Source organism: Macaca fascicularis, chromosome 1 (assembly GCF_037993035.2).
Source record: "Macaca fascicularis isolate 582-1 chromosome 1, T2T-MFA8v1.1".
NCBI classification, from domain to species: Eukaryota; Metazoa; Chordata; class Mammalia; order Primates; family Cercopithecidae; genus Macaca; species Macaca fascicularis.
Genome location: NC_088375.1, coordinates 99,418,689 through 99,482,516, shown reverse-complemented (window position 1 = coordinate 99,482,516; position 63,828 = coordinate 99,418,689). Strand labels below are relative to the sequence as shown.

Below are 63,828 nucleotides of genomic sequence, written 5' to 3'. Positions count from 1 at the left end.
CTTGATTCTATTCAGGAATCATCCTCATATGCAGAGGTGGATCTTGACTGATCTAAGCAACACAGGGCATAGCGTTTCCTTGGCTTTTATTGGTTAATGGGGGAAGAGTGAACTTTGTCCTAAATAGGGCCAATCTGGTAGAGGGGAGTGCCATGTTTGGGAGAGATGATCTCTCTCTCCCAACGGACATGAACAAGAGCTCATTTTGTCCTAGGTTCTGCTGGCAAAACCTAAGATTTTGAAGGCAGCCAGTCTGAGGTCAATGCCAAAAAGCTAAGAAGGGCAGAGTGGAGGGATAGAACATGGTCTTGGTGACATCACTGAGCTTCTAATGCAGCCAACCCAAATTTCTTACAATTTCAAGTAAATTTCCTTGCTATTTAAGCCAATTTAAGTCATGGCTTGTTACCTTCATCCAAAGGCATCCTAATGAATACCTTGGTATTTACTGAGTACCTACTAAAAGGATAAGAAACTCTCTTTCTGGAAGAAGCTAATAATGAAACTGACATTTAATGAAGAAGAAAGAAATGCTGGCCTGGAGGCCAGGAGCTCTAGACCTAGCTATCTCACCCAGGGTGACCACCAATTAAATTATCTAGATCTCAGTCTCTACAATCATGAAATGAGAAAGTGGACTGTAGACTGTATGTTTGCTAAGATCTCCTCTGGCTAAACTATTGTATGTCCTAATGTCAACTAGAGGAAATATGATTCCCCCACTTTTTTTTTTTGGTAAGCATCAGTGGTCCACAAAGAAACTAACAATTGATACCAACAGAGAGGCAAAAAATAACTATAACTTTGTTTTTTTTTCAGACAAAGCCTCACTCTGTTGCCAAGGCTGGAGTGCAGTGGCACAATCTTGGCTCACTGCAATCTCTGCCTCCCAGGTACAAGTGATTCTCATGCCTTAGCCTCCCAGGTAGCTGGGATTACAGGCATATGCCCCCATGCCCAGCTAATTTTTGTATTTTTAGTAGAGACGGGTTTTCGCCATGTTGACTAGACTGGTCTCGAACTCCTGACCTCAGGTGATCCACCCATCTGGCCTCCCAAAGTGCTGGGATTACAGGTGTGAGCCACTGTGCCTGGCCAAAAAGGAATATATTTGCCTTTTAAGAAAATATTCTACTTGCTTTCTTTTTTAGAGATGAGGTCTCACTGTGTCGGCCAGGCAGGATTAAAAAACTCCTGGGCTCAAGCAGTCCTTCTGCCTCCGCCTCCTGAGTAGCCAGTACTACTGCCTGGCTTCTACTTGCTTATTTTAATATTAATAACAAAATATAGTAAGCTCTGAGCTTTAAATACAATAGATATCAAAATTATTTAATAAAAAATATTCATGGTCCCTGCATTGTGGCTCATACCTATAATCCCAGTACTTTGGGAGGCTGAGGCAGGAGCATTGCTTGAAGCCAGGAGTTCAACACCAGTCTGGGCAACATGACAAAACCCCACCTCTTAAAAAAATTCAAAATAAGCCAGGCCTGGTGCTACATACCTGTGGTTCCAGCTACTTGGGAGGCTGAGGCGGGAGGATCACTTGAGCCTGGGAAGCAGAGGTTGCAGTGAGCTGTGATCGTGCTACTGCACTCGAGCCTAGGCAACAGAGTGAGACTCTGTCTCAAAACAAAACAAAACAAAATATTCACCATTATGTGTCTAGTGAAATGAAGAAAAGAAATAGGAAAGGAAACTGTCAATATAAAAGAAAAGGGAGGAGAACAGGCAGAGTTAGAGACATAAAGACACAAAATGGGATGGAAGGTAGAGGAAAACCAGTGAGGGAAAACTCAGAAAGACACAGTTACCGGGACAGTAAAAAACAAAACAAAAAACCCACAAAAAACTGAGAGAGACACCCAAGTTTACAAATATGGTGTCTTAAAAACAGATGGAAAATGCATGCAGAGCAAGGCATCTACTGAGAGGTCTGGAAACAGACACACCTTGAGATACATAATACAAAGGCAGTCATGGGACAAGGAGAGAACACTTTCACAAAACCTGGAAGAGATAGACAACAAGGGAAAAACTACATGGGATTGAAATCGATTTTGTGGGATAACCTTAAGCTGCACCTGTTTACTTTGGCTGTGGTTATTAAAATAATATGACCTGTTGACATACAAGAACTTTCCAAAATTTTATGCTATAGCCAAGGGTGAGTTTTAAATGCCCTGCCCTATGTTATCTCACATTAGAACATGCTGAGACATCCCTCAGACTTGCACATTTTTAAAGTTTCAAAAAGAGAGTGATGGCGATGTGTTATGGGAATGATACTGGTCAAGGAGGAAGGAAATCTCAGTTTTGGTTTCAGTCTGACAGGGGTCAGTCATCAAGCCACTTCTCTTCCCTAAACTTGTTTCCTCATTGCAAAGTGAGGCAATTGTCCATCTTAAATATTCTCTAATTCTGAATGTTGCCTTCCAGAGGTGATTTCTAGATATTGCAGAATGTAGTAGCCTTTGCCTTCTAAAAATCCTAATGAAGGCAGCTCTTGGGAGCCAAAAGGATTTTCTAGCAGAACTAGCAAATTATACTTCTAAGAGTTAAAAGTTAGTTATAAAAACTAAACTCATGCTTCTGCTCATGTGCAAAATCTTCAGAATCTACCAGAACAACAAAAGGTAACACCAAAAAGTTTTGGAGAAAGAAGTGGAAATACTGTTTTGTTTTGTTCTGTTTTCATCCGTGCCATCCCATTGAAGAAGAGAGAAAGGTTGGCAACATCACTGGGAGTATGAGCCGAACTCAGAACCATCCCTAGAAACTCAGTCTTTGTCGCTTTCGCCAATATTTTGTTATTGTGATTTTAAGCACTTTTTTGTTGGAAAACACACACATGATCTATATATGTTCTTGTTGCAAATGAGTGAAACAATTCAGAAGTAAATAAAATAAAAGTGAGATTTAATGACACTCTCCCCCAATTTCACTCCCTTCCTCAGAGGTAACCCCTTAGAAGCTTGTAGTACATCTTTCCAGAACTTTCCCCATATACTCATATTCATATAAGCACATATCCACCTATACATATTATATTTTGTTCATTTTTGTTGTTATTGTTAGCATATTACATAATGCATCTTATTCTGCAACTTGCTTTTTTATAATAATTCCACATACACATAAACACACAACTGCAAACTCCACTCAATATTTTTCACATTTCACATTAAATGGGAGGAGAAATGCTTAAAAAAAAAGTATTTGAGGGTGTGTGGAAAGGAAAAAATGGTATTACTTTGACTTTCTTTTATTCCTAAAAGATTCGGGTCATTTTGGCCACCAAAACAGGAACTTTCTCCTGTATGGGCAGTTGCCTACTACACGGCCATTTCTTCCTTTCTTCTTTGCTAACAGAACTTGATTTTGTTTAGCAATATTGTGATCATGAGCTGTAGAGAAGGCTAGACCTTTTCCAGCATCAGTGTGTGCACTTTCAATTAGTCTAAACCAGTGGTTCTCAGATTTGAGCTACATCAGAGCCATTTGGAGGGCTTGTTAAAAATACAACTTGGTGGGTTCTACTCTACCCTCAGAGTTTCTGATTCCTGTGGAGCTTGAGAATGTGCATTTCTAACAAGTTTTCAGGTAATGCTGATCTTGGTACAAGGACCACACTTTGAGAACTGCTGTTCTACGCCAGTTATGGTGTTCTATTGCCTTGCCATGCTTAGGACTAAGCACATGATACAGTTCTGGACAATTAATCCTCAGGAATGATCTGCTAGAGGGATTCTGGGACACAGGAAGTAACGAGCCCTTTCTCAGTCTTTGGACATGGTGATGCTTAAAGATGTGATGCTTAAAGATGTGATGCTGGGAGCTACTATTGCAGCCTTCTTGCTTCCAGAGAAGAGTGGCTGACATGCTGAGGGTAGCAAAGCAAAGAGAGGGAAGAATCTGGGTTACTGATGACATTATTGTAGATTAAACAGCTCTGGAGCTGCCCTAACTTCAAGAAACTTAATATGTGAGACAGTAAAACACTTATTGTCATTTAAGCCATTTGAGCAGAATTTTCTGTACTTGCTGCAGAAAACCACCTGATTCATTCATATACCTCTCTCTCAGTGCTCAGGGAGACTCCAGCTGATGTAGTAGCAGAGCAATTTACTTGAAGCAAGATTTTGGATATTTTAGGTTGTTTCTAATTTTCATTATCATTCAGTAGCTCTGCAAAGACTAGCAGTGCTTTTGTGTATTTTGGCATATTTCCAAAGGTCATTTTCCCAGAAGCAAAATTACAATGTCATGGCTATATAAATGTCTAAGGTTTTGATAGTTTTTCCAAATCTCTTTCCAAAACAATTGTTTTAATTTCTACCCTATTCAGGAATATATCCAAGTTCATTTAATTATGTTCTTTTTTCTTAATTGTAGACAATTTCATAGATGAGAAATGGGGTCTCATCATTTTTATTTGCATTTATTTGATTACTAGCATGGAATCAACTTTTACCATGTGTCTGTCAACCAGTTGCATTTCCTCTTTCATATTGCTGTTAGATGGAAAGCACTTAGTACCATGTCTAGCCTACTTGGATATTTATATTTTGTTTAAATGTTTTGGGGTTTCTCTATTGATATCCCTGCCTTTGCCTATTTATCAAAACTCTATGTTCTTCTCACTAATTTCTTATATAATAAAAATACCCCTTTGCAGGGAGATATGAATTTTTACACATTTTTTTTTTCCAGTTTGCAGTTAGTAGTTTGTTTTTGGTTGGTTTTAGTTTTGTATCATTCCGAAATTTATAAGTTTTGTGAAGGTCTTTTCTTTTCTCACTTTTTTTTTTTTTTTTTTTTTTTGAGACAGAGTCTTACTCTGTTGCCCAGGCTGGAGTGCCGTGGCATGATCTCCACTCACTGCAACCTTTGCCTCACCTCCTGGGTTCAAGTGAGCACGTTTGGCTAATTTTTGTATTTTCAGTAGGGACAGGGTTTCACCATGTTGGCCAGCTGGTATCGAACTTCTGACCTCATATGATCCACCTGCCTCAGCCTCCCAAAGTGCTAGGATTACAGGCATGAGCCACCATGCCTGGTCTCTTTTCTTTCCTTCTTTTTTTTTTTTTTCTTTCAATTTTTTCCTAAGCTTAGAAATCTTTCTTCCTTCAGAGAATTTACTCAAGATTCAATTCTGTTATCCTCTGGTGTGTTCATAGCTTGATTCTTGTGGTTCACTCTATGATCCTTATGAAACAGATTTGCTTGCATTCTGAGAGGAGCTGTCTGCTTAACAACTTGCCTGGCTTGAGGGACATACTAATGCCTTTTAGCTCCCTGCTTTTTGACTCTCTTTACAACTCTTCTTAGAACGCAACAAAAAGAGATATAAAATAAGTGACATAAAGATGTGAAGTGCTTAAACTATTTATTTTATATTGCTGACTTTTTTCCACGTATCTTTCCTTTCTGATTAGTACTTAAAATCAATGCAGAAGCACCTTAAAGATAGAAATGGCTAAACATTCTTAAACCTTTCAATCATAGGATGCCAGAACAGGCTCTAGAGTAGATAATGTCTATACTGAGATCAAAGAGTCTCCCCTAGAGCAGAGTTTGTTGTATTCTGAGTATGAGGAGAGTAGGATAGTGCGATGAAGCTGCAGTGGAGTAAATGGGTCTTGGTACTACAGTGCTTTACAGGACACATCTAGGAGTTTGGGCTTTGTCCTGAGGGTGTGGATGTGGGGAAAAGAAAGAGAGATCAGCCTATTATTGTGTCTATATAGAAAGAAGTAGACATAAGAGACTCCATTTGGTTCTGTATTTGAGATGCTGTTAATCTGTGACCCTACCCCCAACTTTGTCCTTGCAAGAGACATGTGCTGTGGTGACTCAAGGTTTAATGGACTTTGGGCTGTGCAGGATGTGTCTTTGTTAAACAAGTGCCTGAAGGCAGCTTGCTGGTTAAAAATCCTGCCCATCCCTGGGCAATGGAACATCTCGGTGTGAGACCCGATTGTATGCTCTGTTTACTGAGATAGGAGAAAACCACCTTATGGCATAAGGTGGGACGTGCTGGTGGGACTTGCTGGAGCAATGCTGCTAAGAGGTTTATGGAGATGTTTGCATATGCGTATCAAGGCACAGCATTTTCCTTTGAACTTACTCATGTCACAGAGATCTTTGTCCATGTCTTACTGCTAATTTTCTCCCTTCGATGATCCTATTGTCCTGCCACTCTCTTATCTTTAAGATGGTAAAGATAATTATCAAAAAATACTAAGGGAACTCAGAGACCGGTGCCAGCGTGGGTCCTCTGTAAGCTGAGCGCCGGTCCCTTGGGCCCACTTTTTCTTTCTCTATACTTTGTCTCTGTGTCTCATTTCTTTTCTCAAGTCTCTCGTTCCACCTAAGGAGAAACGCCCACAGGTGTGGAGGGGCAGGCCACCCCTTCATCTGGTGCCCAACGTGAGAGCTTTTCTCTAAGGTGAAGGCACGCCGGAGCGTGGTCATTGAGGACAAGTCGAGGAGAGACTCCCGAGTACGTCTGCAGTCAGCCTTGTGGTAAGCTTGTGCGCTCGGAAGAACCTAGGGTAACAATGGGACAAACTAAAAGTAAACATGCCTCTTATCGCAGCTTTACTAAAATTCTTTTAAAAAGAGGGGGAGTTAAAGTCTCTACAAAAAATCTAATTACGCTATTTCAAACAATAGAACAGTTTTGTCCGTGGTTTCAGGAACAGGGAACTTTAGATCTAAAAGACTGGGAAAAAATTGGCAAAGAATTAAAACAAGCAAGTAGGGAAGGTAAAATCATCCCACTTACAGTATGGAATGATTGGGTCATTATTAAAGTAGTTTTAGAACCATTTCAAACAGAAGAAGATAGCGTTCCAGTTTCTGATGTCCCTAAAAGCTGTGCAGTAGATTGTGAAAAAGAGGCAGGGATAGAATCCCGAAAAGGAAAAGAAAGTTCACACTGTAAATGTGTAGCAAAGCCGGTAATGGCTCAGTCAACGCAAAATGTTGACAATAATCAATTACAGGAGGTGATATATCCTGAAACGTTAAAATTAGAGGGAAAAGGTCCAGAATTAGCAGAGCCATCAGAGTCTAAACCACGATGGCCAACTCCTCTTACAGCAGCTCAAATGCCTGTAACTTTACAACCTCAAATGCAGGTTAAAGGAGTGCAAACTCCAAAAGAAGATCAAATAGAAAAAGATAGAGTCTCTGTCATGGCAATGCCAATCCAAATACAGTGTCCACAATATCAGCTGGTAGAAAATAAGACCCAGCCGCCAGTAGCCTATCAATACTGGCCGCCTGGCCGGGCGCGGTGGCTCAAGCCTGTAATCCCAGCACTTTGGGAGGCCGAGACGGGCGGATCACGAGGTCAGGAGATCGAGACCATCCTGGCTGACACGGTGAAACCCCGTCTCTACTTTAAAAAATACAAAAAACTAGCCGGGCGAGGTGGCGGCGCCTGTAGTCCCAGCTACTCGGGAGGCTGAGGCAGGAGAATGGCGTGAACCCAGGAGGCGGAGCTTGCAGTGAGCTGAGATCCGGCCACTGCACTCCAGCCTGGGCGGCAGAGCAAGACTCCGTCTCAAAAAAAAAAAAAAAAAAAATCCTGGCCGCCAGCCGAACTGCAGTATCGGCAGCCCCCAGAAAATCTGTCTGGACAGCCAGGAACATTTCCAGCACCACAGGGCAGGTCGCCATATCCTCAGCCGCCCACCATGAGACTTAATCCTACAGCACTGCCTAATACACAGGGTAGTGCATTACATAAAATTATTGATGAGGCAAGAAAACAAGGAGACATTGAGGCGTGGCAATTCCCAGTAATATTAGAAGCAAGACCACCTGGAGAAGGGGCCCAAGAGGGAGAGCCTCCCATAGCTGAAGCCAGATATAAGTCCTTTTCTATAAAAATGCTAAAAGAAATGAAAGAGGGAGTAAAACAATATGGACCCAACTCTCCTTACATGAGAACATTATTAGATTCCATTGCTCATGGACATAGGCTCATTCCTTATAATTGGGAGATTCTGGCAAAATCCTCACTCTCACCCTCTCAATTTTTACAATTTAAGACTTGGTGGATTGATGGGGCACAAGTACAGGTCCTAAGAAATAGGACTGCCAATCCTCCAATTAACATAGATGCAGATCAACTATTAGGAATAGGTCAAAATTGGAGCACTGTTGACCAACAAGTAATAATGCCAAATGAGGCCATTGAGCAAATCAGGGCTATCTGCCTTAGGGCCTGGGAGAAAATCCAAGACCCAGGAACTGCCTGCCCCTCCTTTAATACAATAAGACAAGGCTCTAAAGAGCCCTACCCTGATTTTGTAGCAAGGCTTCAAGATGCTGCTCAAAAGTCAATTACCGATGAGAATGCCTGAGAATGCCCGTAAGGTCATAGTGGAGTTGATGGCATATGAAAACTCCAATCCTGATTGTCAATCAGCCATTAAACCATTAAAAGGAAGGGTTCCCACAGGATCAGATGTAATCTCAGAGTACGTTAAAGCCTGTGATGGAGGAGCTATGCATAAAGCTATGCTTATGGCTCAAGCAATCACAGGAGTTGCTTTAGGACGACAAATTAGAACATTTGGGGGAAGATGTTATAATTGTGGTCAAATCGGTCATCTAAAAAAGAATTGCCTAGTCTCAAATAAACAAAATGTAACTACTCAAACTACTACAACAACAGATAAAGAGCCACCTGGCGTATGTCCAAGATGTAAAAAGGGAAAACATGGGGCAATCAATGTCGTTCTAAATTAGATAAAAATGGGCAACCACTGTTGGGAAACAAGAGGAGGGGCCAGCCTCAGGCCCCGCAACAAACTGGGGCATTCCAAATTCAGTCCTTTGTTCCTCAGGGTTTTCAGGAAGGACAACCCCCACTGTCACAAGTGTCTCAGGGAATAAGCCAGTTATCACAATACAGCAATTATCCCCCCTGTCCCCTGCCACAAGCGGCAGTGCAGCAGTAGATTTATGCACCATACAAGCAGTCTCTCTGCTTCCAGGGGAGCCTCCACGAAAAATCCCCACAGGGGTATACGGCCCATTGCCTGAGGAGACTGTAGGACTAATCTTAGGAAGATCAGGTTTAAATCTAAAAGGAGTTCAAATTCATACTGGTGTGGTTGATTCAGACTATAAAGGTGAAATTCAATTGGTTATTAGTTCCTCAATTCCTTGGAGTGCCAGTCCAGGAGACAGGATTGCTCAATTATTACTCTTACCTTATATTAAAGTTGGAAACAGTGAGATAAAAAGAACAGGAGGGTTTGGAAGCACTGATCCGGCAGGAAAGCCTGCATGTTGGGCAAGTCAGGTCTCTGAGAGCAGACCTGTGTGTAAGGCCATTATTCAAGGAAAACAGTTTGAAGGGTTGGTAGACACTGGAGCAGATATCTCTGTCATTGCTTTAAATCAGTGGCCAAAAAATTGGCCTAAACAAAAGGCTGTTACAAGACTTGTCGGCGTAGGCACGGCTTCGGAAGTGTATGAAAGTACAATGATTTTACATTGTTTAGGACCAGATAATCAAGAAAGTACTGTTCAGTCAATGATTACTTCAATTCCTGTTAATCTATGGGGTCAAGATTTATTACAACAATGGGGTGTGGAAATCATTATGCCCGCTCCATTACACAGCCCCACGAGTCAAAAAATCATGACTAAGATGGGATATATACCAGGAAAGCGGTTAGGAAAAAATGAAAATGGCATTAAAGTCCCAATTGAGACTGAGAAAAATCAAGAAAGAAAAGGAATAGGGTATCTTTTTTAGGGGCGGCCACTGTAGAGCCTCCTAAACCCATTCCATTAACTTGGAAAACAGAAAAACCGGTATGGGTAAATCAGTGGCCGCTACCGAAACAAAAACTGGAGGCTTTACATTTATTAGCAAAGGAACAATTAGAAAAGGGACACATTGAACCTTCATTCTCGCCCTGGAATTCTCCTGTATTTGTAATTCAGAAAAAATCAGGCAAATGGCGTATGTTAATGGATTTAAGAGCCGTAAATGCTATAATTCAACCCATGGGGCCTCTTCAACCCGGATTGCCCTCTCTGGCCATGATCCCAAAAGACTGGCCTTTAATTATAATTGATCTAAAGGATTGCTTTTTTACCATTCCTCTGGCAGAGCAAGATTGTGAAAAATTTGCCTTTACTATACCAGCCATAAATAATAAAGAACCAGCCACCAGGTTGCAGTGGAAAGTACTACCTCAGGGAATGCTTAATAGTCCAACTATTTGTCAAACTTTCTTAGGTCAAGTCCTTCAACCAGTTAGAGACAAATTTTCAGATTGTTATATCATTCACTATATTGATGATATTTTATGTGCTGCAGAAACAAGTGACAAATTAATTGACTGTTACACATTTCTGCAAGCAGAGGTTGCCAACGCAGGACTAAAAATAGCATCTGATAAGATCCAAACCTCTGCTCCTTTTCATTATTTAGGGATGCAAATAGAAAACAGAAAAATTAAGCCACAAAAAATAAAAATAAGAAAAGACACATTAAAAACATTAAATGACTTTCAAAAATTGTTAGGCGATATTAATTGGATTCGTCCAACTCTAGGCATTCCCACTTATGCCATGTCAAATTTGTTCTCTGTCCTAAGAGGAGATCCAGACTTAAATAGTAAAAGAATATTAACCCCAGAGGCAACAAAAGAAATTAAATTAGTGGAAGAAAAAATTAAGTCTGCGCAAATAAGTAGAATAGATCCCTTAGCCCCACTCCAACTTTTAATTTTTGCTACTGCACATTCTCCAACAGGCATCATTATTCAAAATACTGATCTTGTGGAGTGGTCATTCCTTCCTCACAGTACAATTAAAACTTTTACATTGTACTTGGATCAAATAGCTACATTAATTGGTCAGGCAAGATTACGAAAAATAAAATTGTGTGGTAATGATCCAGACAAAATAGTTGTTCCTTTAACCAAGGAACAAGTTAAACAAGCCTTTATCAATTCTGGTGCATGGCAGATTGGCATTGCTGATTTTGTGGGAATTATTGATAATCATTACCCAAAAACAAAAATCTTCCAGTTTTTAAAATTGACTACTTGGATTTTACCTAAAATTACCAGACATGAACCTTTAGAAAATGCTCTGACAGTATTTACTGATGGTTTCAGCAATGGAAAAGCGGCTCACACAGGGCCAAAAGTGCGAGTAATCAAAACTCAATATCAATCGATATTGGGCAGAGTTGGTTGCAGTCATTACAGTGTTACAAGATTTTAATCAACCTGTTAATAAATAATCAGATAATCAGATTCTGCTTATGTAGTACAGGCTACAAGGGATGTTGAGACAGCTCTAATTAAATATAGCATGGATGATCAGTTAAACCAGCTGTTCAGTTTATTACAACAAACTGTAAGAAAAAGGAATTTTGCATTTTATATCACTCATATTCAAGCACACACTAATTTACCAGGACCTTTAACTAAAGCAAATGAACAAGCTGACTTACTGGTATCCTCTGCATTCATAAAAGCACAAGAACTTCATGCTTTTTTGACTCAAGTAAATGCAGCAGGGTTAAAAAACAAATTTGATGTCACATGGAAACAGGCAAAAGATATTGTACAACACTGCGCCCAGTGTCAAGTACTACACCTGCCCACTCAAGAGGCAGGAGTTAATCCCAGAGGTCTGTGTCCTAATGCATTATGGCAAATGGATGTTACCCATGTACCTTCATTCGGAAAATTATCATATGTTCATGTAACAGTTGATACTTATTCACATTTCATATGGGCAACCTGCCAGACAGGAGAAAGTACTTCCCATGTTAAAAAACATTTATTATCTTGTTTTGCTGTAATGGGAGTTCCAGAAAAAATTAAAACTGACAATGGACCAGGTTATTGTAGTAAAGCTTTCCAAAAATTCTTAAATCAGTGGAATATTACACATACAACAGGAATTCCTTATAATTCCCAAGGACAGGCCATAGTTGAAAGAACTAATAGAACACTCAAAACTCAGTTAGTTAAACAAAAGAAGGGGGAGACAGTAAGGAGTGTACCACTCCTCAGATGCAGCTTAATCTAGCATTCTATACTTTAAATTTTTTAAACATTTATAGAAATCAGACTACTACTTCTGCAGAACAACATCTTACCGGTAAAAAGAACAGTCCACATGAAGGAAAACTGATTTGGTGGAAAGAAAACAAAAATAAGACATGGGAAATAGGGAAGGTGATAACCTGTGGAAGAGGTTTTGCTTGTGTTTCACCAGGAGAAAATCAGCTTCCTGTTTGGATACCCACTAAACATTTAAAGTTCTACAATGAACCCATCGGAGATGCAAAGAAAAGCGCCTCCATGGAGACGGAAACACCACAATCGAGCACCATTGACTCACATGATGAACCGAGTGGTGATATCAGAAGAACAGATGAAGTCACCATGCACCAAGAAGGCAGAGCTGCCAACCTGGACACAGTTAAAGAAGCTGACACCGTTAGCTGGAAAAAGCCTAGCTAGCACAAAGGTGACACAAACCCCAGAAAAAATGCTACTTGCAGCTTTAATGATTGTATCAAGGTGGTAAGTCTCCCCATGCCTGCAGGAGCAGCTGCAGCTGCAGCTAATTATACCTACTGGGCCTATGTGCCTTTCTCGCCCTTAATTCGGGCAGTCACATGGATGGATAATCCTATTGAAGTATATGTTAATAATAGTGTGTGGGTACCTGGTCCCACAGATGATCGTTGCCCTGCCAAACCGGAGGAAGAAGGATTGATGATAAATATTTCCATTGGGTATCGTTATCCTCCTATTTGCCTAGGGAGAGCACCAGGATGTTTAATGCCTGCTATCCAAAATTGGTTGGTAGAAGTACCTACTGTCAGTCCCACCAGTAGATTTACTATCACATGGTAAGCGGAATGTCACTCAAACCACAGGTAAACTATTTACAAGACTTTTCTTATCAAAGATCATTAAAATTTAGGCCAAAAGGGAAAACTTTCCCCAAAGAGATTTCCAAAGAATCAAAAGATTTAGTTTGGGAAGCATGTGTGGCCGATAGTGCGGTGATATTACAAAACAATACATTCGGAACTGTTATAGATTGGGCACCTCGAGGTCAATTCTACCACAATTGCACAGGACAAACTCAATTCTGTCCCAGTGCACTAGTGAGTCCAACTGTTGATAGTGACTTAACAGAAAATTTAGACAAAGGTAAGCACAAAAAATTACAGTCTTTCTACCCTTGGATATGGGGAGAAAAGGGAATCTCTACTCCAAGACCAAAAATAATAAGTCCTGTTTTTGGTCCTGAACATCCAGAATTATGGAGGCTTACTGTAGCTTCATACCACCTTAGAATTTGGTCTGGAAATCAAACTATAGAAACAAGAGATTATAAGCCATTTTACTCTATCAACCTAAATTCCAGTCTAACAGTTCCTTTACAAGTTGTGTAAAGTCACCTTATATGTTAGTCACAGGAAATATAGTTATTAAACCAGACTCCCAAACCATAACTTGTGAAAATTGCAGATTGTTTACTTGCATTGATTCGACTTTTGATTGGCAGCACCGTATTCTGCTAGTGAGAGCAAGAGAAGGCGTGTGGATCCCTGTGTCCATGGACCGACCATGGGAGGCCTCACCATCCATCCATATTTTGACTGAAGTATTAAAAGGTATTTTAAATAGATCCAAAAGATTCATTTTTACTTTAATTGCAGTGATTATGGGATTAATTGCAGTCACAGCTACAGCCACTGTGGCAGGAGTTGCATTGCACTCTTCTGTTCAGACAGTAAGCTTTGTGGACAATTGGCAAAAGAATTCCACAAGGTTGTGGAATTCACAATCTGGTATCAATCAAAAATTGGCAAATCAAATTAATGATCTTAGACAAACTGTCATTTGGATGGGAGATAGACTCATGAGCTTGGAACATTGTTTCCAGTTACAGTGTGACTGGAATACGTCAGATTTTCGTATTACACCCCAAGTTTATAATGAGTCTAAACATCACTGGGACATGGTTAGACGCCATCTACAGGGAAGAGAAGATAATCTCACTTTAGACATTTCTAAATTAAAAGAACAAATGTTTGAAGCCTCTCAAAGTCACTTAAATATTGTGCCTGGAGCTGAGGTGTTAGATCAAGTGGCAAAACATCTTTATGGATTAAACCCCACGACTTGGATTAAGTCTATTGGGAACTCTACTGCAGTAAATTTTGGAATTATGTGTCTCTGTTTTATCGGCTTGTTTTTAGTGTGCCGGACCAGTCGAAGAATCCTGCGTCAGAATCGAGAGAATGAACAAGCCTTCATCGCCATGGCACATTTATATAGAGAAAAAGGGAGAAAGAATGTTGCAGGAAGTCAGGGACCTTGAATGCAGGGACCAGCTGAAGCCATGGCAGAAAAACATAAAATGTGAAGATTTCATGGATATTTATTAGTTCTCCAAAATTAATACGTTTGTAATTTCCTATGTCTTTAATCTCTTAATTCCATCATCTTCTATGTAAGCTGAGGAGGATATATGTCACCTCAGGACCCTGTGATGATTGCCTTAACTGCACAAATTGTTTGTAGAGCATGTGTGTTTAAACAATATGAAATCTGGGCATCCTGAAAAAAGAACTGGGTAACAGCGATGTTCAGGGAACAAGGGAGGCAACCTTGAACTGGCCGCCGGTGAGCCGGATGGAACAGAGCCATATTTCTTCTCTTTTTAAATGCAAATAGGAGAAATATCGCTGAATTCTTTTACTCAGCAAGGAATATCCCTGAGAAAGAGAATGCGCTCTGAGGGTAGGTCTATAAACGACCCCCTTGGAAGTGTGCCACCTTTTACAGTTGAAGCCAAAGGGATGAAATAAGCCCCGGCCTCCTGTAGCACTCCCAGGCTTATTAGGAAATTCCCACCTAATAAATTTTGGTCAGACGTGTTGTCTGCTCTCAAACCCTGTTTCCTGGTAAGATGTTATCAATGACAATGCATGCCCAAAATTTCATTAGCAATCTTAATTTTAACGCCATCCTGTGATCTCATCCTGCCTCCACTTGCTTTGTGATATTTTATTACTTTGTGAAGTATGTGATCTCTGTGTTGATACCAGAAACTGAGGCAATTGCAGGAGTTGCTAATGGCCTCGCAAATCTTAACCCTGTCACTTTGGTTAAGACCATCTAAAGTACTGCTGTTGTAAATTTCATATTAATCCTTGTGTGCCTGTTCTGTCTGCAGGTATACCCAACAGTTCCAAAGAGACAGCGACCATCGAGAACGAGTCATGATGACAATGGTGGTTTTGTTGAAAAGAAAAGGGGGAAATGTGGGGAAAAGAAAGAGAGATCAGCCTGTTACTGTGTCTATATAGAAAGAAGTAGACATAAGAGACTCCATTTGGTTCTGTATTTGAGATGCTGTTAATCTGTGACCCTACCCCCAACCTTGTCCTTGCAAGAGACATGTGCTGTGGTGACTTAAGGTTTAATGGATTTTGGGCCGATGATCCTATTGTCCTGCCACTCTCTTATCTTTAAGATGGTAAAGATAATTATCAATAAATACTAAGGGAACTCAGAGACCGGTGCCAGCGTGGGTCCTCTGTAAGCTGAGCGCCAGTCCCCTGGGCCCACTTTTTCTTTCTCTATACTTTGTCTCTGTGTCTCATTTCTTTTCTCAAGTCTCTCAAGAAGAAACGCCCACAGGTGTGGAGGGGCAGGCCACCCCTTCATGTGGGGAGCCACTGAATTATTTGAAGCAGGAAAGTGACATAATATAATTTGTACTTTGACAAAATTACTCTGGTTGCTGCTTGTAAATAGGTTGGAGGAGTAAGACTGGGAGCAGAAAGATGAGTTGGTCTCTGCACAGTGGCAGATGAAGACGGCCTCAGACTAAGGTAATGGTGGTAGGGTTGAGATATTTAGCAAGGAGAATCAGCACAATTGGATGTGGGTTATGACAGAGAAGGTGGGAATCACAATGACATCCAGATTCCTGGCTCAGGAGGTGCCATTCCCTGAGGTGGGGAATACGATGGAAAGAAGCTTAGCTGGAAGGGGTTGGGGAGAGATAGTAAGTTCAGGTTTGGATATTCTGAGTTTGAGGTGCCTGTGGACATAGCAGAGGAGTGGTCAATATCAGCTGGGTAACTGGAAGGAGAAATCTGGGCTAGAACTAGAGACACAGACTGGAGTTGAATTGTGCTTTTAGAAAATTCACTGGAAGCCAAAGAGATGACTCCTTATTTGCTGATGCCTTGCAGCAGGTCTATTTCCAGTGACAAGGAGGCAAGTTGGAATTGGTTAGAGCCTCAGTCACAGTTCTTCAAATGTTCTTGTCGAGTATTTACTTGCTACTAAGCAGAACAGCCTCAACCTTCCCCAGGACCATTTTCCAGCATTCTTTAGCGTGTTTGGCTTAGGACCAAGTTCCCACCCACCTGAATCTTTACCCTTGCTGGAGACACATGCACTCGATACAGTTAAAGGGCAAAACAGGCTGACGGGAAGGTTCCAAGCCATTTGAGTTGCAGACCCTATGTGTTAGAATCTAACTCCTAGTTTTCTACTACAACTTCGAATGCCACCCTCTTCACTAAGTGTCTAAAGCCAGAGTGTGGATAAATGAAACAAGCCTTTCTTTCCGAGTACCACTGCCTGAAGTCATGCTGAGGTCAAGAGACATTCAATCAGAAGAGCAGACCAAGTGGCTTAAGTTAAGTGTGCCTGGGTTCTCCTTGCTCTGTACTTTTTTTGTTTTTTTTTTTTTTTTTTTTTTGAGATGGAGTCTCGCTCTTGTCACCCAAGCTGGAGTGCAGTAGTGTGATTTCGGCTCACTGCAACCCCCACCTCCCAGGTTCAAGCAATTCTTCTGCCTCCGCCTCCTGAGTAGCTGGGACTACAGGCACCCACCACCATGCCCGTCTAATTTTTGTACTTTTTTTTTTTTTTTTTTTTTTTTTTGAGACGGAGTCTCGCTGTGTCACCCAGGCTGGAGTGCAGTGGCGCGATCTCGGCTCACTGCAAGCTCCGCCTCCCGGGTTTACGCCATTCTCCTGCCTCAGCCTCCGAGTAGCTGGGACTACAGGCGCCCGCCACCACGCCCGGTTAGTTTTTTGTATTTTTAGTAGAGACGGGGTTTCACCATGTTAGCCAGGATGGTCTCGATCTCCTGACTTCGTGATCCACCCGCCTCGGCCTCCCAAAGTACTGGGATTACAGGCTTGAGCCACCGCGCCCGGCCATTTTTGTACTTTTAGTAGGGATAGGGTTTTGCCATGTTGGCCAGGCTGGTCTCCCACTCCTGACCTCAGGTGATCCCCTCCCCAGCCCCCACCCTGGCCTCGGCCTCCTAAAGTGCTAGCATTACAGGTGTGAGCCACTGTGCCCGGCCTGGGCCTGCTCTGGACTATTACTCTCACTCCCCTAGACCGTTAGCTGGCTGTTTCTTATGTTAAACCATTCAGATCTCTCTTTAATCTCCTTGAAAACTGGGTTCCTTTGTCCTGCAGAAGAGATGCACATTGTCCACGTTCGTTTCAACAGAGGGCAGTAGAGAACAGCAAACAGTTTACATTTCTAAGCCCTGAAGGAACAAAACAAATCCATATCCAACATTCTCTCCAGGTCAAGGTACCCAAAATATGGCACACTGTGCTTCATGTGTTCATAAATGAGGCATGTCTTTGTGAAGGGAGGGCAGATCCCAGAGAGTCAGCGACTCGTAGACGACCCTTCCTCTTGTGAACAACAGTTTAGCTATGTGTAACTCATGGAAGGCTTTATGGAGAAGGAGTTTCATCTTGAAGGATAAGTATGCGTTGGCAAGATAGCTTTGTTCACAGAAAGCAGCATGGGCTCAAACATGGCAACAGCATGGCAAGTTTGGGGAAGTTCGGAATAGGATTGGGCAGAATCTGACAAGACCACGATATACCTCAAGACCCTAGGTGCTGGAATCTTCAGGATGGCACATAGCATCCTGTGCCGTGGGGCAGCTGTGATATTTAGATACACTCTCAGATGCTATGTGCCATCCTGAAGTGTTTGAATGTCACTTTGAAGGGTTTAACATCATCTTGAAAGCAATGGAAAATCATTGAAGAATTTTGAGCAGGATGGTGATCTGACCTGTTAGGCAATTTGAGATTTTCTTGTTTGTTTTTAATTGAGATATATCATGGTCTTGTTAATCTTTTAAACTTTAGCCAACCAGGTGGGTATGTAGTGATACTGCGTTTTTAGTGTGCGTTTCTCTGATACGTAGTGACTTACTATCTTTTTATGTGCTTATTTGTTCATTTGGATATCCTTTTTTGTGATGTTTCTGTTTAAGTCTTTTGCACACTTATGAATTAGCTTATCTTCTTCTCATTGATTTTTAATGTTTTTTTTTTATGTATTTTAGATATGTCTCTTGTCAAATATACCTATTACAAATATTTCTCCTATTCTGTGGCTTGCCTACCAACTCTTTAAATGATGTCTTAGTTGTTTTTTTTGTTTGTTTTTTTTTTGAGGCAAAGTCTTGCTCTGTTGCCCAGGCTGGAGTGCAGTGGCGCAAGCTTGGCTCACTGTAACCTCTACCTCCCAAGCTCAAGTGATTCTCATGCCTCAGCCTCCGGAGTAGATGGGACTACAGGCACGCACCAGCATGCCTGACTAATTTTTTAAATTTTTATTTAGTAGAGATGGAATTTCACCATGTTGCTCAGGCTGGAAAATTTTTAAAAAAATATACTTCAATAATGATTATACCAAAAATATATTTTGTATTATTTGACAAAATCCATAATGTATATTTGGGAGATAAATGAATACAATTATGAAGGTCATTGAAGCATGACTCTTCTAAAACAAGTTAATAACACATTCTACAGAAAACCTTTTAGACATTACAATCTCTAACCTGTAAATAGAACTCTAAATACCTTTTCCCCATCTCAGTGGTAGTTTCTGCCACATCACTTTCAGAAGGCTCATAAGCCAACTCACGTACAACTGTAATATTAATAAGGAAAGCAGTTAGTGTCAAAGGAAGAGGATTGAAAGTAGAAGTGTTGTGAAACTCCTCTTTTACTTTGTTGCATGCTATCAAAATCACTGCCAATAATGTGAAAGTCAGGTCAATTTCCATAGGTAAATCAATTATCTTTTACCTCTTTGAAAGAAAATTTTTGCAGAAGAGGGCTGAAAATTTCTTGAGCCATTTCAGCACAAATAATGGAAGTTCAGTTCTCACCACGGTACAACTCTACTCTGCTGTCATCTTCATTGTGATAGTGGCAGAAGTTTAGCAGGGTGCAAGTGACCACTAAATGACATCTTTTGATGAACAAACAATTGATAAATCTTTTTGAAAACCCTGTGAAAGATGAATTGGAATGGAGCAAGACTGAGGCAGGATGACTAGTTAAGGACTTGTTTCAGCCCTTCTGCCATTTGAGGACACACAGAAGCTACCATCTAAGAAGCAGAGAGCAACCCCTCACCAGAGAGTGTACTGGCGCCTTGATCTTGCACTTCCCAGATTCTAGAGCTATAAGAAATAAACTCCTGGGGCCAGGCGCGGTGGCTCAAGCCTGTAATCCCAGCACTTTGGGAGGCTGAAACGGGTGGATCACGAGGTCAGGAGATCGAGACCATCCTAGCTAACATGGTGAAACCCCGTCTCTACTAAAAAAAAAAAAAAAAAAAAAATACAAAAAACTAGCCGGGCGAGGTGGCGGGCGCCTGTAGTCCCAGCTACTCGGGGGGCTGAGGCAGGAGAAGGGCGTGAACCTGGGAGGCGGAGCTTGCAGTGAGCTGAGATCCGGCCACTGCACTCCAGCCTGGACCACAGAGCAAGACTCCGTCTCAAAAAAAAAAAAAAAAAAAGAAAGAAACTTCTGTTGTTTATAACTAGGAGGCAGTTGTACTATTATTTTTACTATTTTACGGTTGAGAAAACCAAGGCATGGGGAAATTAAATGACCTGCTTAAAGATTTTCTACTGCTAATAATTGGCAAGAGGAAAAGAAATGTGCAAGAACTTTATTGATTGGATGGGAATGGTAAATACATTAATTTGAAAGATTTTGTCTTAGTAGATCTTAGAGAAAGAAGAGTAAATTTTGGAGAAATAAGTGAATTTTGTTTTAGAAAAAAAAATGTGTGTGTGTGTTTTACTTTTCAGACAGAGTCTCTCTCTGTTGCCCAGGCTGGAGTGCAGTGGCATGATCTCGGTTCACTGCACCCTCCGTCTCCCAGGTTGAAGTGATTCTCCTGCCTCAGCCTCCTGAGTTGCTGGGACTACATGCCACCACGCCTGGCTAATTTTTGTGTTTTTAGTAGAGATGGGGTTTTGCCAAGTTGGCCAGGCTGATCTCAAACTCCTGACATCCTTGACCTCCCATAGTTCTGGGATTACAGGCATGAGCCACTGCACCCAGCCAAAAATAAATGTTTTGAAATGGAAATGCCTAATAGGTAGCTATCATCATATTGTATATATTATATATGATAAATATATATAAATATATATAAAATAAATATATTTTTTCTAGAGTTAAGTAGAAAAGTGTTGGCCAGAGATAAAGACTGAGGAGTCATCAGCATATAGGGAGTAAAGCAAGGCTCTCATTCTCAGCACTATTGACACATGGGGCCAGATAATTCTTTGTTGTGGGGTGCTCTCCACTGGAGGACATTTAGTAGCTTTCTTGGCCTCCACTCAATAGATGCCAGGGGCAACCCTCTCCACTTGTAATAGCCAAAAGTGTCTCCAAACATTGGCAAATGTCCCCCGGGAGCGGGGGCCAAAATCATCTCTGTTGAGAACCACTGGTGTAGAAGAAGCCAAGAATGTAGATAAAATCATTTAGAAGTAGTGAGACATATACAGGACCATGTTTCTTTTTTTCTTTTTTTTTTTTTTTTGAGACGGAGTCTTGCTCTGTAGCCCGGGCTGGAGTGCAGTGGCCGGATCGCAGCTCACTGCAAGCTCCGCCTCCCAGGTTTACGCCATTCTCCTGCCTCAGCCTCCCGAGCAGCTGGGACTACAGACGCCCGCCACCTCGCCCGGCTAGTTTTTTGTATTTTTTTAGTAGAGATGGGGTTTCACGGTGTTGCCAGGATGGTCTCGGTCTCCTGACCTCGTGATCCACCCGTCTCGGCCTCCCAAAGTGCTGGGATTACAGGCTTGAGCCACCGCGCCCGGCAGGACCATGTTTCTTAGCCCTTTAAAGTTCATTTTCAACCTTTTTGAACATAAACATACTTTCTTTAGTTTTATCTTAATTTTCATATCTAGTTTGTCAACTTTACAAGTATTAAATTGTATTATAATGCTAACAAAGCTTTTAAAATTGCCAGGCGCGGTGGCTCAAGCCTGTAATCCCAGCACTTTGGGAGGCCGAGACGGGCGGATCACAAGGTCAGGAGATCGAGACCATCCTGGCTAACATGGTGAAACCCCGTCTCTACTAAAAATACAAAAAACTAGCCGGGCGAGGTGGCGGGCGCCTGTAGTCCCAGCTACTCAGGAGGCTGAGGCAGGAGAATGGCGTAAACCCGGGAGGCGGAGCTTGCAGTGAGCTGAGATCCGGCTACTGCACTCCAGCCTGGGCGACAGAGAGAGACTCCGTCTCAAAAAAAAAAAAAGCTTTTAAAATTACACCTCTACCTCTCTCCTTCCCTCTCCAACTCTGAGGCACCCCTTGAGGAAGTCTCTTCTCACTTAGAAAATTATTGATAGAGAATTACGTAGAGGACAGAAAGTTGAACAAACACCAATATTTAATGGGCAGGTGAAGATAGTGTTCAGGGAGAGTAACACGAGTCATCAGAGGGACACCAGGAGGGGAACCCTGGTAAGTCGTGATGAAACAGATGGTGAATGAGTTCAGAGTATTTTGTCCCTGCAAACAGCAAGGGTACATCCTAAAAGACTGCATGCTGCCTGTGGAGTTCATAAATCACTTCTTAGAGAAGTGAGAGAATTCTGACTTCTCCCTGGGCTTAGAGTAAAAAAGGCATTTCCAGTGATAGGGCCCAGTACAACATTTAGGACAACTCAGGGAAGAAAACTTTGAGATTCAGAAAGAAAAATGACTTCTGTCAAGGAAGAGATAAGGAAGACTGCAGATGAGGAGATGGCCTGAAGTTTTGGTCTCAAAGGGAAGATCAGAAAACAAGATCTGGGTTCCCATTTATTTTGGAAGCAAAGTATTATTGTGCATTAGAAACTAGGCTTGGCGGCCGTGCGTGGTGGCTCAAGCCTGTAATCCCAGCACTTTGGGAGGCCGAGACGGGCGGATCATGAGGTCAGGAGATCGAGACCATCCTGGCTAACACGGTGAAACCCCGTCTCTACTAAAAAATACAAAAAAACTAGCCGGGCACAGAGGTGGGTGTCTGTAGTCCCAGCTACTCAGGAGGCTGAGGCAGGAGAATGGCCTAAACCTAGGAGGCAGAGCTTGCAGTGAGTTGAGATCGCGCCACTGTACTCCAGCCTGGGTGGCAGAGCGAGACTCTGTCTCAAAAAAAAAAAAGAAACTAGGCTTGACTACTCTTCTTTTGCTCATCTTTGTATCTTAGAAAACTTTTCTTTTAAAATCTTCCAGCCAGTTGAGTTGGCCAAGAGAAAGATTTAGATATTTTGATATTTCTGCATTTCTTTGTGGCTGGCTAGAGTGGTGGCACTGGCATCCTAGCTTTCCAATTAAAAATTTTAAAATAAAGATCTGGCCGGGCGCGGTGGCTCATGCCTGTAATCCCAGCACTTTGGGAGGCCGAGGGGGGTGGATCACCTGAGGTCGGGAGTTCCAAACCCCATCTCTATTAAAAATACAAAATTAGCCGGGCATGATGGCACATGCCTGTAATCCCAGCTACTTGGCAGGAGAATTGCTTGAACCCAGGAGGCAGAGGTTGTGGTGAGCTGAGACTGCGCCATTGCACTCCAGCCTGGGCAACAAGAACAAAACCCTGTCTCAAAAAATAAAATAAAATAAAATAAAGTAAAATAAAATAAAATAAAATAAAATGAAGATCTATGGGTATTTTAATAATGCTTTATTTATCTTTGGTTTTCAGCAGTTTAAATATGATATATTTAGGAGAGAGAGAGAGAAAGAGAGAGAGAGAGAGTGTGTGTGTGTGTGTGTGTGTGTGTATTTTAGTCTGCCTATGCTTCTCTGTCCTTCTTGGATCTGTGGTTTGATAACTTCCATTATTTTTGAAAAATTGTTGGGCATTTTCTCTTTAAATGTTTCTTCTCTCTCATTCTTTCTCTCTTATTTGGGATTTCAATTACATATATGTTAGGCCAGTTTATATTGTCCCACAGTTCTTGGGTGTTCTGTTCTATTTTCTTTTTTTTTACTCTTTGAATTTCAGTTTGGGTAATTTCTATGAGCCCATTTTCAAAGTACTGATATTTTTCTCAGCTGTATGGCATTTACTGATGACCCTGTGAAATACACTCTTCTCTTTTACTCTGTTTTAAAATTTTCTAACATTTCCGTTTGACTCTTCCTATAGTTTCTATCTTTCTGCTGAAATTCGCCATCTGTTTATGTATATTGTCTACCTTTTCCACTAGAGCCTTTAACATGTTAAATATGGTTATAATTAATGGTTTGATTTTAAAATTTCCCTATTTGATAGTACCAACATCTGAATCATCTTTGAGGCATTTTCTATTGCTTGCATTGTCTGTTGATAGGATTTTTAAACCTTGCTTTTCTGTGTTGGCTCATTGTTTTTATTGAATTCTGGATATTATGTGTAGGACAGTAGGGACTGAGGTAAATTGTATTTATGGTTGGAAATGAGCACCCCTCTTATTCTGGTAAGCTCTTAGTGTGGGCCAATCTAGTCAAGAGTTGAGCTGGGTTCGGGTTTTGTTGTTGCCATAGTTACCTTCAAATTCTTCTAGTGTTGTCTTGTGCTTGGGTGGAGGCAGCATTTCAGTAGACCAAGAGATGCTGGTATTCCTGGAGGGTATTTTCTCAATTTTCCTGCACTACCCCAACTTTAAGCCTTCCTAAAGTATGTGCCTGCACCTCAGAGATTCTCTCTTCAGTGGCAGAGTACTTTTGCTTCTTACTCAGTACTTGCTAGCCTGGGAGGTAGGGCAGAGATTTCTCCGTTGTGAAGCTGCCTTTGCAGAATATATGTATAAATAAGGAAAGAAATCTGGCCGGGCGTGGTGGCTCATATTTGTAATCCTAGCACTTTGGGAAGCTGAGGCCGGTGGATCTACTTGAGGTCAGGAGTTCGAGACTAGCCTGGCCAAGATGGTGAAATCCAGTCTCTACTAAAAATACAAAATTAGCTGGGCATGGTGGCAGGCGCCTGTAATCCCAGTTACTCGGGAGGCTGAGGCAGGCAGAGAATTGCTTGAACCAGGGAGGCAAAGCTTGCAGTGAGCCGAGTTCCCACCACTGCACTCTAGCCTGGATGACAGAGCAAGACTCCATCTCAATAAATAAATAAATAAATAAAAATAAAAAATAAATAAATAGAGAAATCTAACATGACTGACTCCATCCTGCTTCTAACCCATATATATATACATATATATATGTATATATATATGTATGTATTTTGCTTATTCTAGCATGGAGATCAAAATAGCTATGAGAGAAATTTATAGTTAAACTTTGGGGCAAGGGAAACTGAACTCCCTCCTGTTCAAGATTGAAACTGCATTCATAAGGCAAGGTTAAAATATGGTAGGGACTTTAACTCTGCTGAATAATAGACTCAGTTAAACAATGACCTGCCATTGCTTAGTGCGTCTTCCTCACTTCCTTGCTTTCCGTGTGTCCTTATGGTAGCATGTTGCTTACTGCTCCAGAGTCACGTAACCGGGGGTCGCAAAATTTATAACTTCCCCAACTACTCCTATAGATAACATCACTATTGTGAAACCTGAAGAACGAGTCTTCGAGTCTTCGAGATATTTTTCAGATTCAGCATTTCAGTAGACCAAGAGACGCCACTAGGTCCTGAGATCCACCCACTCCTGGGAACTGACTTGGCTGCGCGAAGACAGCTTTAGACGCCTCCTGTAATTTCATCCCCAGCCAATCAATTGTTCCAGTTTCCAAGCCTCCTGCCCACCAAAGTACTCTTGAAAAACCCTAGTCTCTGAATTGTGGGGGAGACGGGTTTGAGAAATTGCTCCCTGCTCTCTTCACATGGCTGGCCCTGTGATGATTAAACTCTTTCTTTGCTGCAATACCCGCTGTTCTCATTGGTTTTTTCAGGGCAGTGGCTAAGAAGAACATGTGGGTCTGTGACAGCTGTTCTAGTCCCACCTCAGTTTTAGTCGGGCCTTCTGTCCCTGGATCTTGAGGATAGGGCTTTTTCAGTGATCCTAGATCTCACTCAATGGTAAAAGACCTGTAATCATCTAGGCTGGGGATGGTTTCCAGCCCCTTCCCCAAAGGTAGAGAGATTTTTTTTTTTTTTTCCTGTTCCTTTCCTCCAGGTATAATGGGCTCTTTTCCTGTGCCCTGGGCCCTTCTTCTAGTGATTTAAGACATTTGTTCCTTAGAAAAAAAGGATTCAGGTGGGCTTCATGCCTTTCCCAGAATGATGGCTGCTCCATTACCTAGGTATGTATTCCCTGGTCACAAGCTTTTCATGAGCTCTGGTGGAGGGCCATGAAGATGCTTCAAATGGGTGGGAATGCCCGTTGTATCGTGAGTTCTGAGTTCTTGGCCACATCTGGCTTTCAGCGATTTATTAAAAATTTTAGCTGAATTCCTCTAACCCATTTGAATAGCAGTCCTATCTTCCTTCCACGCTGTCTTACAGGTGAGCCTGTGCTCATATCCTAGCCCTCTTTAGAAACACCTGTCTTTTCTTAGATTTCAGGGTACTTGGTTGCCTCACTACCTCAGCACTCCAATGGGTTCAAGAAAAGTTACCACTTTGTGTATTATCTGTTTTTTCAGGTGTTTCTAATTAATACAGATTTTTTGGGGGGAGTGTTTCTAATTAAAACATTTTAATGAGGCTGGTTTTCACAGCTGTTTTTATACCATAAATCAAAATAGCCAAGTCCAAAATGAAAAATCATCAGAATGGCAGAGCATAATGAGTTTAAGCACAGAAATTAGATGAAGTTATCTGTTTCTCACATGACTTGATAATCTAAAAAGCAGAAAGTAAAATGGTGTGTTTTAAAAGTTATCAAAAGTGTCCTTGAGGTTGGCCCCAAATGTGTCCTGATGGCCATGCAGGCAGGAGTTGTGCTATGTAGGCAGGCTCTGCTATTTGCTCTTCGCACCTCTGGTTAGTTTACAATCTCTCCTTGTTCTAACTTTTCACCAAAGCCTGATACTGGCGTTTGTTTTCCTTGAGGCCATGTTGTTTCTCATTTAAACATGATTTCCATTTTATGACTGTCCTAACCCTTCATGGTACAAGCCTGTTTCTCTGAGCTACTACATTCTTCATACATTTTTGTTATTACTTCTTCATATTCAGAACTACCCTCCAAAATGGAGGGCTCTTTTCTGACCATGTTCTCAGCTGTTGTACAGGGGACAGGGGCTGATCATGCTGGGTGGTTTGAAAAGCCTAGGGGAGGCCAAGTAGGGGAGACCTACTGCCAGGACTATCTCTCCAAGCTCTATTCCTGGGGCTTCCACCCTCACATTCTAGAGGAAAGCATACTGCCACTCATCCAAATTGTGTGCTGTGACTGCTAGTGAAATCTGATCAGCTCTGGGGCCCTTGGCTCTTGGCTGTCAATGCAGGATGATACTGGGCTACAGGAGGAAGAGGTAAGGAAGAGAGAGTATGCAGATATGTCTGAAATCGCAATCTTTCTGATTAGATATTTTGGCTCTATAATCAATTATTTCTTCTAACACTCACGCTTTTCCTCAATTTTTATTTATTTATTTATTTTGAGACTGAATCACTCACTTTGTTGCCCAGGCGGGAGTGCAGTGGTGTGATCTTGGCTCACTACAACCTCCGCCTCCCGGGTTCAAGCAATTCTCCTGTCTCAGCCTTCTGAGTAGCTGGGATTACAGGCACGTGCCACAACGCCCGGCTAATTTTTTGTATTTTTAGTAGAGATGGGGTTTCATCATGTTGGCCAGGCTTGTCTTGAACTCCTGACCTGAGGTGATCCACCTGCCTCGGCCTCCCAAAGTGCTGGGATTACAGGGGTGAGGCATCGTGCCCAGCCTCAATTTTTAATTCTACTCCTTTCTGCTCTAATTCAGGTAAAGCACAGGATAGGTTAGTATTGTTTTCATATCTGTCTCCTGCATGTATCCCGTCTTTCCCATTGTAATGAGGGTTCCTCAGGACAGAGACCACTGTTCTTCTCATTTCTTCATCTTTTCCTCCCATCCATCCCCACCCCATCTTTCTTACCTAGCAGAGTCAACATTGGGTTAGAGCACTGGATATGGATTGAGTAAATCAGTCACTAGTTGATCCCCATGAGTTATTGCTTTCCTGCTCAGAATTTGTTTCTATTGTCACTCTCGGTATCATTTCCCTCCAGTGATTCCTGAAGACCTCGTTTTACTTCTGTAATTCTTCCAGGGCGCAAGTTAACTGCAGCCTGCCCTTCTGCTCCGGTCAGAGTAAACTCTTCTCCTAGGGCCTCTACTGAGACTGGAGGTCACAGGAAAGAACAGGTGCTGAGCAGGAACTTCCACTGTCCTCTTGTACAAAATACTTTTCCCAGTTTCTAGAACAATAAACTGAGACCCGATTGAAGGCCTTTTCCATAAGACTACTCAACCAGCAGCAATACTTACCTTCGTATTTGCAACGTTACTCAAATACCTTGGTCAGAGGAGATCTCCTTTTAACTTTTATTGTATATTTATTTAGTAGAGGCAGAGATCTCCTTTATTTACATTCCAATCACTTTTAGGATCTGTCCTGCCTTATCAGTCTGCCAATAAATGCACAAGGAGAAATGGATGATGGGAACTTGATGGTGGCAAGATTTGTTTCTTTTTTCTTTTTCTTTTTCTTTTTTTGAGACAAAGTCTTGCTCTGCCACCCAGGCTGGAGTGCAGTGGCATGATCTTGGCTCACAGCAACCTCCACCTCCTCGGTTCAAGCAATTCTCCTGCCTCAGCCTCCCAAGTAGCTGGGATTATGAGTGTGCGACATCACAGCTGGCTAATTTTTATCTTTTTAGTAGAGATGGAGTTTTACCATGCTGGTCAGGCTGGTCTCGAACTCCTGACTTCAAGTGATCTGGCTGCCTCAGCCTCCCAAAGTGTTGGGATAACAGGCATGAGCCACCACGCCTGGCTGACAAGATTTGTTTCAAACTGGCCCTGGACCCAGCACCCTCCCATCTGCTTCTGACTCCTCCTCACACATCAGTCCTTCTGCTTTGGATACATGATTAATGGACATCTCTGGTTCTCAACCCTTCTGCTTTCTCTCCAGGGGATGGCATGATGGCATATGTCTTCCTTCCTGGCTAGCACCTTTTTAGGGTGGCGCTCACAGTAAGCTATCTCTTTGTCCTCTGCTTAGGTTCAATGAGGAATGCCTAGCCCTGTAGAAATGTGATTGGACAAAGGGTATAGTCTGATGCTAACAGACTGATGGGGAAAACTTAGCAAGGCCTGTGTGTTCAGATTCTTCTTGGCCTGTGTACCATTCCTTCCTCCTGGGTGTGGGGAAGTACTCCTCTGAAATGAGGGTCTTTAATGACTTTTCTCTGTTGCTTTGCATTTGCTTCTTTGTCAACGATGAGTTGACTATATTCATGTGAGCCTATCTGGGGGCTCTCTATTCTGTTCCATTAATCTATTTGTCTGTTCTCTCACCAATAATCGGATGCTGTTTACAAGTTCTTCCTGGTTCTAATCACCGTGTTCCTAATGATGATAAGCATTGAGTCATTTCCAATTTTACCCAGTGTCACCAGTTGGGGCACAGAAACAATACCCCAGCGTATGGCACTTTGGCCTGCTGAGTGCTTTGAAGTAAAGGAGATTGGAAGGCCTCCGAAGCAAGGTCTCTCTGACATTCTCTTGCCCTCCTGTCTTTTACCCTTCCTTCTCCCCTGAAGCAAGTCAGAAACCAAAATCCGTCTTCCCCAAAACAAGCCATAAAACTCAGAAAGGTTACTCTCTCCCTCCTCCCTGGCTGAAGTGACCCACCCACCTCGGCCTCGCAAAGTGCTGGGATTACAGGCGTGAGCTAACACCCTCAGCGGGGTATTTGCATTTCTAACGGGTTGTTAGAGATGATGATGCTTTAACACAAAGACCTGAATTCCCCGAGGAGGTGTGGCTGATGCTTAGACCCGGCTGAGGCCTCTCCAACCAGAGCCTCCATCAGTCAATCATTCTTTCTGTTTGTTTTCCTGGTGGTTGCATTCTCTGCCAGGTTTCCCCCTCCTTTGGGGTTGGCAGCTGATTGTAGTGCCTGGCTGTCTCAGCTTATGGGGAAGTGGCTATAAGGAGGAAACTGTAGAGAGGATTGATAAAAACAACCACAGGGATTCACTGAGCCTGTGGTCAGGATATCAAGAGGAAGAGAAACAAAATTCAACCAAGCAAAACAAAAAGAAAGGAGTACATTCTGAATCAAGCGGCTGGAATCTGAGAGTATGTAAAATTGGAACAGTTTGAATTTATAGCATTTATCTGCCTTCCCAAAGTGGGTCTATAAACACTAGTCCCAACTTGAAGCAGAGACTAGACTCTTCCAGACTTTTAATGATAATAATGATAAAGACTAAATTTATATGGCAGGTTCTATGTTTAGCATTATTTATGGATTTTCTCATTTAATCTTCACAACATTATACGGTGAGTACTAATGTAATCTCTATTTCACAGATGAGACGACAGAGTTTAAAAAGGATGAATAGGCCAGGCGCAGTGGCTCACACCTGTAATCCTAGCACTCTGGGAGGCCGAGGTGGGTGGATTACTGAGGTCAGGAGTTCAAGGCCAGCCTGGCCAACATGGTGAAACCCCTTCTCTACTAAAAATACAAAAGTAGCCGGGCGTGGTGGTGCGTGCCTCTAATCCCAGCTACTTGGGAGACAGAGGCTAGAGAATCGCTTGAACCTAGGAAGCAGAGGTTGCAGTGAGCTGAGATCATGCCACTGCACTCCATCCTGGGTGACAGAGCAAGACTCTGAAAAAAAAAAAAAGATAAATAATATATCCAAGATTGCACAGCTGATAAGAGACGCAATGAGGCTCTTGATCTGGGTCTGTCTCCAAGCATCTTTATTATGATTATCATGATTTTTGAGTTATTCATACTTTTCCCATTACCAGAATACACATTTTATATCAAATCATCCCTTTCAAATAATTCTCCTTTCTTTTTTTCCTTAGAGAAAAGTCTTGCTCTGTTGTCCAGGCTGGAGTGCAGTGACATGATCTCAGCTCACTGCGACTTCTGCCTCCCGGGTTCAAGTGATTCTTGTGCCTCAGCCTCCCAATTAGCTGGGACTAAAGGCATGCGCCACCATGCCCAGGTAATTTTTGTTTTTTATAGAGACAGGGTTTCACAATATTGGCCAGGCTACTCTTGAACTCCTGACTTCAAGTGATCTGCCCACCTAGGCCTCCCACAGTCCTGGGATTACAGGTATGAGCCACTGGGCCCCGCCCAAAAATTTTCCTTTCTGACTGGCATATTTCAGTTTTAATAAATAGTGTGCCCCTCTATTCATAACCATTTTGTTTTAGAAATATCTCCTTGTATTTTGTGCTTTCCCTTTCCCAGCTGTGATGAGAAAAAGAAACTCATTTCTGTTTTGATTTAGTGTCCTTGGAAATGCCCTACCTAACTCTGTGTCTATCTCCTTTAATAAGTCATCAAAAAGATATTGTCTGGTTCTTTTGTCTCAGTAAAATGTCTAGTAGTGGTATTTGGATCCCGAGACAATTCAGGGAAGTAGCATGTGCACTGTGTAGGACTTCCTGATCATTTTTAAACTGTGGCACAGAGAAAACCACACAAGTAAAGTTGTAAACAAATGAGGCTTCTTACAGCCAGGGGCAACTGGCCCTACCTGGCTATTGCTAGGCCTGAGAGCCACTCATTAGTTCTGTGTGGTGATAACTCATACAAGGCATGAAGGTGCTGCCTGCACACTGTTTGTGAAGCTCCTTTGGTATTGTAGAAAACCTAAGTCTTTAGTGTCAGGCAGACTTGGTTTCGTATTCTGACTCCACCACTTATTAACCATGTAGCTTTGGACAAATCGTTTTAACTTCTCTGAAGCTAAGTTCTTCATGTGCAAATGAGGATGATAATACTTATCTTCTGGGGTTGTTGAAAATTAGAAATAATGTGAGTCTAGTGCCTCCTCCGTAGTAATAATGTGAAAGGAAAATAAAAACTCAGGACTCCAATTCACTATGCCAAAAGAAAAAAAAATTAAACTGAAAACTGAGTCATACAAGAAACTGACTTTCCTTTCGATCCTAAGCAGATAGCTACAGATAAAAGATTAAAAATCTCCACAGGTGGCCAGGTGTGGTGGCTCATACCCGTAATCCCAGCGCTTTGGGAGGCCAAGGTGAGTGGATCACTTGAGGTCAGGAGTTCAAGACCAGCCTGTCCAACATGGCAAAACCTCAGCTCCACTAAAAATACAAAAGAAAAACAAATTAGCAGGGCGTGGTGGCAGATGCTTGTAATTCCAGCTACTTGGGAGGAGGAGGCAGGAGAATTGCTTGAGGCGGAGGTTGCTGTGAACTGACGTCACACCTCTGCACTCCCTCCTGGGCGACAGAGTAAGACTCTGGCAAGAAAGAAAGAAAGAAAGAAAGAAAGAAAGAGAGAGAGAGAGAGAGAGAGAGAGAGAGAGAGAGAGAGAGAGAAGAAAGAAAGAAAGAAAACTCCACAGGTTATTCTGTTTCTACCTTATCTTACATAAAGTGCCTATTTACTGAGAGCAAGACAATACTTAATTGACTATTCCCCTACCTGCTCCTTTTCCCTTACAACATGTGGATTATCATACTCTTCCTCTTTCCCCTCCAGTCTGCTTTTCTTCTAAATATTGAAACCCTCAAATTCATCTTTGGAGAAAGTCACAGACCACATACTGTTTCTTGTGATTCCGTGTTTTTTTCTTCTGGGCATGTCCTTAAACTTGGCAAAATAAACTTCTAAATTAATTGCAACCTGTCTCAGATACCCTTTGTTTTACAGTAAGAATTCATTGGCCGGGCGCGGTGGCTCAAGCCTGTAATCCCAGCACTTTGGGAGGCCGAGACGGGCGGATCACAAGGTCAGGAGATCGAGACCATCCTGGCTAACATGGTGAAACCCCGTCTCTACTAAAAATACAAAAAACTAGCCGGGCGAGGTGGCGGGCGCCTGTAGTCCCAGCTACTCGGGAGGCTGAGGCAGGAGAATGGCGTAAACCCGGGAAGCGGAGCTTGCAGTGAGCTGAGATCAGGCCACTGCACTCCAGCCTGGGCGACAGAGCGAGACTCCGTCTCAAAAAAAAAAAAAAAAAAGAATTCATATGCTTACATAGTAACTATTCATTTTGGTTTCTTAGTGTGTTACCTGTATATTGTGTGCCTTTGTTTCTAATGATATTTATAAAGTATTGATGCCAGCTCATTGTTATCTCATCACCAGTTAAAAAAAATAATTTTTAACCTAAAAATTAGATAAGAGCTGGAGATGGATTTGGGGGTAGAATCGGGGCAGTAGTAAAAACATGTGTCAGAGTGGGTGGGGCTGTTGAAGGTTTCTGAAGACCACAGAATGTGGTAACAAGGTTTTACAGTGTCATTTCCTTAAGTATTAAAGTATTACAGCTTGCTTCCTGAGAGGGCATTTGGGCAAGAGTCCCCAGAAAGGGGCCCCAGGAGAGATTAAGAAACTCGTGTTCTGGAGATGTTGAGGGTGAACAAATGGTGATGCGGATGATGACAGAATGCAAGAAAAGGGAACTAGCATTCACCGGACACCCGTGATGTACCAAACACTTTGCTAACCCTCATATTCTCTTTTACTTTCCAAAAACCTGTAGTACTGTGGTTCTCAGCTAGAGGCAATTCAACCCCTAGGGAACACTTGCCAATATCTGGGGGCATTTTTGTTTTCACAACTGGGGGTGCCACTGGCATCTAACAGGTAGAGCCCAGGGGTGCTGCGGAACATCCTACAATGTTCAGGGAAGGTCCTCACAGCAAGAATAGTTTGGCCCAAAATGTCCATAGTGCTGAGGCTGAGAAACTGTGCTTAAACGGTAGGCACAATAATCTTCACTTTTACAGATCTGGAACCTGACACTCTGAGAAGCCACCTGGCATTCAAACCTAAACCTAACACAGCTTCAAAGCCCATGCTCTTTCACCATGCCATTGCAGTGAGAACAGGGATGGAAATGAGGGTGGCAAAAATGACCAAGATACAAAACCAGGGCACAGATTGGCACTCAATAGATATTTATTGGGATATTCATTAAATGGAAGAATGAATCAGAAAAAGAATGAATACGGGCAGGGGAATAATGAGGATGAGCGTGGTCATTCTATTGCCATCCTGACATACCTCCTTGTCCTTAAATGATGGTAGGTGGCCTGGAGCCCCCATGCTCAATTTCAGGAGGAGTCCAGATTCCAGTGCCTGGGTCTCCAAGTGGAAGTAGAAGTACTAGATTGCTGGTGCATGCTGTCATCCATCGCCCTCTCTCAGTAGGATAGAGACTGCAACAGGAGGTTCTGAGCTGAGTTTTGGTGACCATTTCCCTCTTTCTCCCAGAGGCCCAAGCCAGCTGTGGCCTCAGAGGGAGAAGAAGGGAGTTGTTTCCATAGTTTCTAAAATTTCTGTGAATTTGAATATGGGCTACGCCAGATTTATCTGGGAAGCTCTGAATCTTCTAGGAGGGAACATCTGAGAGGAAAGAGGGTGGAAAGGGAGGAGCCTATGATAAAACAGAACATTTCTTTTTCACTTCCTCTTTCAGACTCCAGAATTTGTTTGCCCTCTGGGGTAGAATCCGCCAAACTTGGAGAGAAGGCTGTGACTGCTGTACTCTGGGCACCAGCTCGCTCCAGGGAGTGATGGGAATCCTGTCATTCTTACCTGTCCTTGCTACTGAGAGTGACTGGGCTGACTGCAAGTCCTCCCAGCCTTGGGGCCACATGCTTCTGTGGACAGCTGTGCTATTCCTGGGTGAGTCAGGGCCCCCGGGAGGGAGAGAAGAACAGGAAACTCGGTTGGGGATAAGCCTGGGCAAGGATGAGGGGTGGCATGGGAGGCCCGTCAGGACACCCAGGGGAGGGAAGGCAGGCTGGTGAAGATGAAACCCTGACGACTCTGCTGGCTTTGGAAAGTCATCCAATGTGGCAGAGTTCAGGGCTTTTTCTGTGTCTTTCACCCAATCTCACTGAACACCCAGACTCTTGATGTTCTGTCACTTCCCACATCAGAACCCGCTGTGAGAAAAGTCTAGTAACCGATATTTGAATGACAAATGAATGGCCAGAGTGTTTGCCTTCTTTGAAATTTATGTTTCACAAAAGACCACATCTTAGTCAGGAGGGCCAGTGCTGCCTTGGATAAGGGGTAGGGAGGAAGTTATAAGATGCATTTTTGGGAGGAGGTGGCAGTGGCCATTCTCTGTGCCCGTGAAACCACTTCATGCAGCAGAAGCCTATCATCTTCATGTGTAAGAATATTCCCCTGGGCAGAAGCACAGGGAGATCTAGGTTATCCAGAGAACAGGGGCTCTGAGAATACACACACCTGGGTAAGTCTGGAGTGATGTGTTGTGGGAACCAGAGAAATCATGCATGCTTCTTTTTACCACACAGACCATGATGGGGAGGTACTGGATCTGATCAGCAAGAAAGCCAGGGTCTTAGGCCAAAATGGAGGGCTGTTTTTAGACTATGTTCTCAGCTGTTGGACAGGGGACAGGGACTGATCATGCTAGGTGGTTTGAAAAGCCTATGCGAGGCCAAGTAGGGGAGATCTACTGCCAGGACTATCTCTCCAATCTCAATTCCTGGGGCTTCCACCCTCACATTCTAGAGGAAAGCATACTGCCACTCATCCAAATTGTGTGCTGTGGCTGCTAGTGAAATCTGATCAGCTCTGGGGACCCTCAGCTCTTGGTTGTCAATGCAGGATGATACTGGGCTACAGGAGAAAGAGGTAAGGAAAAGAAAGTATTCCTCCATGAATGGGATGCATGGATTAAATTCGAAGAGAAAGTAAGGTGAACTACCTCATTTGTCATGTGGGGAAGCTCAGGCCTAGAGAGGTGATGTGCTTCTTTATCTCTGCTCCTAGTGCTACCAATGTGCCAGTCACCTGGGCAAGATTCCTGGGAAAGATCTTTGGTATTTTCTCCCGTTTGCCTTTTGCTAAATCATCAAGGATTTACCCTATTTTTTTCCACTCTTACTGGGGCTTCCACATTTAGGTCTTTATCACTTGATAACTCAATTTTTATAGCACCCTCTGATGGGGTCTTGATTGCTCCTGTCTCCCCTCCCATGCATCCATGCTGCACACCAAGGCCGTGGCATCTTCAGGTCCAGCTACGGCTGTGTCAGTGCATTTCATAAATGCCTTCTGTGCTGCTCCATTGCCTACTGCAAAAACTCTAATTCTGCCCTGCTAACCGTGTTCCCCATTGCACCCCAAATGGATCTTCTTCTACAGCCAGGCAATATGTACACGGCGCTTTCTGTTTTTACCACCTTTGCTCCTGCTGATTCTCCAAATTCTATGTGCAGGCACTGTTCTAGGACTTGGAGACTTATCAGTGAGCATGACTGACAGCTTTCCTGACCGGAAATATGAGGTCAATGAACTTACTGTGAAGCAATAAGTACACTGGGTGGGAGCATGTTTGGTATTTACTACTATTTATTAACTGTGGAATGGATAAATAATTAGTGACGTCTCTCTCCTTTCCTCATCTTTTTATTTTTTTCTCTCCCTCTTCTTCCTCTTCTTTTTTCACCCTCTCTCCCACTACACCGTCCCCCTTGCCAATCCTACATACTGAGGTTTTTAGCTACCACTTTTATGTCAACAACTCCTAAACCTATTTCTCTTGCTTGCTTCTGTCAGGTATAATTTTACATTTCCACTGCTGGTTGGACACCTCTAAAACGATTCGCCAGCTCAAAAACAAAGCATATTCAAAATCCAACTTACCATCTCCTCCTTACAAATGTTCTTCTCCTGCTAACATTTGTATTTGTGTAAGCACAGCCACCCTTTTCCTAGTTATCCAACTTAAATCACCCCCACAGTCTATTAAATGCCAACTTCTCTCTGCCACTTAAATTCTTTCTGCATCTGTTTCCTCTTCTTCACCTCCTGTTGTCAATACAACTTTGGGCTCTCTTATCTCCTACCTAGATCCAACCAGTGAATGATTTCCAGAGCAATGGCACATAAAATTAATATGGCTACTGCTCTCTTTGAATTTTTATCCCACTGAGGGATATAAATGAAAAGTAAACAACCAAGAAGGCATAAGTACAAATGGAAAAGGACTATGAAGATGTAAATAGGGTATTGTGATAAGATTAGTTGTGGGGAAGACAAGAGAGCAGCCTACTTTAAACAGGATGTTATGTAAAGAGTTTTCTGAGGAGGTGACATGTAAACTGAGACTCAACATGGTAGGGATTTAGCCATTTGGTGATCGAGGACGCATTTCAGAAAACCCCCAAATTTGGCATACAGAAAACCCCCAAATTTGAAGAATGCCAGGAAGGCAAGTGTTAATGAAACTCGATGAGTAGGGGAAGAGGGTTCTGAGCTGAGGCTGGAGAAGTAAGCACAGACCAAATTGAGTAGGGCTTGTAGGCCATTTCCACTTTATTTTAAGACCAAAGAAAGGCAACTGAAGGCTTGTAAGCAGGGGAGTGACATCATCTGATTTCTTTTTTTTTTTTTTTCTTTTTTAAGGAACTAGCTTCTTTGTTGAAAATGGATTGTAGGGGGACCATAAGAAGTGAGGGGACAAATTAAGATATGGGAAAAAGCTGATGGTGACCTAAACTGAGTAGTGGCTATAATGGGGGTGAAGAGAAGTTAGTGGGTTCGAGATCTAAGTTGGAAGCAGGATCAGCAAGACTTCCTGGTATGGAAGGGGCTGGATTTTGGGAGACAGAGAGGTTAAAAGATGGCTTGCAGGTTTCTGGCCTATGTAGCTGGGTGGATAGTGAAGATAGATATTGACATGAGGAAGACGGAGAGAAACAGAATGTGTCCACTTGATATGACAACACGAAGCCATTGGTGATTTTGCCAAGAAAAGTTTTAGTGGGCCGGGCGCGGTGGCTCAAGCCTGTAATCCCAGCACTTTGGGAGGCCGAGACGGGCGGATCACGAGGTCAGGAGATCGAGACCATCCTGGGTAACACAGTGAAACCCCGTCTCTACTAAAAATACGAAAACTTAGCCGGGCGAGGTGGCAGGCGCCTGTAGTCCCAGCTACTCGGGAGGCTGAGGCAGGAGAATGGCGTGAACCCGGGAGGCGGAGCTTGCAGTGAGCTGAGATCCGGCCACTGCACTCCAGCCTGGGTGACAGAGCGAGACTCCATCTCAAAAAAAAAAAAAAAAAGAAAAAGAAAAGTTTTAGTGGACTGCTGAGGGCCAAGTCCAAATTGCAGAGAATTAGACAGTGAATGGAAGAAGAAATGAGGACAGCCTGTGTAAGAAAAACAATGGAGAAATTTAGTTGTGAAAGGGACAAGAGAGACCAGGCGTGGTGGCTCACGCCTGTAATCCCAACACTTGGAGAGGCCGAGGTGGGTGGATCACTTAAGGTTAGGAGTTCAAGACCAGCTTGTCCAACATGGTGAAACACCATCTCTACTAAAAATACAAAAATTAGCCAGGCATGATGGGGCATACCTGTAATCCCAGCTGCTCGGGAAGCTGAGGCAAGAGGATTGCTTGAATCTGGGAGGCGGAGGTTGCAGTAAGCTGAGATGGTGCCGCTGTATTCCAGCCTGGGTGACAGAGTGAGACTCTGTCAAAAACAAAAACAAACAAACAAACAACAACAACAACAACAACAAACCGCGTGAAATGGGGTACTAGCTGGAATTATATATGGTGTCAAGGAAAAGTTTTTTTTGTTTTTTATTTTTAGTGGAAGATACTGAAATAAATTTACCATTGATGGGAAGATCCAGCTAAGAGGGAGAAACTGGTGATGCAGAAGAGAAAGTGAATCACAGAAAGGGAAATCCTTGAGCGGATTGAAGGGAATGGGATCAGAGTACTTGCTTGAGACTGACCATAGACAGGAGGAGAGATACTTTCTCCAATGAAATGCAAGGAAGGAGAAGACAGGAGGAGATGCAGATAGACGGGTAGATTTAGTCGGGGGACGATGTGAGATTTTCTGTGTAACCTCTTTTTTTTTCTCCATGAAATATGAGGGAAGGCATCAGCTAAAAATGAGAGGGGACTGGAGGCAGAGGGTGGGATGAGAAAGTTTGGGGAATGAGGAAAAGATGAATGTCACTACTCAGAGTAGCAGAGCAAATGTCTTGGAGAAAAGTCCACAATGGCAGTTCAGTGTCCTATTGAATGCGGTGATCACACATTTACTGCATCAACAGTTTGCCTTCTTGTGTGGTAATTTCAGTAACACCCAATTGAGCAAGTAAAGGCATGGAGAATACAGGTGCTTTTGGTAAAGATAGAGAAAGGCAACTGAAGTTAAGGGGATTTGCAAGGAGGTAATTATAGTGATGCCTCATTGAATTCAAGCTAGATGGGGGTGGGTGGGAGGTGAAGGCAAACATGTGCTCAAGGATAGACAGTGGTAAGATGGATGCTTTGGGGTTCTTGATAAGGTCAAAGATTATTCTGGGGGCTGTACTTGAGCAGATAAAGTTCATCTCCAAAGAAAGAAAGTTTACTGATGATGAGCAGTTCGGGGAGTGAAGAGGCCAGGTGTTTGATGGGTTATCCACATATTCTGGATCACTGCAGTCATCTCTTTTTTTTTTTTTTTTCTTTTTCTCTGACCTCATTCTTCCATCACAATTACTTTCTTTCTTAATTAACCTCTTTGGAATTTCCCCTGTTCCAATCTATTTGACACTGCACTTTCAGCCCCAATTAGAAAATTCTGAGTAACTTCCCACTGTATACTGAACCAAGGTGCGAACTTATAAAAAATTAACTTAAATTTATTTGAAATTCACCATGTGTCATGTAGCACACTAAATGCCTTCTCTGGATTATCTCATTGAATCCTTACAACAACCCTATGAGGTAGATACTGCTGTCATTATCTTCATTTGCAAGCAAGGAAACTGAGGCAGAGAAAAGTTAAGTAATTTGTGAAAGGTCACGTAGCAGTAGTGGAGTCAGCATTTAAACTCAGTATGTGCCTTCCCCCACTGTCACACCACCTGGCACTAGGAGCCCTCCAGAGTATGACTTCTACCTTGCTTTCCTGCTTTGTCCCTCATTATTGGAAGTGCTTGAGGAGAGACCAGAAATCAAGTAGAAGTTGGGCTGCAACTTGCTGGGAATGTTGCCAAGTACCTGCTGCTCCTTCCCATGGAATACCTCTTTCCTCTCAACCAAAATCCTATCAGTCCTGGAAGGTACTTGACGAACCTGGAAGGTCCCATCTTCTCCATGGAATTCTCCTCCTTTTGAACCCCAAACCCTCCCAAACACAGAGCCCTGGGATCTTTTCTTTCTCTGAACCTCCATAGCATTTTATCCATATTCCTCTAATGGCATCTCTTTTACATCAGATTACACATGTGCTTATCTTCACCGTTAGATTCTTGTCCTCAGTGGAAGTAGGGACTTACATTCTTTTCCCTTAGTAGAACTCAGCATGCATTGCAGGGCAGTGGGAAACCAATGCAGGTTTGTTGATTAATGTTGTATTGCGAAGGAAGGAAGTGATTGGTCCAAGTGTATATTTCGAGGTATTGGAACATTGGGACCAGAATCCAGTTCTCCAAACTTTGAAGCCAATGCTTTCTCCACATTGCCTCCTTTTCGCCCCTTGGTTCTGCTTCCATTTCCTTCCATACTTTTGTCCCTGAAAATATACACGCACTTGGAAGCTTCTTGACTTTCTCTCAGCCCAGATGCAAGAGAAGACCCTCACCCATGGACAGATGGACACACACACACACACACACACACACACACACACACACACACAGACAGCTCTGATTCACCTAAGGACCCAGCTTTGCTTCTTTACCCAATAATAGCACCCACAAATCTTTACCCACCCTAGCCCACACTGCCTCCCCTATGGAAGCTCTTTTCTTAACCCAGTGGCATCCCCCTACCCCTGCATGAAGTCACAGATCTGGTGTCCTTTTGCAGTCTCTTTCTCCTTTTAAGAGATATTTCTAATAGCAAAAACCTGGAAGACCTAAAGGCCAAGCAATAGAGTTGTTAAATAAATCACAGGACAGCCAAATAGTAGAATATAGTGTAGCTTTTTATTTTTTTATTTTATTTATTTATTTATTTATTTTTTTTTTGAGACGGAGTCTTGCTCTGTTGCCCAGGCTGGACTGCAGTGGCCGGATCTCAGCTCACTGCAAGCTCCGCCTCCCGGGTTTACGCCATTCTCCTGCCTCAGCCTCCCGAGCAGCTGGGACTACAGGCGCCCGCCACCTCGCCCGGCTAGATTTTTGTATTTTTTAGTAGAGACGGGGTTTCACCGTGTTAGCCAGGATGGTCTCGATCTCCTGACCTCGTGATCCGCCCGTCTCGGCCTCCCAAAGTGCTGGGATTACAGGCTTGAGCCACCGCGCCCGGCCTAGTGTAGCTTTTTAAAATGACAACATGGGCGCACGCAGTGGCTCACATCTGTAATCCCAGAATTCTGGGAGACCGAGGCAGGTAGATCACTTCAGGTCAGGAGTTCAAGACCAGCCTGGCCAACATGATGAAACCCCTTCTCTTCTAAAAATACAAAACTTAGCTGGGTATGGTGACGCAGACCTGTAATCCTAGTCCTTGGAAGGCTGATGCAGGTGAATCACTTGAACCTGGGAGGCGGAGGTTGCAGTGAGCCAAGATCGCGTCCTTTCATTCCAGCCTGGGTGACAGAGTGAGACCCTGTCCCCCCCAAAAGTAAAATAAAATAAAATGACAACATAGAAACAGATTCATCTACTAGAACTTGCATTGCTCAGTGAAAACTCAGGTTAAAGAACAGTTTTTAGAGGATATCCTCATTTACACTTATGTATGTCTGTATGTGAACAGCATGTGTGTGTGTGTGATCACAGAAAAAAATCCAACAGGATGTATGCCAAGGTGATAATATTTTGCTTCTGTGTATTTTCTATTTTTCTGTAGTGATCGTGGATTACCTGTGCAATTTCTACCCCACTCCAACAAAAGAACAAATCTTGCTCTCAGGATAAACTCTGGCAAAATTCTTTACACTGATGCATAAATCATATGTAAAGCCCAACAGAGACCTCTTTCCAGAGGCATATTTATTTTAATCAGTCAAGAGGGGAAGCCAAAGGAAAATGTCACAAAACAGGTGGAAGAGGGTGTTATATAATTTTATTTCATTTTTGTATGTTACTGGGAAGGAGTTCTCAGTCCTTTCGAAAGTGCAGCTCATCCAGGCAGTCCCAGGGAATATGATCATGAGGGCTGTGCTGTAGATGAAGGGTGTTCTGGGCGTGGGCAGTCTCTGGGCCAAAGAGGGCAGGTGATCAGACACTCCACTGTGGGCTGATCTTTGCTTTCTGTCTTACAGCTCCTGTTGCTGGGACACCTGGTAAGTACTCCACCCACAGCCTTTCCTTCCTCCAGGTCCCCTTTTCCTCTCCTCCCAGTGCCCTGTCTGGAGGTGCTCTAAATGTACCAGCAACTGAGCCCAGTTGTCAGGGCCAGGAAAGGGTAATTGCTCCCGAAGGATCCCCTGCTCCCTCTTCTGCTCTCCTCCTTCCTTTTCCTCCTTCCACGGAGGCAAGTTGTAGGCAGCCACGGTGTTCAAATGGGGGAGCTGTCACAGAAAATGAGAACTCTGACCTCTCTCTCAACTGCCTTCTGCTGTCCAAATAAAACCAAGAGCTTCCTCTCTCCAAATAAAATTCAGGCACATGCAAAATCACATGGCCTGCATATGTTGTCCCCCTGTGTTGCTAAATCCTTGACTGTGCATGTTTCTGAGAGCTTCAGAGAGCCGCCTCTGTATACCTCTGGCTACACTTTCCTGAGCACCTCTGTGTTTGTGCCACTCAGCCTCTGCCGCCCCAGGACTGACCCTCCAGGTTTTCTCCCTCTCTCTTTATCCGTCTAAGGCCAGAGAAGCTCATCTATGCTTGGGTGTGAGGACGGGCCATCTTGACATCATTTTTAAAAGTACACAGAACGACATTAGGTCAGAACGGAAACCTGATACCCGACTCCCATGCCTGCCATCTCCACCAGAGCCCCCACTTAACCTTCAGTCAGCCCCAGAGAAAATTTATCCACCAGTGTCCAAACACCTTTGTTTATTGGGGAGAAAAGTTAGTCTCAAAAGAGTATGTATGTATGGGGTGTCTGTGTGTCTGTGGTGGCGGGGAGAGGTTGGTGGGGAGAGAGAGAAGGAATTGGTGAGGATTATCTCTTGGTGAAGTATATGTATTTCTAGGGTGTTTCTCTTGCCCGCTCCCTCCCTCTTCTCTTTTGCCCTGTCTGAATCCCTGGGCTCCCTGGGGCCCTTGTGGTGGGATGTATGAGCAAAAGCAACTGCCTTCAGTTGCAGAACCATTCTGGGCCTGGCTCAGCTTTTGGTGCCCCCAGTAGGCCCACAGGTGCTTCTGTGTCTGAGATTCAGGGCCTGCTCAGGCTCTTGGGCTTCCTCTTCCTCACGCTACCTCCTCTCTCTGCCCCTCAGCAGCTCCCCCGAAGGCTGTGCTGAAACTCGAGCCCCCGTGGATCAACGTGCTCCGGGAGGACTCTGTGACTCTGACGTGCGGGGGCGCTCACAGCCCTGACAGCGACTCCACTCAGTGGTTCCACAATGGGAATCTCATCCCCACCCACACGCAGCCCAGCTACAGGTTCAAGGCCAACAACAATGATAGCGGGGAGTACAGGTGCCAGACTGGCCGGACCAGCCTCAGCGACCCTGTTCATCTGACTGTGCTTTCTGGTCAGTGGAGGAAGGCCCCGGGGTGGACCTGGGAGACCCAGGACGGTTGAAATCTGCTTTCAGGCAGAGGTTTGCAGGAAAGGGGGGTGGCCTGCTTACTGGGAAGCATCAGTGTGAGTTGCCTCAGCATATATCAATGGTTGTTTTTGCCTCGGTCCTGATTGAACAGAAGGTTACGAGGCCACAAACAGGCAGCCAAGTGTGAGAGAAGCAGAAGGAAATCCCGACTGCATAAAACCCATTTCCATTTTAATGGCAGAACTGAAAAGCACAAACAGACCACAACTGAATCCTAGCCCTGGAAATGACTCACTGTACAAACATGATTAATTCATTTAACCCTTGAGTTTCCATTTCCTCACCTGCTCCATGGGGCACTAATGCCTCCCTCAAAGGCTTCTGGTGGGAATCAGTGTTTCCCTGCCCCCATCCCACCCTCCATGCCCCTTCTCCACGTTCTCACAGTGCTAGGTGCCCTTCTCTGTCTTTCTCTTCCACCAGCCTGTGGGAAACCTGAGATGAAAGTCGTGTCTTACCCATCTTTGTATTTCCAGCATCTGAAACTGGGCAGAGCTTAGTAAATATTTCGCTGGAGAGGTTGATGATCTTACAAAGCTCCCATTGAAAGGTGGCTCTCTGTAAAGCAAAGTTACAATGAGATTGTGATGAACATTGTCCTTGTTGCTTTTCACTTGATCCTCTCCCTTCACCTGAATAGCAAATTTTCCTCAAAAGTACACAGCAAACGAATGACCCACTGGCGACACTGCTGCCTTTAGACCCTGCTGGAAAGAAGCTCCACACTTATTAACATTCTCCAAGTAAATTTGTCAAGTAGCATTCGTCAGGTAACATGTGTTGCACATTCATGACTTTCTGCTGGCCACACAGGCATATATCCTTCTCACATGCAGACTCCTCGGTCAGACTGGATTCCTCCTTCCCTCCCCGACATGGAAGAGATCGCATCTTAGGGTCTCTTGTGTTCTTCCTACAGAGGCCTGTCGGGCAGGAAAAGGCTGCAGCTGCCTTCCTGGGAGAAGGAGGAGATGAGTGTATCCTGAACACCTACTATGTGCTAGGGCCTATTGTAGATACATGACATTATCATGCCCATTTTCACAAATGAGGAAACTGAGGCTCAGAAGACTTAAATTATCTGCCCAAGAGTTCATAAATGACACAGCAAGCATTAGAGTCCAGGACTGTCTGATTTCAGACCTCAGCTGTTCCCTCTGCACACCATGTCCCACCAGTAAGGAAGATCTGGGTCTCAGAGCTGAGCCAAGACCTCCCGGGTCCTCTGGGGTTTTTTGCATCTTTCAGAGTGGCTGGCGCTCCAGACCCCTCACCTGGAGTTCCGGGAGGGAGAAACCATCATGCTGAGGTGCCACAGCTGGAAGGACAAGCCTCTGATCAAGGTCACATTCTTCCAGAATGGAATATCCAAGAAATTTTCCCATATGAATCCCAACTTCTCCATCCCACAAGCAAACCACAGTCACAGTGGTGATTACCACTGCACAGGAAACATAGGCTACACACCATACTCATCCAAACCTGTGACCATCACTGTCCAAGGTATGGGGAATCTGCCAAGATGTAGGGAGGGGAGAAGAGGGGATGGACAAGCGCTAAGGTCATCTGGGCCTACACGGGGGTCTGAGAAAGGCCACAGCAGCAAAATTGGGCACTGGAGCAAAGAGGAGTGGTGTGGAGGCCTGGCTAAGTATTGGCCAATGAGCAGGAGTAGGGGCCAGAACTTGGAGCCCTCACCTCCCAGGTAATAGGTAGTCAGGCTCTTGTTCCACTTTGAAATGCAGGCCCCAGACTGAAGAGGGCAGCGAAGCAGAGCTTCCTCATTGGTGCAGAGGTTCCCCAGGCTCCTGGGCATTCCTAAGAGCTGAAGTTTGCCTCGTTTCTTCTCATGGCTCATGTTATAGCCATTCACTCCAGAAAGCCTGGCATGTCATAGTCTGTTCAAGGCTGTGCTCCGTAGAGTAATGATGCCTCCAGCTACGCAAGGCTTTGGGCCCACCCTCCCTACTGCCCGCAAGGGCTAAGGGGATTCCTTCCCTCTGCTCCTGCCTGCTCGCCAATGTGCCTTTATTAGTTTGGTGGAGAAACCTGGATAGGCAGGAGGCATAAGTCCAGCCACAGAAACCCTGTGCAGGTGAGGCTGGGGGATGTATGAGTCTTGCATTGGTGAGTGACTCAGACACAGAAGAGCTTTGGGTGACAAGCACTAGGACATAGCACTGGAGGAGGAGGGAGGTGGGACAGGGAGAATACAAAAGTAGTCATTCAAATAGTAACCCCATCCTGTCCTAATGTCTGTCTTCCCTAGTGCCCAGCATGGGCAGCTCTTCACCGATAGGGATCATTGTGGCTGTGGTCACTGGGATTGCTGTAGCGGCCATTGTTGCTGCTGTAGTGGCCTTGATCTACTGCAGGAAAAAGCGGATTTCAGGTTTGTAGCTCCTCCCAGTCCCTTTTGTTATCAGTTTCCACTTGGTCCAGGCCCTAACCCCAGACATTGCCAGAATCCCTCTCTTTGGGCTAGATACGCATTCAGATCTAGGCCCGTATTGTATTATATTCATTTGTTCATTTATTAGATCATTCATTGACAAGACTTGAACAAACTAGCTTATGTGTCAGCCAATGCGTGAGACATGGTGGGTGATGCCAAGATGAAGTCCAGTCCCTGCCCTTGGGGAGTTCTCAGCATTGTGAGGAAGACAGAAGTACAGCTAGGCCATTATAATAAGATGGGATAAAAGCAATGATAGGGACATGAAAAGCCTAGGATAGGAGTACAGAGGAGGCTCCATAGCCCAACAAGGGCTGAGGCAGTTGGAGAAGGTCTCGGGGGGAGCAGTGTAGTGCAGTGATGGAGTGCACATAGTGGGGTTGGACTGCGTGGGTTCAAATCTAGTTCCACAGCGTACCAGCTATATGACCCAGGTGAGTCACTCCACCTCTCTGTGCCTCAGTTGTCTCATGTGGAAAATGGGGACACTAATAGGACTCACCTCACAGGGTTGCCATGGGGATGAAAGAGGCTGACGCTCTTACACCAGTGCCTGTCAGGCAGTAACAGCACACAAGCAGGGCTGTTGCCATTCTGGAGGAGGTGGTGTGTGAGGGCAGCGCTTAGCTAGGGAAGGAGGGCTCTCCAGGCACCGGGCCAAGGCAGGGATTGAAGCTGGGTGGGGCTCATATGGGTGTGGAAGGAGGACTAGAGAGGGTGCGACAAGCCGCTGAGAAAGAGAAATAATCCCACTAACACCTCACAAAGCACTTTGCAATTGGTTCATAAGCAGGACCTCAGTTACTGATGATAATACAGAAAAACAGAGAGAGACTGAGACACAGAGGTGTTTAAAAGGCAGAGCAAGTCTCAGATACCATGGAGTGGCCTTTCTGACACTCCTGGGCGTCCCCATGGGTGAGCTGAGCTCTGCCTCTGGACCAGCCCTTTTCCAGGCGGGAGCAGCCCCTGAGCAGGGGAGCTGGGGGTGGGAGGACGGAAAGCATCTGCCAGAGGGAAGGCTTGAGCTGGTTCCATCCAATCCTGGCCCTGGTCCTTGGTCCTGAGGACTCAGGCCCCACCCCCTAATCCTACTAACCTCCTGTGTGCCCCTCCCAGCCCTCCCAGGAAACCCTGAGTGCAGGGAAATGGGAGAGACCCTCCCTGAGAAACCAGGTGAGTACAGGGTTGTCTCAGGGATTCAGTGATGGCTCACCAGGGCTGCCCGCTGGACCGGAGCCAGCCAGAAGGGGCTTGTGCGAGTTCAGCTGGGAGCCAGGGAGGGAGCAGCGGTGGGTGGATGGCCGGGGCTCAAATCGCTTGGTCAGCTCTGAGTCTAACTCCTAGGCCTAAAGAGGACCTCTCTGGAGATGAGAAGAAAAACACCAGTCCCGGGATACAGAGGAGAGGGCTGTGTCCGAATTTCTGGGATCAGGAATCTGGTGATATTTCCAGAGCAGGAAATCAGAGATACTTTGGTCTTTCCATGGAGCTTTGGCGGAGCTGGCAAAGGATAGGGCTAGGCGCTGTAAGGCTGAGGCCAATCGGATGTGGGAGGCAGGAGTCTAGGGGAAAAGAGGAGGAGGCCTGGAAACCCCTTGATTTGCTGAGGAATCTGTCTCTGTGGAGGGATGGGGTGGAGTGGCCAGGCTCAGCTGTCTGTGGAATGCTAAGAGGAGGTTTGGGCTTGAGAAAATTCCTGGGGACTAGGGGCACTAGTGGGCTCTACTCTGTGGGCAAAGCTTGGTTCCAATGCCCATGCACTCAAGGTTGATTGAATTTTGGCCTGCTTCTGCCCCCATCACACAGTGGAGCCTTGAGCCAGTCAGTCTCCCTGATGGGGTTCAGTCTGCTCACTGAGGAAATGAGTGGGTGGCTGGGGTGACCTCTCAGGCCTTCTAGGTCTGACATTCTGAGAGCCAGGGGCCACTCAAACCCTGGCCTAGGTGGGAGTATGTAAAGGAACTTCCAGGAGGATGCCAGGCAACTTCCAGACTGTAGGTAAAGTCAGAGCACAAAGGAAACTGGGGTTTTTTCTGGGGGCTTCCATGACAGTAGGAACAGGCAGGAAAAAGGGTGTCAACGACCCCAACTCAGATGGCTGGAGTATGATTCAGAGCAGAGCCAACAGATTTGAGAGCTTGAGCAAAATATCACTCGTCCCGCTGTGCTTGCAGCAAGGTCACGTGTCCGCTGGCCGGGCCCAGTGGGGACAGGGGCCTATGTTCACACCAGGGCCAAAGCAGATCTGGAAAAAACAAAGTCCGAGCAACTGGATTATCCGTCTTGTTGTGTGGTTCTGTCTACACTGGCATAAGCACATTTCACAAGGCATTTTTGCAGCCAGGCACTGGGGCTGATGATTTCCCAAAAGGTAAAGCTGGGTTACTGGGATTCTTGGGGAATGTATTAGAATGGGAATTCAGAATGTGGTTTTGCTGCAGAATTTACAGCATGGCAATAAAGGCTCTTGGTGTTCAGGGAGTGAGAGAAGAGACTAGATGCACTGTCTCAGATGCCTCCCGACTTCCTGAGAAATGCCACTTTGCAGATACTGGGGCTACTTTTCACACTGGCTAAGTCAGTTCATAGCAAAATATGAGGGAATTCAGTGTGTTTCAGACACTAACCAGAGAAAGCCCTTCCTTCCTTTCTTCTTCCCTCCCTCCCTTCCTCCCTTTCTCACTCACTTTCTCTTCCTTTTTAATGCCACGGTGTACCATATTTTTCAAAGTTCCAACAAAGATGCACTACATTTAGACAATGTGAAAATGGCCCTCAGTCTTCTCTCCCTGAAGTCTGTGGCCAGCAAAAATCTGGACTTTACGTCACTCTGATGCTGAACACTCCCCTACCCCACCTCTTCCCTAATATCTCAGATCCCAAGGCTCCCTGGTTTGCTTCTAGGAAAGCTCAGCAATTCCCTGAGAAGAATGCAGCTCAAGTGACTGCTTCACTTTTTCACCATGGCCCATGGGGAAGGCTGTGGCTGGGCTACCCCACGCGTGGATCAATGAGGCCATATTTACCCAGTGCTTGGCCTAGAGATCCAAGACAGGGTCAGCAGTGCTTGCTTTGGCTCTAGCTTGGGCGTTGGTTTTGCAGCCTCAGCATCAGCACAGGCAGGCCCTCTTCTCCGGCAGTGCTCTGGCTGATATTTCTTCTTTTTGCCCACAGCCAATCCCACTAATCCTGACGAGGCTGACAAAGTTGGGGTGAGTAATCCCAGTCATCTCCCCCTCCCTTCTCCCCTTTTGCCTTCTCTGTTGCCTTCTTTCCTAGGCCCTCTCTGTGGATCCTCACTGCTGGTCTCTGCTTTCTCTAGGCTGAGAACACAATCACCTATTCACTTCTCATGCATCCGGACGCTCTGGAAGAGCCTGATGACCAAAACCGTGTTTAGTCTCCATTGTCTTGCCTTGGGATTTGAGAAGAAAATCAGAGAAGGAAAGATCTGATAGTTCCTGGCCTAAATTCCCCTTGGGGAGGAGAAGGAGATGCTGCAGTTCCAAAAAAGAAGGTCTCTTCCAGAGTCATCTACCTGAGTCCTGAAGCTCCCTGTCCTGAAAACCACGGACAATATGGCCCCAAATGACCGACTGCACCTTCTGTGCTTCAGCCCTTCTTGACATCAAGACTCTTCGTTCCACATCCACACAGCCAATACAATTAATCAAACCACTGTTATTAATAGATCATAGCAACTTGGGAAATGCTTATGTTACAGGTTACATGAGAACAATCATGTAAATCTATATGATTTCAGAAATGTTAAAATAGACTAACCTCTACTAGCACATTAAAAGTGATTGTTTCTGGGTGATAAAATTATTGATGATTTTAATTTTCTTTATTTTTCTATAAAGATCATATATTACTTTTATGATAAAACATTATAAAAATAACATTCTGTTTACCTTTTCAAGGCTGTATTGGTTTGAGTGTAGATTGAATTGCGTGGGGTCTGTTTCTCTTCAGTGATGAGACTCTTAGGAAGGCAGGAACGGATAGGATGTGGGGGAAAGGAGAGATGGGGATTTGGAATGTAGAGTTAGTGCCCCTTTTCTTAAAACTGAATACAGTCATGCACCACGTAACGATTTTTAGTTCAACAACAAACTGCATATATGATGGTGGTCCCATAAAATTATAATGCTATATTTCTACTATGCCTTTTCTATTCCTATGTTTAGATATATGAGTACTTACCATTGTGTTACAGTTGCCTAAAGTATTCAGTACAGTAGCATGCTGTACAGGTTTGTAGCCTAGGGGCAATAGGCTATGCCATACAGCCTAGGTGTGTAGTAGGCCACACCATGTAGGTTTGTATAAGTACCTGCTCTAATGTTCACACAACAAAATTGCCTGCATTTCTCAAAATATATCCCCATATTTCAGCAATGCATGACTGTACTCTTCTGCCAATAACCTTGTATTCTTGTTTCCATGTCTTCTTCTGTTTCCTCCTATGGCAAATAAAACACTGTTTTGCAACACAAGTTCACAGGAAGTCAAACTTGAGATGAGCCCTCAGTGGAGATTGCTGACATGTCCTGCTCCGCTATTCTCCCAATGTAGTTACCAGAAGGATGTGACCTTCTCAGAGAAGTCATCCCAGGCAGATTAGAAACATGACTGGCAGTCTCCTGGAGGGTTTGGAGAGTGCCCTTGGAGAGGCTTCATTTTCCTGGGACTCTAACACAGTATCATTGTGCAACATTTGTTGCACTTTTTATGGTAGGATAGAAAGTACTCACTTTTTATGGTCCCACAATCAGATTTCATACACACTTATTGTTTTAGTAATAAGGGATAATAATTAAAATTACTGCATTATTAAGGGCTTACTTTGTGCCGAACTCTATGCTTTAGAAATTAGAGAATTTACAATTAGCCTTTTATATTTCCTCTTTTGTGAGTTTCCTGTGAGTTTATTCTTTGCCTATTTTTGTAGATACAATATATGTCCCTTTATTTATAAATTGCATAGTAGTAACTTATTTCCTTTTATTTGTATGTAAATTATTTCACGACACTAATAATATATTCTTTTTATAAAATTAAGATACAGCTAGGCAAAACAAAAAAATTAAGTCACCCATAAAGCCATAAACCAGAAATAACTAATGGTAGCATTTAAGGATATCAATCCACATTCCTGTCTGAGGCAGTGTGTATTTGTGTTTTAAGAATTGGATCTAATCCCAGCTACTTGGGAGGCTGAGACAGGAGAATCGCTTGAACCCGGGAAGCAGAGGTTGCAGTGAGCCAAGATTGCACCATTGCACTTCAGCCTGGGCAGCAAGAGTGAAATTCCATCTCAAAAAAAAAAAAATTGGATCATATCGTATATTTTTACATATTCATAAATACACTCAGGCAAAAATGTATGCTCATTGTAAGCATGTAAGCCCAAATAATACAGAAAGATAAGGAGTAAAAAGTAGAAGCCCTTTTCTTTCTTTCTTTCTTTTTTTTTTTTTTTAAGAGATGGGATTGTAGCTCAGGCTGGAGTGCAGTGGCAGGATCACAGCTCACTACAGCCTCAAACTCCTGGGCTCAAGTGATCTTCCCACCTCAGCCTTCCCAGTAGCTGGGACTACCACACCTGGCTAATTTTTAAGAATTTTTTGGCCGGGCACGGTGGCTCATGCCTGTAATCCCAGCACTTTGGGAGGCTGAGGCGGGCGGATCACGAGGTCAGGAGATCGAGACCATCTGGTGAACACGGTGAAACCCCGTCTCTACCAAAAACACAAAAAATTAGCCGGGCGTGGTGGTGGGCACCTGTAGTCCCAGCTACTCTGCAGGAGAATGGAGTGAACCCGGGAGGCGGAGGTTGCAGTGAGTCGAGATTGCACCACTGCACTCCAGCCTGGGCGACAGATAGAGACTCCGTCTCAAAAAAATAAAAAAAATACACACACACAAAATTAGCCGGGCTTGGTGGCGGGCGCCTGTATCGCAGCTACTTGGGAGACTGAGGCAGGAGAATGGCGTGAACCCGGGAGGCAGAGTTTGCAGTGAGCCAAGATCACGCCACTGCACTACAACCTGGGCAACAGAGCAAGACTCCGTCTCAAAAAAAATAATAAATAAAAATAAAATTTTTTTTTTGGCTGGGTACGGTGGCTCATGCCTGTAATCCCAGTGCTTTGGGAGGCCAAGGTGGGTGGATCACCTGAGGTCAGGAGTTTGAGACCAGCCTGGCCAACATGGTGAAACTTCCGTCTCTACTGAAAATACAAAAATTAGCTGGGCGTAGAGGCTCATGACTGTTTAGTCCCAGTTACTTGGGAGGCTGAGGCATGAGAATCGCTTGAACCCGGGAGGCGAAGGTTGCAGTGAGCCGAGATCATGCCATTGCACTCGAGCCTGGGGAACAGAGTGAGACTCAGTCTCGAAACAAAACAAAATAAAACAAAAAAGTTTGTAGAGACGGGGTTTTGCTATGTTGCCTAGGCTGATCTCAAACTCTGAGCCTCAGGTGATCCTCCCCACTTAGCCTCCCAAAGTGGTGGGATTACAGGTGTGAGCCACTGTACCTGGCCCTGACATGCTATTTAAAGTCTGAAACTTGACTCCTGATCCCCAGGGTCAGTTTCTTTACTGATAGTTTTTCAGTAAGCCTAGCCATTTAGATAGTTGGCTTGACTACGTAGCCAGAGGGGGCATAAAAATCCCTCTGGGAACTTCTGCTTTGAGCTCTCCCATAGCCAAGATTCCTTGCATGGATCTCGGTGGTTTAATCCTGACAAAAAGCGCAAATAAGGTACAGTAACTATAAGGATGCTAGGGAGCTTGCACACGGAATCTCTTGGACTCCCAGTAATTGCCTAGACTCTCTTTCTCTTGCTATATTTTTAAATAAGCACTTTGTGTGAGCATGCTCAGTAGAGTTTGATGAGTTCTTTCAAATATCCTCTTCAGCAAGGACATCCCTGTCTACACTTCCCCTACTGCTATTCCTCTGCTCTTATTTCCTTCATGGTATCTATCACTGTATGTAATTATCTTATGAATTTTTTTTTTTGCTTAAATATTTACTTACATGTTCTAAAATGTAAGCTCACTCTGGGCAGGGTGTTTGTATTATTCACTGGTGTATTCCAGAGACTATAACAATGCAATCACTATTGATTGAATGAGTTAATGAATGAAATCATATTATATTTATCTAAAACTCTTAAATGCTTTAAATAGATCTTTACCGTATTTGGAGCTTATTTTTGGACTTGGTGTAAGATGAGAACCTAACATAATTTTTCCACATGAAAGTCAGTTGTTCCAATACCATTTGTTGAACAGTTTAATGATTTGAAATCCTAATTTATCACCTAAATTCCCACTCATAGGTCTATTTTTAGCCTCTCTTCTATTACATTGTTCTATTTGTCTATTTCTGCATCAATACCACATTTTTAGTTATTGCAACTTTATAGTGTACTTTGATATATAGAAGGTCAAGTTTTCTCTCATTCTTCTGTTTCAAGGTTTTCTTGGCTACTACTGTGCTGCTTCTCTTCCAGATGCACTTAAGAATTCCGTAACACTATTATGATATTGGTAGAACTTCACTGCATTTATTGATTATCTGGGTAAAGTTTGACATCTGTGTCATATTGAGGCTTCCCAAGTTACAACTCTTCATTCATTCAGACTTACAGAATTTTCCTATAATATCGTATGAGCTTGGTACATTTTTTGTGATAGATCTTTGACAAACTTTTTTTTTCTGTCATTTTTGGTCTGGTTAGGATTTTCTATCTCTCTTGGGAGTCAATTTTGAAAACTTTTGCTTTCCTAGGAATCATCCATTTTATTGGTATGCAGCAGTAAATCACACTTTTTCCCTATTTTTTGGCAATAAGTTGTGTGTGTGTGTTTACGTCCCTCCTCTCATTCCTAGGTTTTGGGTTTTCTTTCTTTTATCAGTTAGGATGACTTCAGTTGGAAATAACAGGAAATTGTGATTCAAATTGGCTTAAACATTAAGGAAATGTATTATCTCACATAACAAAAAGTCCAGAGACAGTTTCTAGCACATCAGACCTCTTGGTCCACTTTTCTACAATTCTGTGAGCACTGCCCTTGAGCTAGCAGCAAGATGATTAGTGATTCGAGGCAGCATCATACCCAGACCGCTATAGAAAGAAAAGGACTATCTCTTTCATGTGTACCTTTTTATTTTTTATTTTTTATTTTTTATTTTTTATTTTTTATTTTTTTTGAGACAGAGTTGCAGTGGCGCGATTTCCATCCACTGCAGTCTCCACCTTCTGGGTTCAAGCAATTTTCCTGCCTCAGCCTCCTGAGTAGCTGGGATTAAGGTATGCGCCACCACGCCCAGCTAATTTTTTTTTTTTTTTTTTTTTTTTGAGACGGAGTCTCGCTCTGTCGCCCAGGCTGGGGTGCAGTGGCCAGATCTCAGCTCACTGCAAGCTCCGCCTCCCGGGTTCCCGCCATTCTCCTGCCTCAGCCTCCCGAGTAGCTGGGACCACAGGCGCCGCCACCTCGCCCGGCTAATTTTTTTTGTGTGTTTTTAGTAGAGACGGGGTTTCGCCGTGTTAGCCAGGATGGTCTCGATCTCCTGACCTTGTGATCCGCCCGTCTCGGCCTCCCAAAGTGCTGGGATTACAGGCTTGAGCCACCGCGCCCAGCCAATTTTTGTATCTTTTAGTAGAGACAGGGTTTTACCATGTTGGCCAGGCTGGTCTCAAACTTCTGACCTCAGGTGATCCACCTGCCTCGGCCTCCCAAAGCGCTGGGATTATAGGCGTGAGCCACTGTGCCTGGCCTTGTGTCTCTTTTTGACAACAAGGAAAATTTTCTCAGAAGTTCTTCAACCATCTTCCCTTAATATCATATTGGTCAGGACTGGGTCACATGCTCATTCTTAAATCCATCATGAGAAAGGGGACTGAGATGACCGTAATTCACTTAGCTTAATCATTTGGAGAGTCAACCATCTTGACACTTAGCTCTCTGTTCATCCTAAACAGACTTACCAAAGGTTTGCTTTATTAGTCTTGTCACAGCTTTTGACTTCTGGCTCAAGTACTTTTGCTTGTTTTCTAATGTATTATTTCTTTCTTAGATTTCATTTATATTTACTGTATTATTAATTTCTAAACTTCCTGTTTTGAAACAGATTCACAAAAGGCTATACCTTTTCCTCTTCTGCCATTTTGGTCACACCCATTAGATTTTGAGATGTATGTATCCCTGTCATTGTTGTTTCTAAATCTATAACTTTAGTTTTACTTTCTTCTTAACCCAAAGTTTATTTGGAAGGGTGTTTTGTTGTGTTCGTTTTGTTCAAGACAAATGAGCACTACCTTTTTTTGCCTTTTTTGTTTTCTATTTTATTGTGGGACGGTCGGTAAATGTGGTCTGTATGATTTTTCTGTATGTGAATATCTTTTAGTATATGTACGAAGACAATGTTTTCTTTCATTTAAAATAAAGCTTTGTTTTTTATTATAGCAACACACACACTTAGTTTATATTGTATAAGAGAATAGAAGGCATATAATAAGAAATAGCTGTTTATTGCCCCTTCCCTCACATCTCAGCTCTGCTTCTCAGAGGCAACCATGTTCAATTATTTCAACTATGTCTTCTGCTAATTTACCTCCGTATTTCCAAACAATACAATATGCTATTTCTCAATTTTTCAATATTAGACATTATCTATTTGATTTCCTACTATAGAATATGAGGACTATTCTTATTATACCACGCTTACTCACTTCCCACTTTTCCTACCATGTGCTCCAACATAGCTTTATCACAATTTATGATTACTGTTTGTTACTGAGACAAATAGTGTTGTCTGATTATATTTCCCCTCTTGAACCATCTTTTTTTCCTCTAGAGATAATAAATGCCTCATTTTTGTAATTTTTTTTAGTTTTCTATGTGTTTATTAGCTTTTCCAAAGATTTTTTAAAATGTTCTAAGTAACTTAATACTATTTTCCATGTGGTCAAATGCACCATGTATCTTTTCAGTTTCTCTTCCTTCCTTTTTTTTTTTTTCCATTAGCAAGATGTCCCTCCTTTTTTGACGCTGTTTTCGGTCATTTGATCTCTGGGCCTCTTGCACAGCTGTTGTCCTAGGACTTCTCTATCTTTTATATGAAATCCTGTTTCCTGAATCTTATGTCTTCATATTTCTTGGTTTCTTCCTTGTGTGGCTGCAGCATGTTTGCCAGGGTACCCTGAGAAAGGGTTTTCAGGTGATATAGTGGAGGCCATAATGCCTCACCTCATACTCACTCAGCTCACCTGAATTCACTTGCAGCTGCTGGCTGGGTCAATTTCTCCTGAGAATTAAACTAAGACAGGGAAAAATTAGTCACCTGCAAACAGTCACCCTGGGTAGGAGAGAGGCCCTAAGAGTGTAACTTCTTCTTCTACAGAGTTTACAATTATCCTCTCACTTTTAGAATCATTCTTTTTTTTTTTTTTTTTTTTGAGACGGAGTCTCGCTCTGTCACCCAGGCTGGAGTGCAGTGGCCGGATCTCAGCTCACTGCAAGCTCCGCCTCCCGGGTTCACGCCATTCTCCTGCCTCAACCTCCGGAGTAGCTGGGACTACAGGCGCCCGCCACCTCGCCCGGCTAGTTTTTTGTATTTTTTAGTAGAGACGGGGTTTCACCGTGTTAACCAGGATGGTCTCGATCTCCCGACCTCGTGATCCGCCCGTCTCGGCCTCCCAAAGTGCTGGGATTACAGGCTTGAGCCACCGCGCCCGGCCTAGAATCATTCTTTAACCGTATATTTTGTTGTACATGATTCCTCTAATTCCTGAACTTTTTCTAAGATCTTCCAGGAAAATTAGCTTGCTTTTCGTTAGTATTCCTTTCTTTAGGGAAATAAACTCAATTCCCTATTACCCAATTTTCTGTAACAACAGGACCAAGATTTGTGGTCATCCCAATGTTACTTCTTAGATATTAGACAAAAATAATGTTGTGAAATGGTTGAATAACAGAGATATCTTTACATCTCTGTTCATCTTAATTAGACTTGTCGGAAGTCTTTTTTATTGGTCTTTTCACAGAATTAGTTTTTGATTGTTTGATCACATCCTCCTTTCGTTTGCAATCTTGTACATTGTAATCTCTTCTCTTTGTAATATTCTTAGTCTTGAATAATACCAAAAAATATGTATAGATTTTCCCTACCACATTAGTCTCTCTGTTTACTGTACTCCTGTGCCCACTGGAATGAAATGTTCCTTAATTTTTCTATTTTTGTTGAAAACCACAATTTCAACTGATAATTTAAATGATACAAATTGTATCTCAACAAGATTACTTAAGACTTATCAAACACATTGTTACATACATTTCTATAACTGTTGTCAGCCAAATAATTAAACACTTCAATCTATAATTTCTACATATCCAATGAGAATGTATGTCTTTTTTTTTTTTTTTTGAAGGCAATTTTATAACTTCATTTGATGTATTTGACGATCAGCGATTCGTTCTCATCCACATTGACTGTCTGAAGATTTTCGAAAGTGGTAACAGGTACATAGGTAACCAAAGTATAGAGCTTATTTGGTGAATCTTCATCCTCATTACGTTTTCTGGACAGCCGCACATGGATTCGGTGTGGGACATTCCTTATTCCTCTGGCCCAGACAGCTTTGTGGAGCCTGATATCAATGCGCACATCTGGAGTTCCCATTTCCTTCGTGGCAAATTTCCGAATCTCTTTGAGTGCCCGAGGGGTACACTTCTTGAAGCCCACTCCATGGATACGCTTGTGAATGCTGATGGTGTATTTTCGGGTCACCACCTCGATGATGGCAGAATGGCCCTTCTTCTTTTCGCCATCCTTCTTTGCTGGAGTCATTCTGCCGGGTCCAAGTCGGAAAGGAAGAGCGCGAGGCATTGTGGGAGAAGGAAAGCCTAGACTCTATGTCTTTTAATAGATCATGCTTTGGGTGTCAAGTCTAAGAACTCTTTGGCTAGCCCTACATCCCAAAAAATATGTTCTCCAGTTTTTTGTTTTTGTTTTTGTTTTTTAAGTTTTACAGTTTTACAGTCTACATTTAAACCCAGGATCTCCCAGACACAGTGGCTCACACCTGTAATCCCAGCACTTTGGGAGGCCAAGGCAGGAGGATTGCTTTAACCCAGGAGTTTGAGACCAGCCTGGCAACATAGTGAGACTCAGTCTCTACAAAAAAAAAAAAAAAAAAAAAAAAAAAAAGTTACCTGGGAAGTCCCAGCTACTTGGAAGGCTGAGGTGGGAAGGTTGCCTAAGTACGGGAGGTCGAGGCTGCAGTGAGCTATGATTGCACCACTGCACTCCAGCCTGGGCAACAGAGTGAGACCTTATCTCAAAAATGTACATAAGTAAGTAAATAAATCCAGGATCCATTTTGAGTTTATTTTTTATGAGGTGTGATACTTAAGTTGAAGTTTATTTTTTTTCCTATGGATGACCGATTGCTCCAACAATCATTTGTTGAAAAGGCCGTCTTTCCTCATTGAATTGGTTTTGCACCTTTGTCAATCAGTTGGGCATATTTGTGTGGGCCTATTTCTGGTTCTCTATTCTGTCCCATTATTCTGTGTCTATCACTCTGCCAATACCATAAGATCTTGATTATTCTAACTGCATTGTAAGTTTTATAATTGGTTAGACTGATTCCTCCCAACATTCTTATTTTTCGAGATTTTTAAGCTATTCTAATTCCTTTGTCTTCCCATATACATTTAAAAATAATATTGTCTATATCTATAAAAAAATCACGCTAGGCCGGGCGCGGTAGCTCACGCCTGTAATCCCAGCACTTTGGGAGGCCGAGACGGGCGGATCACAAGGTCAGGAGATCGAGACCATCCTGGCTAACACAATGAAACCCCGTCTCTACTAAAAAATACAAAAAATTAGCCGGGTGTGTTGGCGGGCCCCTGTAGTCCCAGCTACTCGGCAGTCTGAGGCAGGAGAATGGCGTGAACCTGGGAGGCGGAGCTTGCAGTGAGCAGAGATTGCACCACTGCACTCCAGCCTGGGCGACAGAGCGAGACTCCATCTAAAAAAAAAAAAATAAAAAATACGCTAGGATTTTGACAGTAATTGTGTTAAAGGTGTATATTAGTTTGGGCAGAATTGACTTCTTTACTATATTAAGTTTTCCAATCCATAAACATGATATGGCTCTCCATTTATTTAGATTTTTACCAACTTTCCTTCATCAGTGTTGTGTAGTTTTTGTCATACAAAACCTATACATGTTTTGTTAGATTTATACCTATCTATTTCTTTTTTCTTCTTAGTATTGTAATTGTAAATGATACTGTTTTAAATTTCAGAGTCCACATGTTCATTGCCAGTATGTAGAAATACAATTGATTTTTTATCTTGTATGTTTATGTGTGTTGCAACCTTGCTGAAGACTCACGTATTAGTTCTAGGAGTTTTTAATGGATTCCTGGGATTTTCTAGGTAGACAATCACATCATGTATAAGCAGGGGCATTTTCTTTCTTTCTTTCCTACCCATATGCCTTTTATTTTCTTCTCTTATCTTACTGAACTGGCTAGAACTTCCAGCATTATGTTGAATAAGAGTGGTGCTAGCAGACATCTTTACTTCGTTTTGATTTTAGGGGGAAAGCATGCAGTCTTTCATTGTTGAGTATGGTGTTAGCCAAAAGTCTGTGTAGATGCTGTTTATCAAGTTGAGCAAGTTTCCCTCTATGCCCTCTCCTTTTTGCTTGTTTTTTTTTTTTTTTTTTTTTAATTTTTAATTTTTTTAAGACTTTTCATCAGGAATAGGTGTTAATTTTGTTGATTTTTTTTTGCATTGATTGACATGATTTTTTATGGTTTGACATGATTTTTGATGTGATTTTTCTCCTTTAGTATGTTAACATGGTGGATTACATTGATTGATTTTAAAATATTAAACCAGTCTTGCATTCCAGGAATAAACCCCACTTGGTCATGGTGTATAATTCTTTTTACATGTTACTAAATTCTATTTGCTAATATTTTGTTTAGTATTTTTGCATCTATAGTCATGAAAAATATTAGTCTGTAGTTTTCTTGTGTGTGTGTGTGTGTGTGTGTGTGTGTGTGTGTATTAATCCTGTATTTGTCTTTAGCCCAAAATATGATATGTCTATCTTGGTATATGTGTCATGGGCACTTAGAAAGAATGTGTAGTCTTTGTCTGGCTTTGGTATCAGGGTAAACTAACTTTGTAAAATGAATTGGAATGTGTTCCTTCCTATTCTATATTCTGAGAAACATTGTATAGAATTGGCTAATTCTTCTTCAAATGTTTGGCAGAATTCACCAGTAAAACCATCTACGACTGGAGATTTCTTTTTGGGGAGTTTTAAAATTGTGAATTCAATTTCCTTTATAATTATAGAGCTACTCCACAATCTATTTCATTTTGGGAGAATCGTGGCAGTTTGTGTTTTTGAGGAATTATTTCATCTAAGTTGGCAAATTTATGTATTTAAAATTATAGGCCAGGCACAGTGGCTCATGCCTGTAATCCTAGCACTTTGGGAGGCTGGGATGGGAAAACTGCTTGAGGCCAGGAGTCTGACACCAGCTTTGGCAACATAGTGAGATTCCCATCTCTATTTTTAAAAAAATAAATATGGGCCAGGAGCAGTGGCTCACTCCTGTAATCCTAGCACTTTCAGAGGCTGAGGCAGGCAAATCACCTGAGGTCAGGAGTTTGAGACCAGCCTGACTAACATGGTGAAACCCTGCCCCTACTGAAAATACCAAAATTAGCCGGGTATGGTGGGGCATGCCTGTAGTTCCTGCTACTTGGGAGGCTGAGGCAGGAGAATCGCTTGAACCTGGGAGGCGGAGGTTGTAGTGAGCCAAGATCACGCCACTGCACTCCAGCCTGGGTGACAGAGGGACACTCTGTCTCAAAATAATAATAATAATAGTAAATACAAAATAATAAAATTAAACAAATAAAAGTATAGTATTCCCTTATTCTCCTTTTGATATCTGCAGGTTTATTGGTAACTTGCATCTTCGCTCTGTCTGTCAGTCTTGCTTGAGGTTTGTCAATTTTATCTTTTCAATGAAGATCAATTTTCTCTATTTCTTATTTATTTTCTCTATCGTTTTTCTGTTTTCAGTTTCACTGTTTTGTGCACTTATCTTTTTTATTGCCTGCCTTCTGCTTGCTTTGGGTTTATTTTGCTCTTCTTTTTTTAGATTCTTGAGGTGGGAGCTTAGATTATTGATCTGAGATTTTTCTCTATGCAATTAGTGCTATAAATTTCCATTCCAGTACTGTTTTAATTGTGTCCCACAAATTTTTTTTTTTTTTTTTTTTTTTGAGACGGAGTCTCGCTCTGTCGCCCAGGCTGGAGTGCAGTGGCCAGATCTCAGCTCACTGCACGCTCTGCCTCCCGGGTTTACGCCATTCTCCTGCCTCAGCCTCCCGACTAGCTGGGACTACAGGCGCTGCCACCTCGCCCGGCTAGTTTTTTGTATTTTTTAGTAGAGACGGTGTTTCACCATGTTAGCCAGGATGATCTTGATCTCCTGATCTCGTGATCCGCCCGTCTCGGCCTCCCAAAGTGCTGGGATTACAGGCTTGAGCCACCGCGCCCGTCCGTGTCCCACAAATTTTTATACGTTGTATTTTCATTTTTATTCTGTTTAGTGTATTTTATTTTATTTCCCTTGAGACTTCCTCTTTGACCCAAGGATTATGTAGACATATGTTGTTTGGTTTCCAGGTACTTAGAGATGTTCCTGTTGTCTTTCTGTTGATTCTAGTTTGATTTCATAGTGGTTGGAAAACATGCTTTGTATAACGTTGAGTCTTTTAAATGTGTTGAGGATTTATTTTGGCTTAGCATATGATTTATGTCAGTGAGCACCTGATAAAAATGTGTGTTTTGCTATTTTTGGGTGGAGTGTTATATAAATATTGATTAGATCCTGTTGCTTGATGGTGTCATTGAGTTCTTCTGTATTTTTGCTGATGTTCCATCTAGTTGTTCTATTAAATATTGAGAGAGGGGCATTGAAGCTTCCAGCCATAATTGTGGATATGTCAAGTTCTACTTTTAATGCTATCACTTTCGCTTCACATATTTTGTAGCTCTCTCGCTTGGTGAATTTACATTTAGAATATCTTTTTGGTGGATTGGCCCTTTTATCATTAAATAAAGTCCCTTTCTGTCTCTGGTAATTCACTCTGCTCTGAAGTCTACTTTATCTGATGCTTTTGTGGGTGTTGGTGGGGGCCACAGTTTTTTTTGTTTTTTTTTTTTTTCCCTGTGGTATTGCTAGACTAGTGCATTTACTATCTAAACATTTTCAGTCATGCTAGGCTGCCCCTTTCCTTGTCTTTTGGGGAGGAAGAGAAGGATTTTGCTGAGGCTTTTTTTTCTCTATACCTTTGGATTTTCTGGGTTGCTGGCTTTTTCAGCTCCAGGTGTAGCATACATGAAACAAAAAACCTATGGAACTCATCACCATTTTGTTCCCCAGGTTCCAAACTCCCTCGCTCATCTGCTTTCTTTTCTCTTTTCTCCATTTTTAAGACCTTCTTATTTCTGTTTTGTATATAATATCTACGGTTTTTAGCTGTACTTAGCAGGAGGAATAGGGAAAATACTTCTATTACATATTTTCAGTAGTCTGGAAGCTGTGTGTGTGTGTGTGTGTGTGTGTGCATGTGTGTGTGTGTGTGTTTGAGACAGGGTCTCACTGTGTCACATAGGCTGGAGTGCAGTGGTGCAATCATAGTTCACTCTAGCCTCAAACTACTGGGCTCAAGCAACCCTCCTGCCTCAGCCTCCCACCCAAAGTGCTGCAGTTACAGGCATAAGCCACTGAGCTTGGCATATTTTTATTTATTATTATTATTAAAATGGGGTCTTGCTCTGTTGCCCAAGCTAGAGTGCGGCAGTTCATGGCTCACTGCTACCTTGACCTCCCAGGCTCAAGCTGTCCTCCTGCCTCAGCCTCCCAAGTAACTGGGACCACAGGCACGCACCACCATGCCCAGCCAATAATGAAAAAATTTGTGATGATTCCTCAAATACCTAAATACAGAAATACCATTTGACTCAGCAATCCCATTACTGGGTACATGCCCAAAGGAATAGAAATCCTTTTATTATAAAGACACATGCTCATGTATATTCGTTGCAGCACTATTCACCATTGCAAAGACATGGAATCAACCTAAATGCCCATCAATGATAGACTGGATAAAGCAAATGTGATACATACACACCATGGTATACTATACAGCCACAAAAAAGAATGAGATCATGTCCTTTGCAGGGACACAGATGGAGCTGGAGGCCATTATCCTTAGCAAACTAACATTGGAACAAAAAACAAATACCTAATGTTTCACATATAAGTGGGAGCTAAATGAAGAGAACACATGGACACAGAGAGGGGAAAAACACACACAGGGGCCTGCCAGAGGGTGGAGAGTGGGAGGAGAGACAAAATCAGGAAAAGTAACTAATGGATCCGAGGCTTAGTACCTGGGTGATAAAATAACCTGTATAACAACCCCCCATGACAGAAGTTTACTTACGTCACAAACCTGCACATGTATCCCTGAACTTAAAATAAAAGTTAAAAAAATTTTTGTGAAGATTGAGTCTTGCTATGTTGCCCACTCTGGTTTTGAACTCCTAGGCTCAAGCTATGCTCCTAATAGTTTTAATATACATGTTTACACTTAAATTTTCATCAATACATAGAGTTAGTCATAGTCTATATTTCCCCCTTGAACTTTTTGGGGGAATAAAAAGCACCCAGATAAAAATAAGCTGAACTATCCATAGGAGAACTCTCTAGGTGAAGGACTTATGGATGCTTTTATTTTATTTTTTCCTTTTTCCTTATTTTCTACCATTAGTACGTATCGTAAATAACATTTGGAAGCTCAGTGTTCTATGTATCTTATTTTACTATTATTAAGTAAAAATCCTGTTTATTTCTACATCACTTTTATGAATAAATTGAGTTTTATAGACCTTATTTTTGCTTATTTGCTAACCAATAAAATTGCAGGCTTTAACTTTAAAAATGCAAGTTTTCATAAGAAATGTAAGGAGTTTCAGAAAGAGATGTCCCCTCTCCCTTTAATTAACAGAGGAGCACTA

General features: G+C 43.0%; 3 protein-coding genes across 6 annotated transcripts; 2 read left to right on the top strand and 1 right to left on the bottom strand.

The window, feature by feature from the left end:
• Nucleotides 1–12,593: 12,593 nt before the first annotated feature.
• Nucleotides 12,594–15,232, top strand: LOC135970474 (endogenous retrovirus group K member 7 Env polyprotein-like). Its single transcript, XM_065543118.2, is given in 2 exon segments — nucleotides 12,594–13,457; nucleotides 13,460–15,232. Coding segments are annotated over 2 exon segments (1,485 nt in total). The 5' UTR covers nucleotides 12,594–12,913; the 3' UTR covers nucleotides 14,401–15,232.
• An 18,742-nt stretch (nucleotides 15,233–33,974) lies between these two features.
• Nucleotides 33,975–49,575, top strand: FCGR2B (Fc gamma receptor IIb). 4 transcript variants are annotated; one of them, XM_005541158.5, is made up of 8 exons: nucleotides 33,975–34,178; nucleotides 41,755–41,775; nucleotides 42,886–43,140; nucleotides 44,467–44,721; nucleotides 45,488–45,610; nucleotides 46,793–46,849; nucleotides 48,851–48,888; nucleotides 48,999–49,575. In XM_005541158.5, exons 1-8 carry the CDS (start codon nucleotides 34,067–34,069, stop codon nucleotides 49,074–49,076), a joined length of 939 nt encoding a protein of 312 aa, XP_005541215.3. In that variant the 5' UTR covers nucleotides 33,975–34,066; the 3' UTR covers nucleotides 49,077–49,575. The 4 variants fall into 4 exon arrangements, with proteins under 4 accessions (XP_005541215.3, XP_005541214.3, XP_005541218.3 ...); XM_005541157.5 differs by having other exon boundaries at nucleotides 42,883–43,140; XM_005541161.5 differs by lacking the exon at nucleotides 46,793–46,849.
• Nucleotides 49,576–57,127: 7,552 nt separating this feature from the next.
• On the bottom strand, nucleotides 57,128–57,802 carry LOC102139166 (large ribosomal subunit protein eL31-like). The gene has a single exon (XM_045389360.2). It carries the CDS (start codon nucleotides 57,582–57,584, stop codon nucleotides 57,141–57,143), a length of 444 nt encoding a protein of 147 aa, XP_045245295.2. The 5' UTR covers nucleotides 57,585–57,802; the 3' UTR covers nucleotides 57,128–57,140.
• Between the last annotated feature and the right edge of the window lie 6,026 nt (nucleotides 57,803–63,828).

Bases quoted from the DNA above. Each gene is read 5' to 3' on its own strand.
- FCGR2B (XM_005541157.5), top strand. From the start codon at position 34,067: ATGGGAATCCTGTCATTCTTACCTGTCCTTGCTACTGAGAGTGACTGG. The intron at 41,776-42,882 runs GTAAGTACTCCA...TCTGCCCCTCAG, and splicing joins TCCTGTTGCTGGGACACCTG to CAGCTCCCCCGAAGGCTGTG. The intron at 44,722-45,487 runs GTATGGGGAATC...TGTCTTCCCTAG, and splicing joins TGTGACCATCACTGTCCAAG to TGCCCAGCATGGGCAGCTCT.
- LOC102139166 (XM_045389360.2), bottom strand. From the start codon at position 57,584: ATGCCTCGCGCTCTTCCTTTCCGACTTGGACCCGGCAGAATGACTCCA.